Source organism: Peromyscus leucopus, chromosome 3 (genome assembly GCF_004664715.2).
Source record: "Peromyscus leucopus breed LL Stock chromosome 3, UCI_PerLeu_2.1, whole genome shotgun sequence".
NCBI lineage: Eukaryota > Metazoa > Chordata > Mammalia > Rodentia > Cricetidae > Peromyscus > Peromyscus leucopus.
Window position 1 is genome coordinate 8,572,115 of NC_051065.1, and position 72,089 is coordinate 8,644,203.

Here is a 72,089-nt window from a genome sequence, read left to right on the forward strand (position 1 = left end):
TCAATAAAATGATATTTCCCAAAAGAGCCACTAAACACATTGCAAAGAATGGAAATCCAATCCAAAACTTCACATGCTCTGGTCTAGGAATTCCAATCAAAATTACAGCTTTGGGGTTCAGATACAACATGTTATTGTGCTTCACTGAGCTCAGCATTCTGTCTTCTCACCACTGTATGGTGATATTTTATTTGTACTGAAATGTGATTTATTTGTATGTTAATAAAGTTCCCTGGGGGTCAGAGCTAATAGCAAGCCATCGCAGGAGCTGGGCGGTGGTGGTGCACACCTTTAATCCCAGCACTTGGTAGGCAGAGCTAGGTAAATCTCTATGTGTTCAAGGATACAGCCAGCATTGAAGACACATGCCTTTAATCTCAATACCAACCATAGAAGACCTGGAGGTCTGTACAGACAGGCAGTGACGAGGAGGTCATGTGGTTGGGTTTACAACCAATGAGAAGGCAGAACAGAAACTCTATAAAAAAAAAAAAAAAAGACAGACACAGGAAGTTGGTCTCTTTTGGAGAGGTACAGCGACAGTTTGAAGGGTAAGGTTTTTAGCTCTTAGCTATTGCTCTGACCTCTTGGCTTTCATCTCTGTATTGGCTCTGTGTTTCTTATTTAATAAGATGGTTACATCTACACCACTGACCAAGATAACTGAAACTTCTGCTTTCAGAAGCTGGAGGCAGTAACTCAGACCTGCTGTGAAAGGGTGGAGCTCTCTTTTCATGGGTGGTTGAGGACCAAGGTGTTCCTTCTTCCCAATTTACATTCATCCTTTGGGATAGCTCTAAGGCATTAATATATATTTTCTTTAATAGGAACTTACCTTATTTTTAGCTTCAAGATTGGCTTTGTATTCAAGCAATTCATTAGCTAGTGAGATATTTTGACCACAAACAGCATAATGGAGGGCAGTATTACTATTAAAATCCACCAGATTTGGGTCCGCACCATGCTGTAGAAGAACCATAGCACAATTCTCCTGTTGACACTGTACTGCCTATCAATGGAACAACAATGAATGAGTGCCCGATTTTCTATTTCAGATATGTAAACTCATGTTACAAGTTAAAGCACAGAAACCAATAAAATTTAACGAGGATAAGTACTCAAACACATTCCACTTAAAAAGAAGAAAAATGGAACACACCTTGATCAATGGGGTTCTGTTTTCACTATCCTGAACATTAATTTTGCATTGATTCTCAATTAAGAGATACACAATATCTATATATCCATTAGCACAGGCCAAATGCAAAGGTGTTCTATATTGACACAAAAAAACATGAAGTTAGAGATACATTTCAATTAGTTATAATACTCATCAATAAGCAAGATTAAATATTAAGATATTTGTTTTATGTTTTGTTTACATTTACTGAAAATTTATGCTAATTATAATTGATTTTGATGAATTTAAAAGGCTAAGCAAATGTCTTGAGAATCAAATACCACTTTAAGGAAAATTTGGCTCTATTAAATTCAAAGTTTTTTCTCAATTTATCTTCAGAAGAGATGATAAAATGAGATAACACTAACACAATTCAGATTGCTCTCCAAAACCCAAGAAACATCCATAAATAACAGAAATGGCCAATGTCAAAGGCATCTCCCCCTGTTGTGTGTGTCTCTGCCCCTCCAGTAGAACTAACACTTCCATCTAAAGACAAACATGGTTGAGAGCCTAAGGACTCACTAAATTGTACATTTTACATTATTATACTAATTTTTACTTCTTGAAGATCTAGAGGTTCATGAATTATAACACAATACTAATTAGTTCCATTCACATTTTGTACTCGCATTGGGCTTTGGTGTAGACTATCCTTTAATGAACTTCTATGGTTACACAGTGATATTATTTCTTTGTTTTACATCATTCTAGAATATTCCATATGGTGATAGCGCATATTCCAAACAGGGGATCTCAGATGTCATGTCCCTGTTTCATATCCACCTAAACAGACCAGTTTTAACCTACAGAAGCAGGAAAAGAAATTACCCTCAAAGGAAGACTTGAAAACAGGTTAACATTCAAAAGAGATAAACTAATAAAAACTCTTACATGATGATGTAATTTACCACCTATGGGAGTAAATATTAAAAAGTAAAACCAGTTTTGAACAATCTGATAATTCCAGTTTAGATTATTTAATGACATTACAAAAGGAACAATAACAATGTAACTACAATTCAAAGTCAGAACTCTAATCAATTACACTATACAGTTGAAGACAGACAGCAGTCAGGAAGAGGAGTGTCAGTTTAGACAGTAGAATTAGATTTTTTGTGTAAATGGAGGCTTTTGTCTGTCCTGCCCTGTCTCGCAGCTGCTTGTAAATAATCACTCAGAGGTTTGATATTATAAACCATTTGGCCTATTGCTCAGGCTTATTACTAACTAGCTCTTACAACTTAAATTAATCCACTTCTATTCATCTATATTTTGCCATGTGGCTGTGGTGTTACCGGTCTGGTGGCATCTTGCTCCTTTGGTGGCTAGATGGCATCTGCCCCTGACTCAGCCTTTTGCTTCCTTTATCTCTGCTTGGATTTCCCACCTGGCTCTTATCCTGCCTTGCCATAAGCCAAAGCAGCTTTATTTATTAACCAATGGGAGCAACACATATTCACAGTATATAGAAAGATATCCCCCATCATTTCCCATCCCTGTCTAATCAAAAAGGAACATTTTAACTTTAACATAGTAAGATTACATATAACAAAACAGTTATCAAGCAAGAATTATAGTTATAATATTTAATCTATTTCTTTTTTTTTTTTTTTTTTTTTTTTTGGTTTTTCGAGACAGGATTTCTCTGTGTAGCTTTGCGCCTTTCCTGGAGCTCACTTGGTAGCCCAGGCTGGCCTCGAACTCACAGAGATCCGCCTGGCTCTGCCTCCCGAGTGCTGGGATTAAAGGCGTGTGCCACCAACGCCTGGCAATTTAATCTATTTCTATTTGGCAAAATTAAAGAAAATACTCTAACATCTATCCTATCTTTGTGAGTCTAAAGTTTCACATCTAATTTATTTTTTATCATAATTAAGGAAAACTGTAATTATAACTATCTAATCTTTAATTCCATCAAAGACCTCAGAAGGATATATTATCATCTCAGTAAACAAGAAGTGCATTATAAGCAACTTCCAAATTTCTAAAAATGACAGATACATCCGGCTGCCTGGATAGTCACCCAAATTTCCTCTGTAACTTTGGAGCATCTGTCTTCAGCCTATAGGCCTAGCATATTTGGCAGACATTTTAGTGATGCAGGAAATCTGAAGGACTGTCCATCCCTGTATTGACAAAGTTCATCAGTTGCTTTCCTCTTCTGTGTCCTGCAGAATGTCTGGCAAACTCTTCCGTGAAGCAAGAAACCCTGAAGGACCATCCCACCTTGTTTTGGCAAAGTTCAGCACTAATTTTCCTGTGGGTCCTGCATGTCCAGTTAATATAGCATAAAGTCAAGCAGTCAAGGCAAAAACAGTTTCTTGCCCAAATGACTAACTTTGCCCCAATGAAAGCAAACTCCTTTGGAGTTTCCTTGATGCCCATCATCTCTGAAGTAAATTGGTGCTGCCAGGAGCAGACGCGTCTCACTGTCATGAAAACCTTAAGTTAACAAAATATTTTAAATGCCACAGTCTATAGGTCCTTGAAGTATTTGAAGACCATCTATCTAAAATATATCTCTATATCATCGGAAAGCACATCTAACATATCTACAAATTTGATCATCATAAATAACTACTAACCTATGTTTCTTGATTATCCTATATAGTTTATAATAATAGCTTTCAAAAACTAGAATTTTGCCTCATATTTTTAAATTAGCTATATAAACACAATACCTTAAACAAGAGTAAAAATATATGTACAGTATAACAAAATTGACTTTAAATTTTTATCAGTAAACTAAAATTCATACCAATGTAAAATATTCTGATATTAAGTTGTTGTTTGGATTAAAGTAGATACAATAATCTACCCTTTTTTCAATATAATAATCTACCTTTTCCCATTATTTCTATATCATGTTTGCTAGTTTATTTCAGACAGGGTTTCTCTGTATAACTGCCTAGGATGTCCTGGAACTTGCTTTGTAGAGCTGAATGGCCTGGAAACTAACAGAGATCATCCTGCCTGTGCCTCCTGAGTTCTAGGATTAAAGGCCTGTACCACCACACCGAGCTTAAATCATAAAATGGAACCAGATCATTCATGCTGAACTTTGTGTTTGGTGGAGGGCGAATAGAGAATAATGGGGAAAGATGTGATTAAAAGAAAAAAAATCTGTGTTTAAATAGATATCAATAGACATTGGCAGATAGTGAAAAAAATCACAAAAAAATCAACTAGAAAGGAGTATTAAATACATGAAGTAAAAGTGAAAATAATTTTTAAAGAAAAAATTCTAACTAAAATCAATGAATGTTACAGATACTTTGCAATCATAGAAAGCAATACTTTGTGAGATAAAATGATTTAAACATCATAATCTAGATAAAATAATCCCACAAACTACTTTTTCTATTATTCTTTCCTCCTGAAGCAAACTTGTAGTGATTACTGATTTAGTTCCTTAACAATCCTGATATATTGCCAACTTCTTGGTAAAAATTTATAATTTAGTGTAGCTGGAGGGCTTCTCTCCAGGTTCCCCAAGCCCCGCAGTCCCACAATCCACTTATAAAATAATCACTCAGACGCTTATATCATTTATAAACTGTATGGCCATGGCAGGCTTCTTGCTAACTGTTCTTTTATCTTAAATTAACCCATTTTTATAAATCTATAGCTTGCCACGTGGCTGGTGGCTTACCGGCGTCTCTACATGCTCTCCTCCTCACGGTGGCTGCAGTCTCTCTCCCCCAGCCTTCCGCTTCCCAGAATTCTCCTCTCTCCTTGTCCCACCTACCTCCTGCCTGGTCATTGGCCATCAGTGTTTTATTTACATAGAGTGATATCCACAGCACTTCCCCTTTCTTTTTTTTTTTAAAAAGGAAGGTTTTAACTTTAACATGGTAAAATTACATATAACAAAACAATTACCGAGCAAGAATTATAGTTACAATATTAAAGAAGATGTCCTATCTATCTTATATTTGTGAGTTTAAGGTTTTATAGCTAACTTATCTTTTATCATAACTGAGGAAATTACGACTATCTAGCCTTCAACCACATCAAAGACCTGAGAAGGAACATAATGGTACCTGAGAAATAGTAGACGGATGCAAGCAACTTCGGGAATCTTGTAAGAGTAGACCAAGACAGCTGGCAGCCTGGACAGTCACCTGATGTTTCTCAGCATTGTTGGTGCATTCAAATTGGCTACAGGCCTAGAGTATCTGACAGACCATTTTCAGAAGCAGGAATTCTGAGAGACCATCTTACCCTGTCTTGGCAGAGTACAGTGGTCGCTTTCCTTGTGTCCCGCTTGTCCAGAAAGGACAGCATTGCATTTGTACTGTCAGCCGTCAAGGCAAGGGCAGTTCTTTGCCCAGTAGGCCATTTTGTGCCAAAAGACAAACTTCCAAATGGAAATGTCTTAGAAGCCCAACATTCTCTCGGGATCAAATTGGTGCAGCCAGGAGCAATTGTGTCTCATGTCAACAGAATTCTAAGTTATTTAAATGCCATATTCTCTAGGTCTATGAAGTGTTTGAAGATTACCTATCTATCTGAAATATATCTATGTATACCTAGAAGACTTAACTAACATGGCTACAGATATGATTATCATAGATGACTAATTATTAACCTATTTTTTAATTATCCATTACAATTTTAAATGAGTTATATAAACATAATACCTCAAACAAGAATAGAAATATATATATATATATACAGTATAACAAAATTAACTTCAAGTTTGTATCAATGAACTAAAATTTATACCAATGTAAAACATTTTAAACATAAACTAAAATTTATACCAATGTAAAACATTTTAAACAAGTTGTTCTTTAAAAGTAGGTTCATTAATCTACCCTTTTATCTTATCATCTCCATATCCTCCTATATATCATATCCCCTTTTGTTTTTTAGAAAGAGATCACATTTATAATCAACCTGTTTTAAATAAAAATATTGGTTTTTGTCTGTCCCACACCAGAGGGCTCTTCTGATTTGGGACACAAGAATCACTTAACCATTTTTTTTTTTAAAGCAATATGTCTGGGTTTAGAGGGGGAGTGAGCCAATTCCACCTCTAAAGCCAGCTTGGTATATTTGGGAATTTGGGCGTAGCATCTCTTACTACTTCCTGCTGGAGGGGGCGCTGTATCTTATGGGGACGCAAAGAAAATTTTAGACCTATGGGGTAGTCCGTGAGGCTGTATTGTGTGAACCAGTTGCCTTGAAACCGCTCTGGATGTTGGATCATCTGGGCCATGGTGTCATCGGAGTCCTTTCAGGGGGTCTTGGCTGGTGAAACCTGATGTATCTTAATCTGGAACAAGTCCACAGCCTCTGGCTTTCTGTGGAAACAAAAGCAGAAACTCTTTTCCAAAGTAACATATCCTTATATCCAAATTTTGAAGTCAAGGTACCTTTAAAATATACATTTTGGCATAACTCAACAGCTTTTGTAATCAAATGTTTTTGTTTAGTTATGAATATCAAAGAGAACATAATCCAGATTCTCTGTGTGGTAGCCATCTTTATGTGGCTTATGTTTTATATTACCTTGAGCCTTGAGCCTATTGCTTTAAACTGCACCATTGTAAGCCTGAAACGGCGCTGTGGCTGCTGGCTCCGCCCACTTCAGCTTCCCAACATGGCAGTGGTACGTTTTCTGCCAGCTCTGGGAGTCATCAAGTCTCAGAAATAGTGGGTCTAAGCTTTTATCAAAGCAGCGTGTAGCCCAGAAACCTCTTTTTTTTTTTTTTTTTTTAAATACTAGTAAAGACTAAATCTACCACATAGCTTAATTTGCCGCTGGCAGATGCCTCATTTTCGCCATACTGCCGGTCAAACGCACCCGCCAGGAACCCGCCAGTGTCCAAACTTGCGTTTTGCCACATCTAGCTGCCCGTATGAGACAAGAAGCAGGAACCTGGTTTTGGCTCTGTTTAGAATTGGTTATTAAATATTCTCAGGTTTAAGGTGGAAACTCGAGCCGTTGGGCGCCATTTGTAGCTGGAGGGCTTCTCTCCAGGTTCCCCAAGCCCCGCAGTCCCACAATCCACTTATAAAATAATCACTCAGACGCTTATATCATTTATAAACTGTATGGCCATGGCAGGCTTCTTGCTAACTGTTCTTTTATCTTAAATTAACCCATTTTTATAAATCTATAGCTTGCCACGTGGCTGGTGGCTTACCGGCGTCTCTACATGCTCTCCTCCTCACGGTGGCTGCAGTCTCTCTCCCCCAGCCTTCCGCTTCCCAGAATTCTCCTCTCTCCTTGTCCCACCTACCTCCTGCCTGGTCATTGGCCATCAGTGTTTTATTTACATAGAGTGATATCCACAGCAATTTAGCTCAAAATGAACTTTTTTAAATAAAAAAATTTATCTAGCCTTCAAGTCAAACACTTTTACTCCTGTCAATGATAACTCCTTGAAAAAACATATATACTGATGTGTGGGCATATACGTGTGTGTGTGTGTGTGTGTGTGTGTATTTATACATATCTACATATACATGTTAAATTTTTAAGAATTTAGTGCCAAGGAACTTTGAGGTTTCTGTCCAAGCATTATATTTATCACCACCTACAAAACCAAATTGTTGGGTTTTTTTTTTGTTTTTTTTGTTTTTTTGTTTTTTTTTGTTTTTTTTTTTTTTTTTTTCCGAGACAGGGTTTTCTCTGTGTAGCTTTGCGCCTTTCCTGAAACTCACTTGGTAGCCCAGACTGGCCTCGAACTCACAGAGATCCACCTGGCTCTGCCTCCCAAGTGCTGGGATTAAAGGTGTGCGCCACCACCGCCCTTGTTGTTGTTTTAATTACAGACAAATACATGGACCTATGAGGGACATTTCACATTCAAACAACCCAAGGCTACTAGGTACTTTCTGAGTTTTGTTCAGTAGTATTGAATGTGATTATTGGATAGTTTAGCAAGCTTATTTACTTTATCACAGATTCCATATATTGCCTGATTTATGTAGTTATTAAACATATATTTGTTGAAGAAATTAATTCAAAGCTAAGCAAATGAGTGCTAGAGAAAGGTATCACGCTGGAGCTGGAGAGATGACTCAGCCATTAAGATCACTTCCTGCTCTTGCAGAGGACCTGAGTTCAGTTCCCAGCACCCACATCAGGCAGCTCACAACTGTATGTAACTCCAGGTCCAGCAGATCCAGTGTTCTCTTCTGCCCTCAGCAAGGATACGATGCACATAAACTCAAACAGGCACACACACAAATAAATAAATAAATTTTAAAAAGATGAATTGTAACACCGAAGAAGGAAAACATTCACTGTCTAGCCATCAGGTTTCTTTGAACACAAACTATTTTGTTTATCTTGGTATTCCCGGGCTTAAAGTCTTAGTAGTTTCATTCTTGGTGATTGCCTCTCCTCTTGTTTTGTTTTCCCATTAGTAAAACCTAAATGCTAGGTTGTTAGACACAACGCATACCAAGAAGCAAAACAACAAAAGGAAGAGAGAAAACAGTGCACAGTGGAGATTTAAAAAAAAAAAAAAGGAAGAGGAGGGTCCAACACCCAGGTAAACCTTCACAAGTAAGTTAAATAAGAAGTCAAAAGCTCAAGTATGGCCATATGCAACAGACAGTGCCTCTGCTCAGGAAAACCCAGAATGACACCCGATTTTAAGCAGCCCTGATATGCTTTCTTTATGGTTGAAACAGTCAACCTCCCCAGCCCTTCCTCCCCAATCCTGGCCTCTGGTCACCTGCTTTTTTTGTCCCGCCCATTCACATCATGCTTCTTGCGTTCAAGGTATTTCTTGAACTTTTGCACATTGCCAACTGAAGCAGCTTTGTGAAGTTTCTTTAAGGGCTTATCTTGAAGGTGATGTCCCCCACTCGTGGACAGGCTGGGATCAGTACTGGCCATGCTCATGGACAGTTCTGAGGATCGGCTGTGGGAATCGTCGGTCTTCCCCTTTACCCAGAAGCTGAAGAGTTTCTTCATGGTGACAAGTTCTTTAATTCTATCTGAGGAGTTCCTGGGACTCCTAACCAGCAACCCTGGTCCTCTGTCCTAACCACCTCATTCACAACTGCCTCTCAACCTGACCAAATCCAGAGGTATGTGAAGACAGGAATCTTCGCCTGGCTACATCCGGGGACCAAGGCAGATCTCGGTTACCTAGAAACTGCTCAGGGCTTCCACTGCGCAACGGCAGTCTTGATCGTGATCCGGTTCGACTAGCCAACCCAGATTTTCACATATAACTGTCTTTGGCTTTGCCAATAGACCCCGAGCCTTGGAGAGAAACTTATTAACTTACAAATTGTCCATTTTCCTTCAAGATAGATTTAATAGTATGTATTCTAACCAAGTGAGATTAGGACAGAGGGGATGGATCTCTGCCAGCGATGTTGTTGCCACGTGCATGGTAATGCTTATCTTAAACAATAATTACCATCCCTGGATGATCTCAGTATTAAACATGCTTTGTGAATACGCCTTTCATGTTCCACTCACCTCGTCTAGTCACAAAACTGACAATTGAACTCACCACATATAAGGCCCATTAATCTTATCACTTTTTCCTGAACTCAATGACCTTTCACTGTGTCCTCACTATTCTAGTAGATTGAACTCTGTGGCCATTCATTAAAATCACTTCCATGTAAATGTCTTCAGGAAATTTGCCTCCATTCCTTAGGTGCCTAAACCAAAGCCCTAGCAAAGCCTAAACTCTTTTGTCTTCCCTGAGACTCCAGCATTTGGAAGAAGGAGAAAACAGGGTCAGAAATCTATGGTCATCTTCATTTACACTGGGAATTCAAGGTCAAGCTGGGATACATGGAATTCTATCTCAACAAATCATGATTCCCTTTTGCAGTCTTGCAACTTTCACTTTTTTTTTTCAAAGAACTCCTTAAAAGCATTTTTCATAATCTTATAATGAATGTCTATAAATTTTCCTCCTCTGTGCTCATTTAAACTATCCACACTATGACCCTTTTGCCCTTATTACTCTGTTGACATTGCTTTTAAACAAAATTGACCATTGTCTCCATCAAATCCAATCCAATAGTTACTTGGGTTTTCATAGTAATAGAATAACATTAGACAAGGACAATCATTGTTTACTCAAAAAAAATCCTTTTATTTTGGTCTAGTAAGCCATCCCAATGGATAAAGTATTTGTCACCAAGCCTGACAATCTAAATTTGATTTGATTCCCAGAATCCACATGGTGTGAGGAAAGAACAGACTATTGAAAGTTGTCCTCTGACAACTTGTGTATGGTATAAACTCTACCCTCTCCCAATAGAGAGACATACTAAATTACCAAAACACGTCATTTTAAAAAGGTAGAACAGTTGCCTAGTTTGAGCTTTACCTTTCTTGTGATTCATCCTCAGCTTAATTTGTTGGTTGTTCTTGATCTCCAATACTGAAGAACCCAATAAACAACCATCAACAATGTTTCCATCCTTGAAAGCATTCATAAAACTTTACACCTATATGTAAACTGAAAATAAATCACACCAAATCTAACACAATATAACCAGAATTTATCTTATTTTTAAACCCTATATTTTTGTTGTATTCATTCAGTCCTGTGACTTAAATATCATTCACATGCTGTTGAACTACCAAACCGAGAATCCTATAGTCCTTACAGTTTTTAATCAGATTCCTAGTGCAGTAACTCCAAAACACCCAGAATCTGAACATGACTTCCAATGCAATATGAACTAGTATCATTTCTCTTATTTGCATTAATATTTTTGAGTAGCATTCTTGCTGGGTTTCATGTTTCTTCCCTTGTTATACTGTGCTCTCCCAGAACTATCGTCAACCCACTGAGTTAAGTGATCCAGGACGTTTCAAGTAATGTCATTTTTCTGCTAAAATCTTTCTAAGAACTTCCCGACTCTTTCATATTGAAGGCTGGCTCTCTTCTAATGACCTGAATGTTCCTGACCCCAGGTTTCCTTTCTACACCTGATCTCAAGCTCTTCAACTTATCGGAACTCAATTGTGACAACTACTTTTGGTGTTTTTCTAAACACACTGTGCATTCTTAGTATTAAAGATGAGAGCACTTTGTGTCCTCTTTCCAAGATGTTCATCCTGCAGTCATAACGTCATCTCTGAGCAGAAAGCAACCTTTCTATGTCTCGTTATTATCAGAGAACAGGGCAATCACCCTGGTTCTTGGGTGACCACAGCAAGGTTAGGTATACTTTATTGTCCAAAAAGACAAAGAACCAAACCAAGAACAGAAAGTAAATAAAGTTCTTAATGAAATGTCAGTCTGTGAAGAAGACTATACCTTACCAGAAGTAGATGAACCAAGAAAGGAACAAAGAACTAATGTCTCTGAGCCCTTGTTGAGGACATAAGATGAATATAAAAACTGCACTCTGCCCATTTTGAGAAATGTTTTTAAAAAATTTTAACATACTGCCTTTTCTATTACAGGATTAAACAATACAAAACTCCATTTTTAATGAATTAAAATTCATTTTTAATGAATTACTGGCAAGCAGTTTAAGGATAGTGTGTCTCAAAAAAAAAATAGAAATGAACAAATCTCTGACTACTTCTCATTTCTCCCTTTCCCTAAACACAAAATTTTCCCTGGCACTGTTCTTAAGAAATGACTGTCTCCTACTTTTTCCCTCACATTCTTTCTCTACTCCAACTTCTGTAAGACTTCTCTTCCTTCTTCCTGGGAACAGAATTATCTATTCCAAGCAAACTCTATCACAACCCAGGTCTTAGCGTTTAAATTTCTATGTGCAACATTCAGAAGCTTTATTGCTTTTGCCTCTGATGAACTGTCCCTCCATCTCTTTTGTTCTCATCTTGTTCTGCTGCCCAAGCTTGGCCTCTTCCCTGTCTCCTCTAAATGCCTCTGAGAAACATTCATAGGGACAGCTGAAGTAATCAGATTCAAGTAAGGCAATAGATTCCTTAATCCTCAGTTGTTTTCAGAGCTATGGTAAATAAAAACACTAAATTAAAAATTGCAAAATAAGCACTCTATAAGTTTTAAATTGCCTATCATCCTGAGTTGTGTGATGAAATCTCTTCATTTTATCTGTCTCACCTGTCAGTGAATCAGCCATTTGTTCAACATAAACACATTATATACACTATCCACTCACATTACTTAGCACCCACATATTATTAGAGTTGTGCAGTGCTAGTTCAATGCTGTCTAACTAATCTTCATATTACTTAGTACGGGCCCAAAGTGCAAGAGTTGCAATGCAGACAGTAGTCCCCGTGAATTACAAAGTGTTCCATTTACGTGAAAAGGTAAAACAGTGCAGTAAAAATTTAAGAATGCAGCACATCGTTGCATCATTAAACAAATATTCTAAAGTATAAACAAATGTAATACATCTTTAAATCGTGATTTACAACACAGGCAAGAGGATTTTTGCAAACTCAGAGATCAGCATAGACTACAGAACAAGACCTTGTCAACTGTCATTCCCATTAACAGCAAAAACAAAAAGCAAAATGAAGACAGAACAACCTCCATTGCACTGCCCTAAATCATTTGCTCATTTTCGGGAGAATTGGTACATGAGGTGAGCCGGGGTCTTTCGTTTACGCCTCCCTCCCAATCTTTCCCCTAATCATTGTTGACTGTCACTTCCTCACCTAGACTTTTGGCTTATCATTTAAGATCCATCCTTCTCACATGATATTCTCTGGGAGGCCACTCCTCTCAGGTTCCTATAAAATGCATTATTTATCTAAAACCATGAAAATATGGATGCTGTGCCAGGTCAGACATGCTGATACTTTTCAGTTTCTGTTCAAAGAGAGGGTGTAACTCCCAAAAGCAGACCCCACCCAGTCCAGGGGCATCTTGTCCACTGTGTCAGTGTAAATCCTTGGTCCCAGAAGCCCTTCATATTCTCTGAGCCCTGCAAGATGGAAGTTTGAGACAGTAAGATGTCCTTTGCTTTCCTTGGGACAGGGAGGGCTTGCGTATACTGGTGTCCTTCCCCCAACTCTTTTTTTTTTTTTTCATTTTTCTTTATTAAGAGATTTTCTACTCACTCCACATACCACCCACAAAACCCCCCTCCGCCCTTCTCCCACCCCCCAGCCCTCTCTCCCAAGCCACCCTGCATCCCTACATCCCCAAATCAAGGTCACCCATGGGGAGTCAGCAGAGCCCAGCACACTGAGCCTAGGCAGGTCCAAGCCCCTTCCCACTACACCAAGGCTGTGCAAGGTGTCACACCACAGGCACCAGATTCCCAGAAGCCTGCCCATGCACCAGGGACAGATCCTGATCCCCCCAACTGGGTGCCCCTGAAACAGTTTGAGCCAAACAACCGTCTTCCATATGCAGAAGGCCTAGTCCAGTCCCATGGGGGCTCCACAGCCACCAGTCCACAGTTCATGGGTTTCCACTAGTGTGGCCAACCATCTCTGCACGTCTTCCCATCATGATCTTGACGTCCCTTACCTGCAGTATCTCTCTCCTCTCTCTCATCAGTTGGATTCCCGGAGCTCAGCCTGGTGCCTGGCTGTGGATCTCGGCATCTGCCTCCGTCAGTCACTAGACAAAGGCTCTATGATGACAGCTAGGTTATTCGCTAGACCAGTCACCAGAGTAGACTAGTCCAGGCACCCTCTGGACTACTACAAGCAGACCAAGGTGGGGTCACCTTGTGGATTCCTGAGAGCCTCCCCAGCACCCTGCCTCTTCCTATTCCCATGATGTCCTCATCTATCATGGTATCTTCCTCCCTGCCCTTCCACTCTGTCCCTGTTCCAGCTTGATTCTCCCATTTCCCTATGTTCTCATCCCCCACTCCTCACTCTCTGCCACCCCCACACACACCCAGTCCACTCATGTAGATCTCATCCCAGAGAATTCTCAAAAGAAGAATCTCAAATGGCTGAAAGGCATTTAAGGAATTGCTCAACATCTGTAGTCATCAGGGAAATGCAAATCAAAACAACTCTGAGATGCCATCTTACACTTATCAGAATGGCTAAGATCAAAAACACTGAATACAGCTTATGTTGGAGAGGATGTGGAGCAAGGGGAACACTCCTCTGCTATTGGTGGGAATGCAAACTTGTACAGTCACTCTGGAAATCAGTATCGTGGTTTCTTAGAAAATTGGGAATAAGTCTTCCTCAAGACCCAGCTATACCACTATTGGGCATATACCCAAGGAATGCTCAATCATACCACAAGGACACATGCTCAATTATGTTTGTAACAGCATTATTTGTAATAGCCAGAAGCTGGAAACAACCTAGATGCCCTTCAACTGAAGAATGGATAAAGAAAATGTGGCACATATACACAATGGAGTACTACTCAGCAGTAAAAAAACAATGACATCATGAGGTTTGCAGGCAAGTGGATAGAACTAGAAAATATCATCCTGAGTGAGGTAGCCCAGACTCAGAAGGACAAACATGGTATGTACTCACTCATAAGTGGATACTAGATGTGAGGGAAGGGATGGCCAGACTGCAACCCTCAGCCCCAGAGAGGCTAGCTAACAGGGAAAGACCCTAGGAGGGACACATGGATGGCCCAGTGAAGATGTGAATTAGACCTTCCCCCAACACTTGTCTTCCAGATTTTCCAGAGAGTGGCTAAGAGAATGGACCATAGATTCCAAGTAAAAAAAGACAGTTTTGATCAAAGTTCCTAGCTGTCAGCTCCTAGCTCAGTGTCTAGCAACTGGTGCCTCTTTTTGAACAAATTACTACAATAATTGATCAAATTACTTAAAATTTAACAAATTACTGCAATAACTGTCCTTCTTTAGCATATTCAAAAGTGAGAATCATGGTTCCCAAATATAATCAATAACATCTGGGTTTACATACCTATTTTGAAGGTCTGTGCTTCCAGCTTCTATCGTGTCTGTAAATATATCAGCTGACAGGTGAACTGCTGCAGAAGCTTTATAAAACCATCTGCCTCTGGTCACAGGTTTTGCTTATTGACACTGAGCTGGTGGTGTCTTGACAACACAGTTAAGATTTTGAATCTTCCAAACTAAACCCACTTTCCACTCTAAGAGTGAATAACAAATTCTGTCCTAGTACTTTCCCCTTCTTCCTTCACAATTTTAAATACAGTTTTATTTGGGCAGTAGGTGGGGTGTTCAGGATCACCCTAAGGTTCAGTGATACATGAAGATTCAGAGGACTAAGCAACATGGCTGCCATGGCTCTAGCTTATGTACAGTGAAAAGGTACATAAGATGAAATTAGAGAGGAGTCAGACCTGCTCCCCATATGACTGCACACACCACTTAGCTCTCTATCTGACAACATGGCAATGTGTTGTCCACCAGATCCGCTCAGTTGAGCTTTACAGCTTTGGGTAAACAGGAATAGTCAAATGAATATATGCAGCTCCTATTTTGCTAGCCTTAGCTACTGGAGCTTATTGAATACAGCATTGCCACGGCTGTAGGCATATGCACACACTCACTGCTCAGCTATTTCAAAGGCTCAGAAGTTTTCTGTCTAGACCAGGAGCCATAACCTATACATTGCTATATTACCACATCTTGCCCATCCCTGCCTTCTTGTGTACCAACTTGAAAATTCTTATTAATCATCTATGCTAATAGTTACTATCTTTAAGGGCCTAGCCTAAGTTGATCTATTTTCCTGAAGACTCCTCATGGCTTCCCACGTCTTTATACACAGAAGCATATACATCTCTGGCATATATTTATGTATTGCCTGCAATCCCCTCCTGAGAAGGCCTGCCACCTCCCTAACAGTGATGACATAAACTCAGGAAATGAAGTTTTACTGACAAAGTGTTGAGTTTTACCTGTATTTCTTGATATAAACTTTTTTGCCCCAAGTTATCTTTCAATATCCATAAGATAGTTCCAATATACAAAATCAGAGGTGCAAGTTCCTTTCCACACACACTCCCACTCAGACTGGCCATTCCCAGCCATCTCTCCACACTAAAAAATCTGACTTACCATTCGAACCACTCAGCTTTATGTGTTTTTCTCTATGCTTTCTCTTCTTGTTTTTTTCGTCTCAGTAATCAAAGCAACACGTTACTTTGCCCAAGAATTTATTTTCATTTCCCAAAGCCCTCTGTCATCTTTTCAGCCTTTCTCCCCACAAAATCCTCTTAATTTTGAGTTTTCCTGAGTCACGTTAAGTTTCTTAAGAGTTCACCATTGTTAGAATGAAGCTACTACTGTTAGTACTGACTGATTTCTATGTTTCAGACTGTTTTAAGTGCTTATGGGTCTTCACAACCCAAAGAAGGCAGGTGGTTATCTTACTTTCGCTGGAACAAGACATGAGAATTGACAGGCTGGCATTACAGGCCAAACCACACTCCAGAATGTACCTTTTGTGGTATGCCACACTGGCCTGAAACCCTAAATCAAACGCCTTGAGAAAAATCATCCCTCTTATTTGTCTCAACCTAAGTGTCTCTGCCCCTTTTCTCCATCAGCCAGAAATGGATGAGAGAGCTAAGTGCTTTTAAAATAAAATGCTTTAAAGAATCTACCATTTTATTAGTAAATTTATTCTTTGACAATTTCATACACTCATACAAAGTGTTCTGATTATAATAACGTCTACCTTCTCTCATCCCCTCCTCAACCAGTCAATCTTCTTCTTTTCCTACAGGCCCCTTTCCTATGCTTACCTCTTGGTTTTGTGACCACATTTAACCCATAGGCTGGCCTCAAATTTGCAATCCTCATGCTTCTGCTACTCATGTGTTAGACTTATAGGCATTTGGGGCCACCATAAATGACTTAAAAGTTTTTAGCTCTTATTGTGACTTCATGTCATTTAAAGTTATCAATTACAGTGCCACATTCTCATTTTTCCTGTCTGTAGAGTGCAATTTATTGTAATATTTGATTTTTCTCTATGTAAAGCAAATTAAGCAAAACATGCATTACCCTGTACATGTTCTCCCATGTATTACCCTGTACATATTCTCCCCCTGAATCACTGACACACACAGTATACCGCATGACACATTGCTATTCCCAGACACCTCCTACCCACTCAGCACTACTTCTGTATTGTTGTTCAACATATTTCAAACACAGTAACAATTGTTCACTTCTCATTGTAAGTATTTGCAATTCCAGTATACATGAAAACAAAAGCCAGACATTCACACAATGGAGTATTACTCAGCTCTTTTAAAAAATGACATAAAACTAGAGAAAAAATCATACTGAGTGAGGTAACCCAGACCCAGAAATCTAAATATGGTATGTATTAGCTTATATCTAGATATAAACCATCAAATAAATGATAACCAAGCTACAATCCATAGACCAAGAGATGTTAGGTGTAGAGGAAGGGACTAGAGGGTACACATGGATCTCCTTGGGAGTGGGAAATAGAATAAATTTTATGGGTAGACTGGGGGTGGCAATGGGGGAGGGATGAGAATGAGAGGATGAGGTGGGAAGGAGTCGGGAGATGGGATGAGGTGGGGAATGAGGGGAGAGACTGCTAGGATTGAAAGGCATTTGAGGGGTGGAATGGACAGCTAGTGTAGTGGATACTTAATATATGAAGGCAATCCTAATGAATCTCCAGTTAATGAGGGAGAAGGAACTCCAAATGGCCATCTTTTGTCACCAAATAAAGCTTCCAGTATTGGAACTGGGTCTCATTCAATTGAGTTGTTAGCAGAAAGATGATGGGGGAATGTCTTTCTGTATGCTGCAAATATGTGTTGCTCTGATTGGTTGATAAATAAAGCTGTTTTGGTCTATGGCAAGGCAGCTTAGAGGCAGGTAGAAAATTCAAAGAGAGAGACAGGAAGAAGGCCGAGAGAGATGCCAGCTGCCCAAGGAGCAACATGTAATGGAATGCAGGTAAAGCCATGGAACATGTGGCGATATATAGATGAATAGTTATGGGCTAATTTAAGATATAAAAGCTAGCTAGCAAAAGGCTTGAGTCACGGCCATGCAGTTATAATTAATATAAGCTTCTGTGTGTTTACTTGGGGGATGCTAGTGGGGGAGATTTGTCCTGACCAGTGGCAGGACGGGACACAGAAAAGCTCTGACTACAGAAAGGGTCCCCATGGAAATCCCCAAACAACCCAGGCTATTGCCAAGACAATAAATTGCTCTCCACAAACTAACAGCAAGGCCCCATAGCTAAGACAACATCCACATAACTCATTGAACATGGAGAGGTTGAGCTGGTGCCTACAAAGAACCTTCACTTCCACGTTCAAGTGTCTGTGACATGGAAAAGTACTCTGCAGGCTACCAAAAGAGACACATAAACAGCAACAGAACCATAAAGCCTTTGATCTATAATCTGTCCTGCCTGCAAAATAAGCTAGAGCAATGGTGGCACAAATCTTGTGGAAGTAACTAACAGATGTCTGATTTGATTTTAAGGTTCATTCCATGAGACAGAACCCATACCCAACACTGCTTGGGTAACTAAAAACTGGAGACTAGATACTAGATAGTCCAGAGCCCAGGGACCTAGAGTCAAACCAAATACTACTGGTCTTAAAAAAAGTAATAATAAAATTATTCCTAATATTATTCTTCCAATACTCATACTCATATATCAGTGCCTTATTCATTCATCATCAGGGAGGCTTTCTCCTACAGTGAATGAGAACACATACAGAGACCCAGCTAGACATTACACAGAGAGAGGGAGGGAGGGAGAGAGAGAAAGAGAGAGGAGGGGACACAAAGCTTTAAACAGGACATCTCCATCAAATCCCTCCCCTCAGAGCTCAGGGGAGGCAGAAGGAGCAGGGACAACAGAAGGGACAGAAGATATGAGGAGAACAAGGCCCTCTAAACAACTGAGCAGAGCTCATACAAATTTACAGAGACTGAAACAGCAATCACAGGGCTTATATGTGTCTGCACCAAGTCCTCTGTCTCTGTACTATAGTCTTCAGTTTAATACTTTTGTGAAACTCCTAAATGTGCAAATGAGTGGGTCTTTGATTATTGTGCCTTCTCTTGGGGCTCATTTATTTTTCTGTTGGCTTCCCTTGTCCAACTTGAATATGATGGTTTTTATTTGTTTTGTTATATTTTGTTGTTACTTCCTAGAAGCCTGTTCTTTTTGAATGGGAGACAGAAGGGAGTGAATCCGAATGGGAGAGGAGGTTGGGAGGAACTGGAAGTCGTAGAGGGAGGGGAAACTATATTCAGATTATATTGTAAAAGAATACATTTAATAAAAGGTTGGGGGAGGAGCCACTTGGAAGATAGCTTCTTTTGCACAAGTCACCCTGTCATTAGTATCATTTCTGAATTTTTTTTTAAAAAAACACCCAGAATGCTTATAATTTACTACTACCCTAATGAGAACAGAGAAGTTACACCATATAGTTTATAGAATACTGAAATAGGACAATAGAGGAATTTTGAAAGTATTTGTAGCAATTCTTTATCTGTGCTACAAAAAGATAAAGAATGATTAACAAAAGAATACTTTAATTGTATGACAAATACACAAAATAGAAAAAGGACCTAACATAAATGCTAGATTTTTTAAAGGTTTAATGTGAAATCTTTTTCATCTTTGTAAGATGTCTTGAAGACAACTCATCTCCTTGAGTTCTCAACTTCTCCATCTCCCAAAGCCTGCTGGTAGGTAGCAGATGGTTAGTTAGCCAATGCAGGAAATGCAGCTGCTGAATTCTAGTTTGCCCCCATCCTTAGCATTATCTAATCTACAGAATTCCAGTAGAAATTTTACTGGAAAATAAAAATGAAAAAAAAATCAAGCTGAATTATATCTATTTTAAAAAGATGATTGTAGCTTTAAATGGATCTGGCTTTGTACATTATATCCTGCGACACTAAAAGAACATAATGAATTTATTAACATAAATCTTTGTGTCAAGATGATTTGGTTGAGATACCACATAGAAGGGAGCTTCACCAAGGATCAACATGTGTATTTTGTTCCCTGGCTTGAAGATGGTATTTATTAGCAGCTTGACAAGTGTCCCTGACACTTAGAAAAGGAAGTGATGGTCATTTGGAGGCAGTATCGAGTCACAAAGCACAACTAAGCCCAGGTCACAGGGAGGAATTGTAATCACAGCACCACTTACCGAGTGTTAAAAACAGCTCTGTGGAGCAGAACCAGCTCTTTCACAACTAAATGAATGCTCAGCTGGTCAGAACAGAACACCAGTACTCATACATCTGTGTACAACTGGTTGGAGCTGGTTTCTTGTGAACACTTCCTTCTAGTCTCCAATGGAAACAATGCAACTTTATCTCATTTGCCCAAGACTCAATTAATTAAGACAGAGTACACTGTGTTCTAAAAGGGGAGGAGGAGTAGGGGAGAGCCTCAAATAAACAAAATGGAATCTTAAACACTCAATGGGGTAGCCATGTTCATCTTAACAATTATTCCCATTTGTTCCATTATAGATGCAGTAAACCAAGATCAATGAGTAGAGATCAAAAATTTTAGTCCACAGGAAACTTTAACGAGCCCAGTTCAGAGGACTATCTATCAATCCGAGTAATGATAATCCATTTTGATACTCTATTCTCATGTCATAGGAATAACTAGAAATTCCTGGATGAATAAAGAGCTTCAGTGTATCCACATATAGATGGATTACTACAGGAAGCATCCAGCATTACACCTGGAAAATGATATGCACTCAAATAAAAATGCCCAGAATATATCATACTGTGGGTGAAGGGCTGCTACTGTGGGTGAAGAACTGGCTACTAGGCAAATGGGTTCACATAGCATTATGAAGATGCTGTTTGCATTCTTATCCAGTCAATTCTTTCAGTGTTAGAAATGTTGACATGGTTATCCTATATGGGAATCACGCTTTTATTCCTCTGCATTCTCACATTATTAGCTTTAAATTTTGAGAATGCTCTTCTAAGGGTGGTTTTTTAAAGAAATAATAAAAATTTATCCTTAGTGTCCATGGCTTTGTAGTATTTGTAAATACATTTGTAGTATTTTTAAATCCAAACTGCCAGCATGAACCCATTTAACAAAGTGATTTAACCTAAAAGTAATGTTATGTTGAACTATTTTTTAAGAATTACCTGTTCAACTGCAAAGAAAATAAACCTCCCATCCCCAATTTATAAAGGCCTACTTTGCCCCCTTCAAGCAATTTTAATGAAAATAGCTTGCCAAGAAACATTTTTTAACTCGTCAGTAAGCTGGTTTTCAGTTTTGCATTGTCTGAATCACAAAGCAGATACAATTAAAAAAAATTGACTTGCGGCTCTTTAGGAATATTGACTCCAGAATAAGTCTCATTAAGGAGCATTAAAAACCTTGACACCGCACAGAAAGTAGACATTTTTTTATAGCTCTCACGCAAAAGAAATCGTTTGAAGTGGCTGTGAGCAGAGTCACACACACCCAGGAATAATCAGCCTTTTGGTCTCTGGTCATTCACTTCTTCCATAAAATAAAGCATTCCAGATGGTTTACCCAGACTCATAAAGAAAACACAGTATAACAAGCAGTTTTGGGAATATATGTGTGGACTTCATTTGTAGTATTTGAATAATTCTCTTGAAAACTTAAACATCTAGCTCAATTTTTGGAACTGGTTTCAAAACTTAAAGTACTGTGTATTAAAACAGTGTATCTGGCCCATAGCCCCTAACCTTACTTGCTTTATCCATTTTGTATCACACTAATTTTATTACTGTCTACAAAAGTTTACATTACAGGCTAGGCATGAGAGTACAACTTTCCTCACAAGGCTTTTTAGTTAACCCAAACGATTACATTGATTCTGAATATTAAGTGTTAATGAACTCTGAAAAGGCCCCACTCCAGAACTTACCCAAACTGTCCATTATCTTTTCCTTTTGACCATATTTTAAGCTAAGTAATAAAATTACGGTATTCAGGCCAAATACAAAGCCTGCCTGCTATGTAAATGAGGTTCTGCCGGGAAGAGAACCAAGACTATGCATTTATTACCTACTGCTGCTTATGCTGTAACCAGAGAGGTGAGCAATTGTTGTAAAGCCCACAGGACCTTTGAAGCATCAAAGTTTTACTACTCAGATCTTTACATAAATTTTTGCACTTAGTTAAAAAATGGAAAACATTAAAAAGACTTGATTTTATTTGAATTGCAAGAATGTACACATTTTTCTATTCTATCCAAAGATACCCATTTGGCCCACACACTGAGTTTTGTGAATGCTTAAAGTATATAAACATGACCTACAACACTGCTTCTGTGAATTCTTTGAAAAGTCAAGAAAGCAGCTTCATGGAACAGACCAACAGTGTGTGGCAGGAGAGCACTGCTCTGGATTTAAGTAAATACCCTCGACACTGAACACAATCTCCTTTAATGGCGGATATACCCCGATATCTTTTTTAAAAGATTCAGCAGTACAACGGTACTTGATACATACAAAATCTGTTTTCAGATACTAAAAGTCTAGTGACTTTCTTAAAAAAAAAAAAAACACAGAAAGAAACACGTCTCATTTATTACTATTATTTGCACGTATGTTACAATAATAGTCTATGTTCTCTTTACAGCCAATTTTCCATAAATATTAAATTACCAAAAGTAATGGTATTTCCTAAGTTTTCAAAATGATCCTCAGATTTTTATATCATTTAGTAGAAAAATAAATGAGGCAACCACATTTATTAATTTAGGCAATGTTTCCCAATAAAAATGTAGAAATATTTAAATTTACATAATACAATACACGAACACAAAGTCAAAATCCACAATTACACACTCATAAAAAATTCTAAACACCATTTCAGAACAAGCAGTTTCTGTACAGGATTTACAACCATCTAAGCACATGCTGAGTCTTCAGTGTGCTACAGAGTTCAGAGGCTCTGCTCGGATGTTCCCCAAGTCGAGTGCAGAGTCCGTCTCTTCATCAATTTCTCCAATGACTGCCCTATTATTAGTGTGGGAACAGACAAGAGTTAAGTACATGCTGAAATAAACTTCCATACAATTCTAAAATCCCATGAACTACAGCATCTTCCAAACATGTGGCACTGAGAAGGTGCAGTAAGAGCGTAAGGTGGGAAGCAAATGTCATTTCATGACTCACTGAATTACCCATGTAGTCACAGCACTCGAGAAACAATGTGAAGGCAGTATTAAGGAACAAATATTAAAGAGATACTGCCATGTGTTTGAACATCGGATCTTTGAAAACTAATGGTTGATCTGCTGCATTTACTTACAGTCAAACAAAAGTCCCCATGGGGGCAATTGCAAGCTACTAACAAAGAAAGACACTAATCCATTTACTTACAAACATTCTTAAAACTCCAGGTCTTTTTCATGAGCTCTTAAAAGCAGGTTATAGCCCCAGTAGGTTTAGGTAATTGTCCAATTTTGGTTTCTTTGTATGTAGACATAGGAGGCACTCTAAAAATCAATGAGTCCATCACTCACAGTACAATGTTTCATCTGTTCTGCTGTGGTCAGAGGACAAGGGGCCCTCTGTTCTGGCTCATCCTTTACTACTCATGTTATAATTTCACCTAAAATTCATCTCCAGAGAACATTTTATAAATTATAAACCCAACTTTGATTAAGGAGAAATCTACCTATTTACCACATAGGTTTCAGGTAATGTTGTGAATAAAGCACATATTCTTTTTAAGATAAATTTACAGTATTCACTAATGAATTAAACTTACAGTCCATTAAATGAATTAAGTATCCCTTCTCCTATCATCTTACATATCCCTTCAAACCACCTAAAGTTACTAATATCTTTTGCTGTCCTGTAATCATATTTTGACTCTTCATAATAGTCTAGAAACATTTAAATTAAATTTCAATTTTAGCCACATAAGGCAGATTAGTCCTATAATCCCAATACTTGGGAAGGAGAATGAAGAAAGTCTGGGCTATAGAGCAAGTTCCAGGTCAGCCAAGGTTACCTATCAAAAAAAAAACAAAACACCAAAGCAAACAAGCAAAAATATCAACAAGAAAAAATCCCCCAAACTTCAAAGTTCAAATTTAGTTCCTTGGTCACCAGGCACTTCCAAAATACTACATCTCCACAAAGCAAGTAGGTGTACTGCTCAGAAACGGTTATAGCCTTTGTCAAATGGCCACCTCTAAGATATTCTCTACCTAGACTATCAGTGTCCTCAATTCAAGACAACGGGTTTTTCATGGGACATTAAGTACATCCAGTTCACTAAAACGGTGACAGCTAAATGAGCCCAAATTATTTAAAATAGCCCAAACAGGAGATTTTTAAAGAGATTTTCCAAGATGTTAAGAAGCCTCTTCAAGAAAGAATTTGGTGCAAAGCAGGGCACTTGCGGGGCCTATCCAAGTCACTTTCCTATTAGAAACAAAACAGTGGTTTAGGATACACAGAGGCTGTGGTAATAGGTGGATCTGAAGTTCAACGTCAGTCTAAGCAACTTAGAAAAGCCTGGTCTCAAAATGCAAAAAGTAAAGAGAGCTGGAGAGCACACATCAGTGGGAGACTGCATGTTCTGCATGTACAAGACTCCACGTTCAAAAGCCAATTTTCAAATAAGTAAATACACATAAAGTCTCAGGAGGTAAATGTCTGGTTTGTGAAGAGAAGACTTTAGTTGGTTCCTGAGGTCTCAACATAATAAGTATAAATTAAATGTAAGATAAACTGTATCTGCACAACAGATAAATGCACAATTCTATTACATATGGATAACATCATATAAGTTGATAAGTAAATGAACATGAAGTCTCAGGAGATAAATATCTGGTTTGTGAAGAGACCACTTTAACTGGTTCCTGAGGTATCTCACCATAAAAAGTATAAATTAAATACAAGATAAACTATATCTGCAAAACAGATAAATACACAATTCTATTAATGTATGGATAACATCATATAAATTGGGGAAAATCTCTCTTCCCTAACGCAAGCACACCAGTAGTGAAAATGTAACTTTACTCAAAATGACTTATTTTACTTACACATTGTCACCTCTCACGATGTATAATCCTAATACGACTTGTTCTACTCCTTGTGAAGAGCTGAATACCCTCTCATGGCTTTCATCCAAAATCAAATTAATGGTCTGGTCAAAACCTTTTAGTGTTCCCTGAAAAGAAAACATGCAAGAAAAAACAAAATGCTTTATGACGGGAAACCCTTGTACCAGGAACCTGACTATGGTGCAGCTGCGAAGGACACCCAGGCACTAGCACTTCCAAGTAAGTAAACTCACACAGTCTGGGAACTAGCACTAAGAACACAAACTAAAACAGGACACGTTTAAGATAAAATGATTTTTTTAAACATTAATAATAAGGAGATGCACAAACCAGCCATACAACGGATCACTGTATGTTACTTCTTAGCTAAAGAAACACACTGCACAAATCACCTCCACTTTTCTTCACCTTAGAGATAGTACAGTGTTTTGTCCACTTCAAATTCGGGACCCGATGCTCCAGAAAATGATGCTTCAAGATTTCATGGATAGTAAACAGTAGATTCAGTATAGAAAAACAAGAGGAGCTCTAGAGTCAGATCACAAAGTAACCACGCTATTTATTCTGCTGTAAACAATGCTTTCCAGAAATTAATCTATAAATACACACAAAATCACATGGTAGTTACAGCTAACATTCAGTATATCCTTGTTGCCAATATTGTGTCTTGTGTGTACATACTATTGAATTCTCTTAGTATCACAGTTGACATATATAGAGCTGAAATAATCAGAAACTTAAGTTGAAGGAAACAATCAGGAAAAATTATGTGGCTACAGAAAAAACGTATATGAGGAATGGTGCTGAAGTTTCTGAAGAAATAGTTTATTTTGAATTTGGGTGGTTAATCTCTTGGGTCCACCATTAAACTCCCATGTTCTTAAAGCCATAATTACTTACATAAAATCAGAATGGAATAAATAGAAACTTATAATCTGGGAATTGGGAAGAAAAACAAATTAGACTATTTACTATAGCAATTAGCAAATGGTGGTTACCATAAACCCCTAAAAAGGTCTTCTCACCTTCATTTTATATGCAAATATTTTGTCAGGTGACTATGTGATAAAGACAGAACTACTGAATGTAATGTAATGTTTCTGTTTAGCTTTTCTTCTATAAACATTTTCTAACAGAAATAAGAAATTTAAACATGAGGTTTTCAAAACTCAGCTATTTGCAAATTATCTGTTAATAGTAACAAACCTCTTACAGTGTTGAAACTAACATACTCCTAATTACTTATTATTAATGGCCCACAGTTCACAAATTTAAGACTGTGAACTCACCACTACCACAAACAAACAAAATCCTACATATTTGTGTTCTTTATTAAGAACAAGCAAGGGACATAATCTTGGTTTTGGAATAAAACACAATTTACAACACTACAGTTTTGTCACTTTGCTATACTGAATGTCTGGGAAAGTAACTCGTTTTTGGTTTTTTGTTTGTTTGTTTGTTTTCTAAACTCGGTTCCTAATCTACAAAGTAAGTGGTAATCTTCACAAGGTTGTTTGCACACTAAGTAACACACAAAATCCCTAGCACACGATACATATTTAGTCTATGGCAGTCTATCCCTTTGACTGGGATTGCTCACTAAGACGTAAGAAGAATCAAAAGGATTAAGAAGAAAATAAAGGGGCAGAAGAGATGGCTCAGTGGCTAAGAGCATATACTGTTCTTCCAAAGGACCCTTCCTGGTACCCACACACAGTGTGGCTCACAACTGCCTGTAACTCCAGGTCTAGTGCACCCAACAAAGTCTTCTGGGATCCATGTGTAGTGTAGCCCCACACACAAGGCAGGCATTCACACAGACATACACACAAACATGAGTAAAAATAAATTAAGAAAAAATAAACTGAAATCACAAATGAGAAAACATGGGATTGAATTACAGTCATGCAAGAAATATTTCAGAGACAGCAGATAAAGCAACGGTCCCAAAGATCATACCCTAGTGAAGTCATAGCTAACTTAGTTTCTGAAACTGCATTCACTGTTTTTGAAGAACAATGAAATCACTGAATACACATTTCTCAGATTGGATCTCCCCACTGTTAAGCAACCTATAGAAAGCATATGCATGTGTAAATTGTTAAAGATCTCTAAATTTAAAAAAGGGGGGGGGGGAATGGAATGGAAATAAAACATCCAAGAAGAAAATGAGTCAGCTTATTAAACAGCTCTGCATTTTGTATCACAAGCTTTCAAGGTTTATTAGAGAAGTTATATTGGCAATCAATAGACAAGGGTTTGTCAGCTGAATCACAATAACACTAGAATCCAAGTTATACTGTGGTACCTGAACATTAGATCAGAAATGTTACTTACAATCAGTAAGCCTACAGGAAAGAGGGGAATAAAAATGCTACTCACCACAATCATTCTCCCATCAGAAGTGATAACAGCAACGGTTCCTGAGAACTGCGTCAAGGGAAGTAGTTCTTAGAGATTACAAACTAAAAACTTTCAGCCTGGTAAGGAAATGGTTTCAATTACTTAAAAAAGAAAAGGAAAAAAAAAGTGGCAGAATTAAGATGGAACACAGCTCATGAGGGGGAAAACTTAAGTTTTTTAAAAAACTTATTTCAATTCTACCTTGAAAACACTTAATCAAATGGAAGAAGAGTGTAGTCTGTGACGTTTGACCCTGATTTAAAGAGCAATGGTTTCAATCTATGACACTGAGCAAGGCAACTCCTTGCTTTCTTAGACCCATTTCTTCACCTCTGAAATAAAAATCGGATGAGTGTTAACCAATGCTGCATCATTTCAAGCATGTTAAGACCCTTCTAGTCCAAGACGTGATCATAATTAATGCCACCAAGTACCAATATCCTTTGCTTCACTAAAGGCTCTTCTGTATTTAACTTTTGTTTCTTCTTTGTGCATATGCTCGGTGCAGTGTTTCTGTCCTGAAGCAGCAGTTCTCTTTTAAAATTTTATAAGGGCTTTGGCAAGCTACCTGCCTGTCACTAAACCCCACCACGACTACAAGCTTTCTTTCTATTCTATCGCATAGACACTTCAAGCGGAGGCAGGGGACCCGAAATTCAAATTTGAGAACCATCTTTCTATTTATGCTACCCCGGAACAAACAGCAAGCCTGCGAGAACCTACGAACTGATAGTCCTCGGGAAAACAGTTCATCTTAGTCCCGGTGTTGGAACACACAAGCCTTGCGGAATCGGGAACAACCAACCGAAAGGCTACTTGCAGGAAAGTTCTGAGGACTCTGGGATCTGTGATGGGGGGAACGAGTCCCGGGTCGGTCCGGATGACCCCGCCGCGCCCCGGGACCCCGAGTTCTCCCCGCGCCGCGGCCCCCGGTCCCGCCCCCGCCTGAGCAGCCGCCCGCCCGCGGATACGGTTGATGTAGTTCTCCAAGGCAGACGTCATGCTGCTGGGCCCGGAGGCTCCGGGAACGGGAGCGGAACCGGCAGCGAGGACACGAGACCACGGCCCGCCAGCAACAGGGACCGCTTCGCGCCCGCGGCTGAAGACAAAAGTCGCGAGACTTCCGAGGCCTCAGCGGCAGCCAATCCGCAACTGGAAGGCGCCGGACAAACAGGAAGCGGGGCGGTGCTGACTAGGGCGCCTGCGCAGTGTGCTTCCGCTGGACTTCCGGGCGGCGATCAGTAGGAGGAGCTAGGCAAAGGCGGGGAGAGGCGGAAGTGAGGCGCTCTCCCGGAAGGTGGGCCGGGTGGAGCCCCGGGGAGGGCGGCAGCTCGGGGGAAGCACGGGGTAGTTACTGAGGTAGTGAGGGAAGACACGCTGTGCCGGAAGACACACGAGATAAGAGGTTTGCTCGGCGATCGGGGAGGAGAAGAGCTCCTTTGTTCTCCCAGGCAACGTAGATGCAGGGCGGTGGGAGTCCAGCTTTCCCCAAGCGTGAGCCAAAAAAGTTCAAAAGGGCAAATGGCGCAGTACAAAGTGAGCATATTGTAACCACGTGATATACATTGTTTTCGGGGAATCCAACTACTAAAAAAAAATGCTTGTGTGTTCTGAATTTGGCTCTTCAAGTGTCACAAAGCAACCTTTAAAAAACGAATTCCAAATAGGTAAAGGTGTATGAACCTCCCTTAAGAAATAGATGGTCTCCTTTGGTTGATAGACGAGGCTTAGCTATCCCTGGGGTGGAAGTCTATAGTTTAAGAAGTCTACATTACCACTGTTAAGGAACCGATTGGAGAAAAGTGTAAAATAAATACCGGGCTGGGTTCTAATTCTTTGATCGATGTCCGTGTTGTAAGTCACTTAAACTCTTCTTGATCTGAGTTTTCTTAGATCCTGCCATAGCTGTATCATTTTGCAGATGTCTTGATAAAAGTAGAACACTCCCTGCTCCCCTGTGTGTGTCTAAGTCTCTCTCTCTCTCTCTCTCTCTCTCTCTCTCTCTCTCTCTCTCTCTCTCTCTCTCTCTCTCGTGTGTGTGTGTGTGTGTGTGTGTGTGTGTGTGTGTGTGTGTGTGTAAAACAGGAAGGGCTTGCTCACCCTACACAAGTTCTCAAAAGTCTTGTATCAATAAGCTACAACCAGCCTCCTCTCACCCCTCTCCCTAACTACAGTGTTATAATTTTTTTTACCTGTGGTACTTTCAATTCACGATTGGAGATGAGGAATCTGCACAGCTAATAACGGAAAAAAGCAATCTTTTCTTTAGTTGTTGTTGGGTTTAAATGTCTTTCTTAGTTGAAGAATTAAGGTTTTGGAATGCTTTCACTTTCTGTGCCTTGGTTTTACCATCTGGTTATTGGAGAAAATGACAGTTGTTGCGTCATCAAACTTGGAGAACTAAAAGAATTCCTTTAAAGCTTGCTATGCATACTCTATTACTATTCAAGAAAGTAGATTGCATCATAAGTAACTTTTTTCATCACCCCAAAACGTATGCTAACATTTTGTGTACTGTCTTATTTTCATTATAAGTGCTTTATGGAAGGGTGATATGTGATGTGTAAAACTATTGGAAAGCTTAAAAAGAAAAGGAGATAAGACTTAAATTAGAACTTGAGGGAAAGTACAAATACACTTCAGGGAAATGGACTGGAAACTATTATTTAGTGACAATATGGACGGAAGTTAAGCTGTCAGGAGTCCCAGTATGAGTTCCTGGTTCATTGCAGTAAGAATAGGAAGTAAAGGGACTAGCCAGCCGGAACATGGTAAACATGGCTCTAGTAAGCCTTGCTCTTCTCCCCTATTCCCTCTGCTGTAACAGGAATCCTAAGAGGTCTAATTAAATAAAAAACACGGAGCTAGATATCCGGGTTAAAACCTGAGAGAGATCAGAGGAATAGGGAAAGCCACAAGCCAGCCTCACCTTACTAACCCTCAGCTTCCAAAGAGACTTACTTCCTGTATACCCACGCCTGTATGCCTTTCTGTTCTGCTAGCTCATTTGCTCTCTCTGTCCAGCTACATCACTTCCTCTTCCTTCCCAGCTCTTTCACTTCTTGTCCATCTGTACAGACCTCCATAGTTAACTAGTGTTGGAATTTAAGGTGTGTACCACCATGCCTAGCTCTGTTCACAGTGTGGCCTTGAACTCACAGAGATCCAGATGACTCCCTGTCTCCAAATACCAGGATTAAAGGTGTGTGCTACCATTGTCTGACCTCTATGTTTACTATAGTGGCTGGCTTTTTCCTCTGAACCTCAGATAAATGTTATTGGGAGACACAAATAAATATCACCACACTTTGCCTTGCTAAAAAACCACTGGATTACATTCCTAAAGCCAGCCCCCAAGGTCCTTTCCCATATTTAGCTAATTCCTCCTCTTGAGGTTGACTACCAAGGTCCAACTATCAAAGTACTGAAGACCAGCAATCAAAAGCCCCCTTTGGCTCACCTGATTAACATGCCCAATTAAAATTAAGCACCCCATCCTAACACGGGGTTTATCCTATTGCCTTTATTAACTGCCATTTTCCTATGGGCCACATCTGTCTCCTCTCTATCCAGAGACAGTCCTTTGTGCCCACACTCCCCCCCACCCCTGGGACAAATACCCCTTACCCTCTCCATTGCCCTTTTCTCCCCACATCCCTTGTTCCTTTCCCTTCTTCCTTGTCCTCTATCTCCTGTCTTTGTCCCTTATCCCTGCCCTCTGTCCCTCTGGGGCAAACAAATCTCCTTTGTACTGGGAACTTGGTCTTGGGGTGTCTTGAGCTGATTTCAAGGTTCCCTACAGGATAGATAGAAAAAAAAAATATGTGATCAGAAAACAGAGAGAAAGGAAAGTCTGTATCTGTATCTGACAATTTATGGGTAGCATGGTAATAGTTGATGAGGCAGAAGGATAGAAATAAAAGATAGGACTGTTAAAGTAGACAAGCCTAACCTGTTAAACCATACAAATGTGTTACTCAATCAACAATATATAGACAATATTATTATTATTATTATCATTATTATTATTAGAAGTCACAGGACAACATTCAGAACTTAGTTATCTCTTTCTACCCAGGGACCACAAGAATCAAACTCTGTGTAAACACTGACCTGCTGAGCCATCTCCTCAGCCTCTACCCTGTGTTTTCAGCTGGTTTCTTTTCTGGGTTTTGCCGTCATGAAACATGTTGTTACTGTCAGAGCTGTTCTTTGATTGCAATCAAGCTCTACTGGACAGCACTGCTATTGCTATTGTTGCCTATGAAAAGTCCTCAGTGATGTGGGAGAAGTGACACACGTGACCTAGCAGAGGGTGCTTTATGACCCAGGGTGCTTAGACCTACACACTTCTGGAGGTTCCTCAGATTCCAGGTTAGGACATTCACACAGCAGGAGAGGCAGACTCAACACTTTCTGGTACATTTTGTCAGTTTCTTCCCTGTTACACATAAATGTTGCTCAGTTTCTCTGATGAGAGTTGGCAAATTACCATCTGATTTTTTTTTTTTTTTTTTTTTTTTTGGTAAGCACATTTTGCTGCCACAAAGTCACAGTCATTAATATTTATGCTGTGTGTGTCTGCTTTAGGGCGTCAGTAGCACAACTGAGTGATTCAGGGAGTTACAGTAAACCTAAAATATTTACTAACTGGCATTAGGCAGAAAGTTTGAAGATCTCACTTCTGACCAACAAAAATTCTCAAGCTTTTATGGCTGTATTTCCAAACCCATTGCTCTGGTCTACCTCACTGCCATAATGCTCACTTCTAGCTGTGTTATTTCCTCCCTCTTCCCTGTCCTGTTACTGTCATTTCAATCAAGAACATGCAGATATTTTTCCAACTCAATTAATCATGTAATGAAATTTTTCTCATGCATGAATATGATAGAAAATAATGATCTTTATTTTAGCATATGCTCCAGAAAACTAAATTAAAATCACAAATTGTATTGTAACAATGCAACGGATTGAAACAATGACTAGACTTTTAAAACACAAATAATTCAAATTAAAGACAGCTATTTGTAGGGATTATTAATCTTCATTTTTCAGATATTCATCATCCAAGCTCTTCCTGTGTCTTTAAGGAATTCTCTATAAGTTTAGGTGGGAGAAAAAGCTCAATGTATCATGTATCCATTTTCTTGCAATGACAGTCTTGGGTTGTGCTTAAGACTTCTCTAGACTTTTACTTGGGGACTAGTGTTACAAAACAACAAGACATACAAGCAACCTATTATACTATGCACATTAGTCTGGTAACAGCAAGTTCATAATATGATTTTAGGCTACAGCAAAGATTTCATTCAAAAGTGCTTGATGCTATAAGTCATGACTCCATTTTTGTCCATGTAGATCTGTCTTTTCCTGGGAATTAAACTTGTTTTCGTGCTACAGAGCTTGTTTTACCCAGTGACAACATTAAAAGATCTCATGTGCTTCTCAAACTGTCCATAGAATCTTCTTGGAGCTTCTATAGAACAAAGATGCTTCATTCATAGGAACCCTTAGCATTTTGTTCTTGTTTCATTCTCTTACATATGGCAAATGCCCATTTCTGAACCAGTCCCTTTGCTTAGGTCCAAGGATCCCTACGGAGTTTAACCTAGGAATAAAGGTCTGTCTACACAAACCACTTGACTGCTTTAAAAGGGGAATAGATGAGTTCTAAAGAAAATCAGACTCCTTTCTGTTGGAAATAAAGGGGAACAGAAGCTAAGGGGGCAGCCAACAAATACCTACTGTTATCTAAGATATATTTAAAACTAATGCAATATAGGTCTATGCTGGCTAGTTTTATGTCAACTTCACACAAGCTAAAGTCATCTGAGAGAAGGTAGAAAAAGAAAGAGCTTCCATAAGATGAAGCTGTAAACAAGCCTGTAAAGCGTTTTTCTTAATGACTGAGGTAGGAGGGCCCAGCCCATTGTAGGTGAGGTTATGCTTAGGCTGTTGGCCCTGGGTCCTATAAAAAGCAGGCTGAGCAAGCCATGAGGAGCAACCAAGGAAGCAGCACTCCTCCGTGGCTTCTACAGAAGCTCCTGCATCCAGGTTCCTGCCCTGTTCAGGTTCCTGACCTGACTTCCTTCAGTGGTGAACTGTGATGTGGAAGTGTGAGCCACATAAACCCTTTCCTCCCCAAGCTGCTTTTGGCCATGGTGTTTCATCACACCAATAGTATCCCCAACTAGGACAAGGTCTAAGATTAAAATAGCAGGTGGAGGGGCTTGGACCTGCCTCAACTGAATGTATCAGGCTTTGCTGACTCCCCATAGGAGGCCTTAAATTTTTGGAAGAGAGAATGGGGGATGAGTTGGGGAGGAAGGCTGTGGGGAGCATGTGATGATATATTGTGTACACCAACAAAGCTTGCCTGGGGATCAGAGGACAGAGCCAGCCACTAAATTTGACATAGAGGTCAGGCAGTGGTGGCATACACTTTTAATCCTATCACTTGGGAGACAGAAATCCATCTGGATCTCTGTGAGTTCAAGGCCACACTGGGCTACATGAGAGCAACAGAACCAGGCAGTGGTGACACATGCCATTAATCCCAGGAATTAATGTAGCAGGGCACAGAAAGGTATATAAGTTGTGAGGAAACAGGAACTCACTCTCTTGAGGCTGAGAATTTTGCAGAAGTAAGCTAGTGGCTAGCTATTCTGTTTCTTTGATCTTTCAGCTTTCACCCCAATATCTGGCTCTGGGTTTTTTTTATTACAAGACCTTTTAATATTCATGTTACATCTGGTGCCCAAAGTTTGCGGCACAAATTCACAAAAAAAGCCACTTGCCTGTGGCCTTGCAGGCCCCAGCTCAATCCTGAGCTGCAGATCCAGATGGCTCGATCTTTCACTTCTCTAGTGGTGGGTTGTGGCCTCTCCTTGGATTCCCATCTCAGGCTGCTACTACACTAGGTAGCTGTCTTGAAACCAGCTTGGGCTTCTACTGTTCTATGCAGTTGGCAGAGTTGGTGAGTCAATTAAAATTTCTTAAAGGGAGAAATTAGTTAAAAGAGAATTTTTTCCCACATTAAAAAATGGAGAACAATTTACAATGGAGGGTGTTTGGTCTCTGTTTGATAATGAAAGGACTAAGCAGATGTCATAACAGGCTGTCAGTCTTCTCTCAGAGACCAGGCCTCAATTTCAGTTTCCTGAGACTTGAGCAAGCAAGTCCTCATGGGAAGGCCATGAACAAAAGACATAGTCCTTGCAGTAGCTTCCTTTCTGCACATACACTGGCTGCTCAAGGTTCAGCCAGCTGTTTACTGTCTGGGACCCCTCACCAACTTAGAGCTAGGTGCATGGGTCAATGTAAATGTGTGAGGCCAGCCAGCCTCCATGGCAGCTCAAGGACAATGCCTTGGACTTGTCCAGGCCTGCCCAAAAATGATAACTGTAACCCCCAATCAGTAAATTCTAAGGTTACACACCCTCACCCAATCATATGGTGACAAAGCTTATACCACTCCACTTGTGGTTTTTTTCCCTTTAAAAACCCTCACCCTGAGAGCTCAGGGCCATCCTCCTTTACCCACTGTGTCAGAGTTTTGGACACAGACCAAGCCCAGACTTGCTTGTTATCAATAAACCCCTGTGTGTTTTGCATCAGATATCAGTTCTGTGATGATCTTGCTTGTGGGTCTTGAGATATGAGCACAACAATAACACATTAGGTGGTCTGAAAATGGAACAACTAAATGAGAGCATAATTAATGCAGATGGGATAGATGTAATGTCAGTTATAAATATTATTTGTTTGATCATTTGTTTTATGATTTAAAAAATTGGTTAATGTGAGTGCCAAGAGAAAACTTTCAGAAAAACTTGTTAAAACAGATCATAGAGTTATTCAGACACAGACAGAGGAATTTAAAGGTGAACCAATCTCAGCACTGCATTATAGGGTTACAGAGAAACAGCCTAAGGCTATCAAACAGCCAACTTTATTCTATCCAGTAACAAATAGGAACTGCCAGATGCTCAAGGCTGTGTACAAGCTGGTTGGACTCCTGGGCAAATGTTAGATTTGAGGATATTCAAAGAAGCTATAGTGTCATATGGTATGCATTCTTCATTCATGAAGCAAATGTTAAACTCATGGTCAACTTGTAATAGAATTATCCCTCAAGACTGGAAAGATTTGGTTACAGTGGTCTTAGAGGCTTGTCCCCAGTTACAATGGAGGACCTGGTGGAAAGATGAGGTTAAGACCATTGGACAATGATGTAAGACTAGAGGGGTGGAAATTTCCCAAGATCAACTTCCTGGAGAAGGCAATTATGCCGATATACAAAGACAATCTTTATATGATGACAGCACCATAATTTTATGCCAAATGGCAGCCTTAGGACAGAATTAAAGAAGTAAGAAAGAGAATTGAGTCATTTACCAAAGTTATACAGAGCCCAAAAGAAACCTTCTCTGATTTCTTACAAAGGTTGTCTTCAGAAGTAAATAGAATGATACCAAATTCAGAAGTGAGACAGATAATAATCAATTTGAAATGCTAATGCACAATGCAAAAAGGTAATTAGACAGATAATAATCATTTGAAAATGCTAATGCACAATGCAAAAGGGTAATTAGGCCATTAAAGGCAAGATCAGTACCCTTGGAGGAATAGATCCAATATACAATTAATATTGAATCTCATGACCATGATGATGCTTGGATAGGAGAGATGATTTCCAGAGATTTAAAGGAAAACAGTAATGTCAGGTGTTTTAATTGTGGGTAAACAAGGTCACCTAAAAGGGACTATAAACAGGGTGTCCCTACAAACAATGTTTTTTCAAGGAACAATAGCAATAGAAAGCCCCTCCCTTCTGAAGATGTGGTAAAGGCAAACATTGGACTAATGAATGTAGATCAACAAGGGACAGACAAGGTAATCCTTTGCCTTTGCTGTCTGGGAAACTCTCTGATGGTCCTTTCGCAGGTACCCATGACAAATTTGGTTCAGTCCTTTCCTGCCATCATGGAAGAAACCCCTTCCCAGAGCAAGTAAAGAACCTAATGCTTATTGTAAAAAAACATACTGCACTGGATGATAGAACAGCTTTAGAAAATAAAACAAAAATTTAAGGAGAAACTACAAATCAAAATTGATAAAGATTAGATTTAGAAACTCCCCAAAGTTAAAGTTAGGGAAAGGTTTTGTTTTTGTCTTTCTGGGAATAAAAACAACCATCTTAAAGAATTTAAAGACCTTTAGACAAATAAGCATCCAAAGAAGAAGAGAGAACTACCCAGAAAAAAATTACCAAAACAAGGAATAATCTGACCTAATGCAATCTCTGAAGTGTCAATGATAGGACCCCACAACAATAATTCCATCAGGATGATGATAATACCACTAAGATGACAACACACCACCCAAAGATCAGTTATGAAGCACAGACTTCTCAGGACAATTTCCAGATGGCTAGCTGAGATGATCCAGCCTCACAGACTACTCGAACAAGGACTTGATACAAGCTCTGCGTTTTCCTGTTATGCAGAGACTGGACAACAAATGATGCAGCTAACTCTCCCAGGACTTGACAATTAATCCCCCAAAATTCTTTTCAGTATCCCCTAAAGATACCTTCACCCCAAGACAGCAGGAAGTAATTTTAGCAACATGATACTCACATTCCCAAGAGGTGGGGTGGGTGGTTTTTGGTTATTCAGTTGGGTTATGGATAATTGTCATTGTTTAGGATGGTTGGTTACAAGTTGTTAACTGTTAATGGTCAGGAAAAAAGCTAAGCAAAGGAAATTAGATTTGGGGTTCTTGTTTAAAATAATAAGAAAAGAAAAAAGAGGATATAGATAAGAGGTAGATTATTGAATCTGCTCTGAAAAAAAAAGATAAAGAAATGATGGATAAAGGGTATATTATTGGATCTACTTTTAAAAAGCAATTACTAGTTTTCAATATTTTACATTGGATTGGATTTTTGTATATTGTATCAATCTGCAGTTGCAGTATCCCTAAAAACTCCATGTCTCGTGGCTCACATTTCCCAACTTTGGCAACACCACCACTTTACTTATGTGTGCTTTAGTGCAAACTCTTAAATATTGTTTTATGTCATATTTTTTCCCTTTTTTTTTTTTTTTTTTTTTTTTTGGTTTTTTTCGAGACAGGGTTTCTCTGCGTAGTTTTACGCCTTTCCTGGAGCTCACTTGGTAGCCCAGGCTGGCCTTGAACTCACAGCGATCCGCCTGGCTCTGCCTCCCGAGTGCTGGGATTAAAGGCGTGCGCCACCACCGCCCGGCACCCTTTTTTTTTTTTTTTTTTTTTTGAAGAAAAAAATGTGTAGTTGAGTACCTACCTAGATTGAATTAAAGTATCAAACAAATTAAACATTTCTTATTTAGACTAGCTCTGTGTGTGTGTGTGTTAGTCAGCTTTATCTATATGTAACAAAATACTTGAGACCAACAACATTAAAAAGAGGATGGATTTCTTTCATCTGCCACTTTCAAAGGTGTCAGCCTACTGTCATTTGGCCATGTTGCTTTAGGGCTGTGGCAGCATAATCCTCCACAATAGAAACACCTTTTAAGAGAGGCTGCTCACCATATTGCCAAGAAACAGAGAAAAAATGCTAGAGTGCCACTATCCCCTTCTGAGGCCCCTTCTTTGACCAAACATCCTTTCCACTGGGTCGCACTTTCTAAAAGCTCCTCACTTCTAATTGCTCCACATGATTCTTTGGGGGCAGTCAAGATGCAAACCTAACACTCTCTTCACTTTCATGTATTGTCAACTTTTTTTTGAATGAGCCATTTGCTGTCACTGCCTCACATCTTTGATGCCAAGTTCTTTCTCCCCACTCCACCCCCTACCATCTGCTTTCCATTAATATGCTGAAACATTCCCAGGTTTCTTACTGATGCTAGAAAGAGTTGCTTAATCCTCATTCTGACTTGTGGCACTGGATGGTGCATTGTGTGCTCTACTTTTAATAGATACAATCTCCCTTCTCTAATGACTAGGAACAGTGTGGTATTTTATTCCTGACAGTTTATAGTCCTCTCTTTTTTAGTGCCATCTGCCTGCAGAAACTTTTTACAAAAAGAAAGGAAGGAAGGAAGGAAGGAAGGAAGGAAGGAAGGAAGGAAGGAAGGAAGGAAGGAAGGAAGGAAGGAAGGAAAGCAGTGTTGTGGAATATTTAACTGTTAAAGATGTGTTATATTTATTTATGCTGCATAATGTTACTTTGACTGTAAAGGTGTATTACTTTTGTTTTTGTTTATGCTGCATTTGTTTAACAATGTAAAGATGTGTTACATTTGTTTCACCTTCTGTCTAAGGCACCTGATTGGTCTAATAAAGAGCTGAGTGGCCAATAGCTTGGCAGAAAAGGGATACATGGGGCTGGTGGGCAGAGAGCATAAGCAGGAGGAAAAATCTAGGCTCAAAACAAGAAGAAGGAAAGAAAAGAATGCGGAGAAGGAGAGGGACATGCCTGGGGCCAGAAGCCAGGCATCTAACAGCCAGATATGAGAAGCAGTGAAAGTGAGATACACAGAAGGAAAGAAAAGTAAAAACCTTGAGGCAAAAGGCAGATGAAGAGAAACAGGATAATTTAAGTTAAAAAGAGCTACCCAGAAACAAGCCAAAGCCAGGCCAAGTATTCAAAACTAATAATAAGTCTCCATGTCATGATTTGGGAGCTGGTTGGTAGCCTAAAAGAAAAAGCCTGGTACAAAATAGAACATGACAGATCAAACTAACCCCCTTCCAATTCTCTCTATTACTGCTGCTCTAAAGTTGTATTGCCATTTCACATTGTGTGTGTGTGTGTGTGTGTGTGTGTGTGTGTGTGTGACATATTCCTTTGGTTTTATTTGTAGTCCCAGGTGGCAGTGCAGGGCACTCGGGTTGGCATGAGCCCTACAGAAGTGAGGCCCTCAGACACCAACATGGCCCCAGGTGGCAGCCCAGACGACCACATCAGCATGGTCTTCAATAGTCTCAGGAGCTATGGATATCAACATAGACCCTGATACAGTAAGGCCATGGACCCAGATATGGCCCTCAGCCACAGCCCTGGTATAGATGCTACCATGGCCCCAGTTGGCAATACTGGCCGCCCAAATCAGCCGAGCATTAGTAGGGGTACATCCCTCAGACACCAACATGGCCATAGGTTACAGCCCAGACCCCAGTCATCTTCATGGCCCCTAGAGGCAACATGGACCAGGGACACCAACACAGCCCCCCCAGCTGCAGCCTGGGCCAAGTTGTCAACATGGCCCCAGGTTGCTATGCAGGTCAACCAGATTGGCATGGCCTCCATGGCAGCAGGGCCCTCAGACACCAACACAACCCAGGTGGCAGCCCAGACCACAGGCTGCTGCACATCCCCCGGTGATAACAGGAGGGACAGACAACAACACAAGCCCCCTTGGCTGCTCCATACTCCCAGACCTAGGCCTGGCCCTTGACCATAGCCCAGGCCTAGACATCACCCTGGACTCAGGTACCTAGCAAGCCATTTAGATCAGCCTCACCTCTCTAGGGATACCTCTCTCCCCAGCCCAGGAACCATTCTGCCTCTCCCTCTCTTCCACCTCCCCACCCTGTACACTCTCACCACAATGGTACCTGACCACTCAATACCAGGACTTTTTCTTGGGTCACAGGTTGCACTTGGTTGAGTCCTGCCCACCCCAGCCACAAAGCGTGGCATGGAACTGTTACTTTGCCTCTCTCTTATACCTGGGCCTAGAAACCTTGGGTGGCACTTGGTTTGATGGTGCCCAACTGCCCACTTGATTGTACCCCCCATCCAGACCAACATATCTGTGGGGGTACCATCTGTGTCCTCCACAAATTCCCAAGTTCTGTATTTCTGAATAAGGGTATGCTCTCTGTTTTTGTTTGTTATTTTGTTCATTTGTCTGTGGTTCAAATTTTGCTTGTCTTATAAATCTATGAATTTTCAAGTCTGGAGTTTATTGATTAAATTTCTTCTTTCTTGGTTGCCCCATCTCCATTCACTGACAGTCATGAAAGAAAATCCAATTGGTGTAAAGAGAAATTAAAACTACACAGGTGTATGATGGGTCCACCCATAGAGTTGTCTTGGTGACACGAGTTTCTGGAGCCAGCTGTGCTTGGACCCACTTCTTTCCTTTGTTGTTTTGTTTATTGCAGTTGTTTTCACTCTTTAAGTCAATATTCCTTTTCATGCTTAAGCTATTTGTAATATGGTAGAGAAAAATGCTCAGATTCCATGTTACTTAGTTGAAGCCTGAATTCATGTACAGGAAGCTAGATGAAGCCTATACCTAGAATTAGTTAGCACTCTGTATGACCATTAATATCATGACAGAAAGTTTAAATGTGTGTATCTATATTAATCTTGTAAATTTTGAGATAATATTTATACCTTAAGAAAAGTTTTCTTTTTTTTTTCTAGAGCTGAGGACTGAACCCAGGGCCTTGCACTTGCTAGGCAAGCGCTCTACCACTGAGCTAAGTCCCCAATCCCAAGAAAAGTTTTAAAGAGCCAAAATAAAACCAAAGGATTATGAGATAGTGGCAATAACCTTGTTTTTTCTTCTGTCCCATACCAGGTGGCTCTTCTGACATAAGATAGAAATTCTGAATTTTCCTTTAACAAGCATGCTTGGATTGAGAAAAGACGAGAACCATGCTCCAACTCCAAAGCCAGCTTTAATTTTCAATTGAATTGGGACTACAAAAAGACCATTTGCCTTATATGTCTGTAGAGAACAGCAGAAACAAAAATCTGGGAAGATTTATGAAATTTTATCCTGTTGGAAGTATGTTATACCATTAGGCCAATTTATTCTTTTTCTTGGGACATTTTCTCTGGATGATTTGGCCTTTTTCAAATGTCTCATTTGTCCAGTGGTCTTCAGATTCCTTAGTTGGATGCTTTTATTCTCCTAGAAATACAAAAAGAAAACCCTGCTCCAACTCTGACTTTGGGTAGTTTCCCTTTTTGTCAGGTTATATCTGATCAAAGGAAAGGCAATTGTTAGTCCTATAAGTGAGTTCAGATTGAATGGCCATGTGTCTGATGAACTATTGCCTCTCGTAATCAATAGGGCTCTCCTGTTCAAATCCAATATTTAGCAATTTTTAGTGGTATCCACAGCTTTTCTTCTCCTGTGGAAACAAAAGCAAAATGTCTTCCCCAACATAACACATATACTGGCTTGCATTCTGAGGTCAACACATCTTTAAAATATATAGGCTGATTTAATTCTGCAGGTTTTTTTTTCTATTATCCAATGTCTCTACACAGCTGTTGTTCCTTTAGACTAACATTTAAAAAAAATTAAAGTTAATAAAACATTGTGTAATCTATCTCTGGGGGTTGTTATTACCCCTGTCTGTTTATTAAGCATATCTTCTAAAGTGCAATTAGATCTTTCTATAACTGCTTGTCCTACAGGATTGTGTGGTATACCTGTAATATCTTTATGTTGTAATATGCAGAAAACTGTTTCATTTTACTGGAGACATATTCTAGAGTGTTCTTAGTTTTCACTTGTACAGGTATTCCCATAATGGCCATAACTTCTAATAAATGTATAATTATAGAATCAACCTTTTCAGAACTCAAAGCAGTTGCCCATTGAATTTCTGAATATGTATCTATGGTATAGTGCACATACTTTAATTTTCCAAACTCTGCAAAATGAAACACATCCATTTGCCACATTTTGTTTCTTTGGGTTATTTTGTGCTGGTAATGTAGTTTAGTTCTTAGTAAACAAAGAACAAGTAGGATATTTCCCTACAATTTCCTTGGTTTGTTGCCAAGTGATAGAAAAATCTTTCTTTAAACCTTTATTATTAACATAGAGTTTCTTATGAAATTCTGGGGCTTCCAGCACTTTTTCTGCCAATAGCTGATCAATTTCATAATTACCTTCTGTTAGAGGGCCTGATAGACCTGTATGGGATCTGATATGTGTTATATACAAGGGATGATTTCTATTTCCAATTACTTTTGTAGTTGAATAAATTTCAAAATTAAATCTGAATCATCTGGAATAAGTTCAATAGTTTCAATATATAAAACAATTCTTTTTGCATATTGAGAGTCAGTAACTGTGATGGCTATTATTGATTGTCAACTTGCCTATATCTGGAATGAACTATAATCCAGAAATGGAGAGCACACCTGTGATCCTGATTGTGAGGTAGGAAGACAACATGCCTTTGATCCAGATCTTGAGGCTGGATGACACATACCTTTAATCTGGGCCACACATTCTGCTGGAAGTCTGTATAAGGACAATAGAAGAAGGAAGGGTATGTTCATTATCTGATTGCCCACACCTCCATCAGCACATCCATTCCTTCTTCAAGATCCCAGAACACCAGCTGAGACACCAAGCCTCATGGGACTGAGCAGCTATTAGATTCTTGGACTTTCCATTCACTGCTAGCCATTGTTGGACTATAATGTGTTTGTGATGGTACATGAGATGTTAATGAACTGAATCTTGCAAACTGTAAGCCACCATCTCAATGAAATGTTTTTTTTGTAAGAGTTGCTGTGGTTATGGTGTCTCGTCACAACAATAATAAATCCTAACTAAGACAGTAACTATATTAAGAGGTTCTGGAAAATCTAATAATATCATGAGAATAGCATACAATTCTGACTTTTGAAGAGAATCATAAGAGTTTTGAGTCACTTCTAAATTTCCTGACTTATAATGTGCCTTTCCAGATTTATTTATATCAGTATAGAATTTAAAGACTCTAAAAATTGGTGTTTATTGTACACTATGAGGAAGAATCCAAGTAGTTCTCTTTATAAACTGAAGTTTCTTGATTTTGTTAATTTCTCCTAAAAATCACTGCAATCTTTTTACCAATATTCATTTTCTGTCCATAATGAGGCAAATTCAGCATTAGTGAAAGGCACCACAATTTCTGCTGGGTCTGTTCCTGCTAATTGATGAAGTCTTAATTTGCATTTCAAAATCAATTAAGAAACCTTTTCTGTATAGGTCTTTAATTTTTTACTCTCTTTGTGTGGCAAAATATACCCATTCTAAGATATTATCTTCTCTCTTGCATAAGAATTCCTGTAAGAGAATGCACTGAAGGTAGTGTGACCAGTATACAATCAAGCTCTGGATCCAAGTGATCCACATATGCATCCTGTAATTTCTCTTTTACCAAGGAAAATTCTCTTTCGGCCTCAGCTGATAATTTTCTTGGACTATTTAATTCCTTATCACCTTGTAAGGTTTGAAATAAACTACATATTAATAGCTCTTAGATCTGTTACCATTCTCCATTTTCCAGATTTTTTTTTAATGACAAATGTAGATGTAATGGTCTTATTAAATAAGAAACACAGAGCCAGATGCAGAGTTAAAAACCCAAGAGGTCAGAGCAGTAGCTAAGAGCTGAGACTAAAACTGCCTTCTTACCACCCACTGCTGCTGCCATCCTTTCCCCGAGAAAAGAGAGCTACTTCCTGTGTGTCTGTCTTTTTATTGACTTTCTGTTCTGCCTTCTCATTGGTTGTAAACCCAACCACATGACCTCCTCATCACTGCCTGTCTATATAGACCTCCAGGTCTCTATGTTTGGTATTGAGATTAAAGGCCTGTGTCTCCAAGCTGCCTATGCCCTTGAACACACAGACTCTGCCTGCCATGTGATCAGATTAAGGGTGTGTGCCACCACCACCCAGCTTCTGCTATGGCTTGCTGTGGGGACCTGCCCCACGGGGAACTTAGGTCACCTGTGAAGAGGTGGCCTGGAACCTAGGAAAGGCAAGTTCATGCCACTCACCCATTTCCCAGCCTTCCTCTTACTGGGAGACAATCAGATGCAGCAGGGAGTCAAGTCAAGCAAGAACTCGTTTATTGTTAGGCAGTAAGCTTCTTTTATATCAGAAAACCTCAGAACCCTAGGAGGGAGTGAAGGAACAAACCAATCATTTTAAAGGGCACCCTATTTAAAAGTTATTTATGTCCTCACACTATCTCTTGTTTTTTAGTATCTTATCTTAGCATAAATAACTTGAGCTAACTTCCTTCCTCACCTTACTCTCTGCATAAACACCTTAAAGCTTAAGCTCTATTTGTCTGAATTTCTCTTGGCACCCTCTTTGTAGCCCATGTGTGCCCCACAGCTTGCTATTGGCTCTGACCCCCAGGCAACTTTATTTGTTAACATACAAATAAAATCACATTTCAGCACAAATGAAATATCACCATAGACAAATATAGGAGAATTCCAAGAACTGGTAAATTCTTCAACATCCACAGCTCTTCACTGCTGGCTATCTCTCTATCCCCATTAAGTATGATATCTTTAAGTATACATGCTGTATATTTTCTATATGTGTACTATAATTATATACCATACATGTACACTTTCTCTATGTGTACAATAATTCACTTAGAAATATGAAGTAACATTTTATATTATACTAAACATAGTGATACAGTTCATAATAACACAAAGTCATTTTAATAATGAAAAAATTCTTCAATATACTGAGTATTTTTCTCTGATGTCAAAGGCTATTGTTACACCCACACAGGTTTATCAGTTAACCATTTTAAAGGTAGGGCTGTTGATACCTTTGAAAGATCAATGGCTGTTGTGCCTTGTTTATGTACAACCTGAAAGTTCCGTGACTGTTCTTGATAATACATTTTTAATATTTTCCTCAGAAACATATGTTAGTTTATGGTTTGTTTCTGAGACTGAAGGAATGTTAATCTGGGTTTTCCATTGTAACAAATCACATTCCCATACATGCATTGCTGCTAGCTACATATGGCTTTAATTTTCCTATCGATCCTTCTGGCCCTATATGCTCAACTCATCTTGTACTTTTTTTTTTCTGAGATAAAGTTCTAATCCCTAGAAGCTGAGTATTTACTCCCTGAAGAGGCCAATCTGGATGCCAAGATTTTGATGAAATTATCATTCATCCACACTTGTTTCTAATAAACTTTTAATCACAATGCCACTTATTTGTATTTTTAGCTTTGGTATTTGATCATTTATGAAAGTATACCAGAATATTTATTTTATGGTCTCTGTGGAAAAATTTGTTTTATCTACTGAAGCTGTTCTGTCATCCAGAGCAGTATGATATAACAAATCTTTCTCTGTACTGTCAGCCAGTTCCCAAATAATCACATGTAGACTCATTAATTATGAAAGCTTGGCCTTAGCCTAGGCTTGTTCCACCAGCTTTTATAACTTAAATTAGCCCATTTATATTAATCTATGTTTTCTCTCATAGCTTTTTGCCTCTGTTTCCCATTCTGAGTGTTTGACTCATTCTGTGTCTCTCTTGCACCTAGATTCCTTTCTCTCCTCAGGAATTCCATCTATACCTCCTGCCTAGCCATTGGCCATTCAGCTTTTTATTACAACAATCACAGCAAATATATCTTCACACAGTGTACAAATATCCCACAATAGTATGGTTTTTTCAGTAGGCATTAAGTCTTTTAGTTGCTCTGTGGATGAGTTTTCCCAATGCTGACAGAGAATGATTGAACCAAATTTGACATTGGGGCCTGTGAGAGACCCCCTAAGATGTTTGCCAATGGCAAAGGGTTACTTTGCCTGTCCCTTTTTGATCTGCATTCATTAGTCCAATCCCAGCCTTTGCTGCATATTCCAGAAGGCTGGAGCCTTCTTTTTGGATTATCTCTAGAAAAAAATATTGTTCTAGGAACACCTTGCCTATAATCCCTTTACATATTACCTGGTTTGTCACAATTAAAACATCTAACCTTTTGATTTTTCTTAAAGTTTCTATAAATCATTTCTCCTATCCAAATATCATCATAAATGTGAGATCCAATACCAACTGTATTTCTAATCCATTCATCTATGGGTGTTGCCTTTAAAGGCCTGATCATCCTTTTGCATTCTAAATTAGCATTTTCAAAAGCCAAAGATACAATTAATATTTGTATAACTATCTGATAATATTTACAGCTGAAATTAATCTTTGTAAAATATCAGTGAAGGCTTCTTTGCAGCCTTATATAATTTTAATAAATGACTCAGTCCTTGTTCCTGATTTTTCAACCCTGTTCCAAGTACTCAAAGCTGCTATATGGCATAAAACCAAGGTATGATCATCAAATGTAATCTTTACAAATCAGCATACTGGCCTTCAAGGAGAAGCTGGTCTTGAGAGATTTCAATACCTCTAGCCCTATTTCATTGTTCTATGACCATAGCTTCCTCTCTTCACTATGTTTTCCATTGTAACTGAGGACCAGCTTCCAATATTGCTATAGCTAAATCTTTCTAGTCTTATGGAATAATTTTGTTCTGAGTTGCATGTGAATTTAACATGTGCTTCACAAATACAAAATTACTGCTTCCTTAAATCTCTTCAAATATAACATTTCTACAGGATCCCAGTTAACTTCTGAATAGTTTTGGGGGTGCATATCATCTGGTGGTATTCTTGAATGGTAACTGGATAAATAAGGTTAGTTTTCTAATAACCTTGGCCCACTCCTCTTCTGTTTCATAATGCAAGATTGTGGTAGGTTCTGCTCTAAATTTCTTTGTCTATGTGTGAATATTTTTCTTACATTTGTAGGTCTTTCTAAGTATTGTATCTTTTGTTGTTGTTTTGTTGTTGTTTTGTTTTTCCGTTTTTCGAGACAGGGTTTCTCTGTGTAGTTTTGGAGACTGTCCTTGATCTCTCTGTGTAGACCAGACTGGCCTCAAACTCACAGAAATCTCCCTGGATCTGCCTCCTGAGTGCTGGGATTAAAGGCATGTGCCACTGCCGCCTGGCTAAGTATTGTATCTTATCAGTCTTTTTTTTTTTTTTTTTTGTATTTGGTACCGATATCAAACCATCTTTGTAAGGATAAAACATAAATTACCAAACAGATAATGGCTATAATCAGCATTATGTCAATCCCAGCTAAGTTGATAATCCCTCCATTTAATTTTTCCCTTTTCAAACCATTGTGGAACTATTCAGAGACCTAATTCCCTGCACCATAATGTTGTTCCCCATTCTTAATGTGAGGAAAACTTTTTTTAAAAAACTAATTCCCCATTTAAGAATTACCAGGTGTCTCATCAGATATGCTGATGATGGCAACAAAGTGTGCGGCTGGCTGTTGCTGTGATGCATACCTGGGCAGAAAAGGGGGCAGTCGCAGCTGCTCACATGCAGTTGAGGGCTGAGAGTGTGTGGCAGTTGCAGCAGCAGTAAAATCACAAGCAGGTGTTGAAGCAGCCGATCTAGCATGGCAGAAGTCCAAGGAGGGGGTTTAGGGGAAGCCTGCAACCCACACGAACAGGGAGCTCCAGGGGAATGTGTGGAAGAAGCCCATGTGGCAGGAAGCAAGGGCATGGGCTGCCTGAATGGCAGAGCCGCCAACGGTGAGTGCTATGGTGGGTGGCTAACTCAGGCAGCATCTGGGACCAGGCCAGGTGGCAGCTGGAGGCTGCTGTAGAAAGGCTGCACGTGGAGAACCTGGGGAGAGAGGGGCAAAGCCAGCTGAAGTGGTGACTCCAGACCTGCAAAGCCAGCAGTGAGCTGCTGCCTCAGGATCTCATGCCCTGTGTTGGATATCAGATGAAGCATTTACCTAATTCTTCCTTTTTTTTTTTTTTTAGAAAATTTAAATTTTTTAATAAATGTGCTTTGTTCACAAAATGTGTAAAAATACAACAAACACGGACGTACATGTTCAGGTATACTATCTCCAACCACTTTGCAACTAGGATAAAAGCACATGATCTGTTCACAATCCCGATGAGCCCAACTAACCACATGATTATCGTCTGTTTTTTAAATAACGGATTATTTTGGAGGGATTGCTGTAAATGTGATGGGAAGTCCCTTAAATTATTTATATCCAAATGAAACCATTTTTAACGTACCCATACAATACTGAGAGGCCCTACTAACTTCACTGGTCATTACTTATATAATCTGGCCCCAACCCAGTGACTGCTCACGTTTCAGCACTTACACCCTCAACTGGCCTTGTGGAATACGTATTGGCGTAAGTTCTAATTTGAGTAAGCTGAGTTTACAGTAACAAATGATATAAAATCAAACATATTTATACTAAGTGTAGTAGTTCTTATAAAGAGATATTTTTAAGTACTACTTAAAATACATCATGCACACCTTGAAAAAAGCAGACTCAACATCAGTGAACAATCAGAAGAATGTATAGCACCAACAACATTATTTTATATATTTCTATTTATTCTTTATCAATAAAAACTCCAGAGTCAGATAACAGGGTAAGAACCTGAATGAGCAGAGAAGTGGTAGAGAAGTGACCAGTGATCTCCTCTTTCTCTCCTTCCTTGATCCAAAAAGGGACTAAGAATCTTTTCTAAACCCCTCCCTACTACTTCCTGTGTCTCTTTACATGTCCTCAGTCCTCCAAAACTTCTATGGCTGATTTTGGTCGGCTAGTAGCTAGCTCTGCCCTCTGATTCAATATACACTTTATTGTCAGTCTCAGTAGTGTCAGAGTGTAATCAAAATATCCTACAACACTTATGGTCACATTGACAGAGAATGGAGAGATAACTTTTCTCTTAAGTATGTATTATTTTGCCTACAACTAATAGTAATATCAGTCCCGATAAGCAAACAGATTTAACAGGTAATTTCTGCTATGATATTATAGAGACAATTAATTTCTGTTGCAAAAATTTTGATTTGTGCCCAAAGTGTAACAGCTATTAAAATCAAATTTGTATATAAATCAGGAAGTAATTTGCCGACATCTACACTTGTGAAATCATAAATTTTAACCAAGGGAGGCAAGCAAGGTAAAAAGAATTGGGTTGCCACTAAACAGGATGTATTTAACTGGGGAAATGCATTTTATTATGAAAGTACTAGGGGTGTTTTCAAGATGAGGAGGAAGGATAGAAAAGCCAGTGTCCTTGAGAAGCCATCAGGACGAAGGATTCAGGACACTTGAGGGAGAGCTGCCTCCCATGGGTGTGAACTTCTTCTCAAGTCGTCTCCTAATGAGGGAAGAAAGATGGTTCTGTTCACACCCTCTTGATGGTTTGGCCACCAGGGAAGGCTTCCATGTGTGACACGTGTTGCAAAGACACCTGTAGAGAAATAGCAACAGGAATGGGATTGAAGATTATAGAGTAAGAAACCAGACTAGTATGGCCGTCCTAGGGAGTAGGAAAGCAAATTTATTAGAAAAATGTGACATGATTTCTCAGCCATATGACTTAAATTGTAGCTAGAGATTATGGGTTTAAAGTGAAACTAGTCTCCCTGATTGTTCATTTCTGGGATAAACCATTCCCTGCTAAGGTACAAACATAAGTGAGGTAAAGCAGTGGGTGTTTATCCATGGATTGGCATTTTCATTAGGTGAACTCAAGTAAGAAAAAGAAGGAAGGGGAAGGTCAAGGTTTATGTGACGAAGTATCCATGTTGTTGATGGAATTTTCACTGAACAAGGTAGGAAGTACTTTCAGGAGGGGACTGATGTAATGGAAAAATGGTGAACCCATATGACTGTATATCCCTATATACCATAGAGGTGTATAGGAATATTAAACTGAAGCTATGTAAAGGGAAACTTGTAAGTTTCTATGGAAATGTTTGGAGGAGTAGCCATTTTTTGAGAGATGATCCATCTGGAGTGTGATATAGCATGGGTGACTTAAGTAGAAAACCAAAGTGTCACCGTAATACAAGAATCAAGTAACAACAAACCTGGGGAGGTTTTTAGTCTTTGGCTGAAACATTGACGTCACTATAAAGGAAGAAAGTGAGGTGGAATGGATGACCTATGCGGAAAGCAGACTTTGGATATGGTACATATGGATAGGAGGTTAGCAGACAACTCTAAAATGAATCAAGCAGTGGGATGTCCAGATGGCATAAACATCATCAGAACAGTGACTTTTTCTTTTCAGAAGAGAAAGTGGTGTTTAATTTGGAAATTACATTGAAAGAAAGCAAGACACACACTTAGCCTCAATTCTTACCCTGTTATCCTCTCAGAGTCAGATGGGTTTCAACAAGGCAAGAGGAGAATGGGGTATCCAGAGAAAAAGAGGCTGGAATTACTAACTGGATACTGGACACTAGAAAAATTTATTTGGGAAGGAGGAGATGTGGGAAGGATAACACCACATAGGTTCAAAGTGACTTGGTGAAGTTGAGACTCATTCAGATTAAGGAAGTGCCCAGGGATGTAAAGCATCATGGATTCAAACCTCACCAGTTTGGGGGGTATATGTAGCCTCAGATGTGAAGCTATGGAGTGGCCTCAGGACTGATCCTCTGAGAGTCACTCTCACCAGTGGCTGAAAGTTCTGGAATCATCTACAAGCACTAGTTTCATTGCAGTAGATTAGTTGCTAAGTGTTTCAAAACCTCAGTTTCTGCACGTATGTAAGTAGGACCTGATTTAAATAATCTCTTATGCCGATTCAGATATTTTAGATAGCAGAGAGGAAAAGAAAAATGGGGTTATTCATGTCATTGGTAAAGTTTGAAGTATCAGAAATAAATATGCCTCTTTCACATCAACGATACATCCAGAGCTAATATTAGGAAGAACATGAAATACGTGCAAGTTCATACATCTGTTATGTTTGGCTTCAAAGCATATTAATACTCCCAACAAAATAGACAAGTGACAGAACAATGTAGCATGTTTTAGAGACACTTGGTTATGCCTTCCTGTTTAAGCAAATACATTTTGTAACCCATGAATATGGATTAGTAACAGATTAAGATGTATCAAATGCTAATAAGTGAAGATAAAATTAAATTTCAAACTCTTATTTCTCACTTCCCTGCCATTCATTTCCCCTATCCTATAAATTATGTTAACTGTATTATGATTATTATTACTATTAATTATAGTGCTGTAAGTAAGTAATGAATCACTTGAACATATATAATCCTAATTGATGAAAGCATTGAGCTAGTGACTTTTATCATTAATGAAAGTGCTTTGCAGCTTATATTTTTGTTATTTTAACTAATTTCCTGTTAACTTTCTTGGTTTAATTGATGAGTCAATTCAGTCGTTGCTACAAGTACAATAATAGCCTACTGCTCAAAATTTGATCATTTCACTGCAAACAGTGGAGCAACTCTGGTCCAATAAGACACTTTGTCCTGCTAGATGAAAAAACGTATCTTCCTATTTCTCGGAGTTCTGTGTCTTCGAAGGACTTTTGTTGAATGGCTTAGACACAGAATTCAGAGGGGAAGTAACAATGCCTGAACTTAATTGGGAAAGACACTGCATGGAATCAAGAGGTGCTAATGTGGACATCACATCCTCAGAACAGATTGGAATGACAATCCATTCCAATTAACTTAATGAAACATTAAAAGTTTGAACATTCTAGTAGTTGAAAATGTTTTCTATATATGTCTTTGATTCTTCCTTAACTCATGATAGTGAATATACTTTTATGCTTTTGTTTATGAGAAACATGGCATATCAGCACATTTCATCCTAGATATTATAGTTTAGTCTGGGTAATTGGCCACTAGGTGGCAGGGCTGTGATGTGAATAAAGTTCTCAATTAAAATCCCACTTCAGGAATTTCCAGTGGAGCTTTAAACTACACGTTGAGAACATACTATGTTTTAGGGGTTTGTTTGTTTGTTTGTTTTTCAAGTACTGAAGATGCAAAGAGAACCATTTCATGATCTCTGTCACTAATGATAAGTTAATATTGAAACCAGAAGTGCCTCTTTTTCTACACTGTAAAAGAACATAATAAACACTATTGCACAGTTCTTCATTTCAAAGCATGCTGGGAATATTGTGATTACTTGAGACTATTTTGGTGATGCTGAGACAAGAGGTTCTTAGATAAAAGTACCCAAAGTGTTTGTCCTTTCCTTTAAACATATTATAAAACTGAGTCTATAATTCTGTGGTAGAGACTCTCCTTAGTATGTGTTCCTAAGTTCAGTCTCTACTGCTGCCCCACAGCCTGCTAACTTTTAATATAGTGAGAATCTGAAATATAAAGCTTTAAAATAAAAACAACTCCAGCCAATTCTTGTCTATTGTTACTCCTAATCCATGGTTTCTCAAATATGAACAACTTTGTCTCCATAGGATGTTTGGCAATGGCCGAGGACATGTATCATTATCATAATTGAATGGAAAGTGATGCTGTAGCCTAGGGGTAGAAGTCTGAAATGCTGAAAAATAGCCCAGAATACTGAGGCAAATACTAGTAAAAGCTCAGCACTTTGGAACCAGGTAGTACTGGACTGTGAAAGTTAAAATTTCTATGTCAAGTTTGGGAGATAAGTTCTGATGTTTGAAGACTAGAAAATATAGCTTGGATGAAGGATTTGGGCAAGCTCACACAACATTTGAATATGTGACAGTTGGAGCTAGAACAAGAAAAACTTGATTTTGCCTTAGCAAACAAAGGCAAGAAAGTTGGGCATGATAGTGCACACCTGTGATCACAACAGTTGAGAACTTGACACAGGAGGATTGAGAGTTTGGAGCAGCGTACACCACATTAAAGACTCAGTCCACCACCCCAACACACACACACACACACACACACACACACACACACACACACACACACACACGATACAGTTTGAAGCTGTAGTGAATGAGCTCCACTATGGAACACACAGGGAAGGGACTGAATTCATCTCTCACATTTATTGTTTTACCTTCTGCTTTCGTTCCTTTACAGTGGGAAAACAGGGTTGGAGAGGCAGTTCAGCAGGTAAGAGCACTTGTTGTTGCTCTTCCAGGTGTCCTACTGCTGTGAGGAGACAACATGACCAAGGCAGCTTATAAAAGAAAGTGTTTGTTGGGACCCGTGGTTCCATAAGTTTATAGTTCATGACCATCATGGTGTGGATCATGACAGCATTGAGGAAGAGAAAGAGAAAGGGGCAGGGGGTAGGGGGTAGGAGGACTAAGTGGGAATGGCCTTGGCTTTTGAACCTCAAAGCTCAGCCTCTGTAACACACCTTCTCTAACAAAGCCATGCCTCCCAATACTTCCTAAACAGTTCCGTCGATTGGGAACCAAGTATTCAAACATACAATCTTATGGGGCTCATTCTCATTCAGACCACAACATCCAAGGACCCAAATTTGGTTCCCAGCATCCATATTGGGTGACTCTCAACCTCCTTTAACTCCAGCTCTAGGGAATCCTGTGCTTTCTTATGTCTTCTGATGACACTGAACTCAAGTGATATACACAAACACACACACACAAAAGTGAAAAAAATTTAAATTAAACTTTTAAAAGGGAGAATCTTATTGAAAAGATTCACTGTATATTAAATGCCTGAAACATAAATGTCTCAGTAATGATCCTTAATACTGTTAATATATTTCGAGAATACTAATCATACCTCGTTAACCACAGTCATCATCATGTTCATTCATATTGTGTCAAGGCACAACAATATTGTATACTATTGCAAGTGGACAACCAAGGGAAAAGGGAATAACATACATAACAAGACTTTTGCAAAACATTATTGGGTGAGTTAACAAAAGCCAAGTCAGATTCATCAACATTTCAAAACCACCTTCCCATATGGTGGGAAAGAGCTGATTTTTTTCCACAAGTGGGTAAATAGGGTGTGGGGAGTAGAAATCACTTTTGCAATTAGTCAAATACAACCTAGTTAAATCCCACTGCCTGCTGGTCCTGTACCCACATGATGGAAGAGAATTCATCTCCAAAGCTAACAATGATGACTGTTCTCTGCCCTCGCTTGCCTTCCTGACCATTTTGCCCTTCTATAGGTACTGGGGCTGCTTGGTGATGATGCGGATATCCCCCATCCATAGTCTCCTATCTGATTGGCTCCTTGTTTTCTGAACTACCTCCCTCCTAATCCTCAACTCCTTCAGCCATAAATCACTCTTAGCTGGTGACTTGTTCTCTTATTTCATTGGCCTTTTAGAGAACTTCTGTGGATTCTATTGCCTATCTTCTTAACTCCTCTCTCTGCATCTATTCTCTCTTCCCTACACCCTGTACCTGTGAATGAACTTGATCAGGCCAGACTTATGGGCAAGGCCCACCTGCCATTGATATTCATCAGTCTTTATCTGACAATGATATGGCTCCAGAAATTTTCATCTTTTAGGCCATAATCATTCCTGTCTTATGGCATGCCTCCTTCAGCGTACCAACTGCTATTATTTCTCCCATGTTTAAAAAAAAGTCTTTTTCTGCTTCTTCTCCTTGAAATAAAACTCCTCAAAGGAATTCCCTATGTGCCTGGCTTTACTTTCCCCACTACCTTCTCAATCATTTGACATTCCATCACTACTGTTCCACAAGCCGCTCTTACTTAGATCGTAAGTGCAATTTGCATGCGATCCAATAGCAAGCTTTCAGATCTCATCAGTGAACCATCAGCAGTGTTTGACGGAGTCGATGACATTTTCTTCTCTAAAATACTTTCCGTATGTGGGTTCCTAGATGCCACAGTTTTCGCTCTTGTCTGCTTGGCTGCTCCATCTCAACTCCTTTGCTTTGCTTTGCTATTTTGACCCCCTCCAAACTGTCCTTTCTATTTATATTCTGTCTCTAAGCGATTTTATCCAGTTTCATAATTTTAAACACCATATGCTTATATCGACCTAGTTTATGTGTTTGGCTTGATTCCAGAGTAGTGGTAAAGCACTCTTTATTTTCCTCAGCCAGGTGCTTTATAGCCATCTTAATTAACATATCTAATAGACTATGTACAGTTCTTCAAATTTCCTCACCTCAGTTAATGGCTACACCATTCTTTTGGTTGTTCACATCAAAGTTTTATAATAATGTTGCAGACTTGTATCAGAGAATAGCCCTGTTGGGGTACGACTCTCCTCAGAACTTCTTTCTGTCTGCAAACAGGGGTGCTAGGACCAAGATGGAGGGGTGTTTGAAGATCTGTTGAGGACAAAAGTTGGCAAACCTGCTTCAAAAGTCAGATGGGTGAAGCTCTCCTGGATCATAGTGGTGGTGACAGAAAGCTTGTATGTTTGGAGGCTTGTTCAGAACCTGTGAGATCAAAGCAGCACTCATGAGTGGGTGGCATTGGTGCCCGAGATTCCAAGCACTTCCCCATGTGGGCTGAATTGCTTGCCTCTCCCAACTGAGAAGACTAGAGCTGATGATACTCAAGGCCTTCTCTAGAAATGGAAGCCTGACACACTTGTCTGATGGGCAGAGGTGAATATGGCTCCCAACACTCCACTGGGCCACAGGGGTTGCTCCTGGGTTTCACCCCTTGATGGGCTAAAATCAAGATTCAGAGACTTTGTATGGTCTTGTCTTGGGTGAAAGCTATCAAGCTTGTGGTATTGCACAGACAGATGAGTCTCCCTGCTGTTTCCCACACAAGGTGATATAACTTTCAGGCTTGAACAAAAAGGGGCAGTGGCTGAGAGAGGCTCCTTCTGTGTCCTGGTACATGCAATACAACCAGGAAGCACAGCTAAGGGGCTAGAGGTGAGCTACAAAGTGGATTTCAGGTCCTCTGCTGAGCTCTGCCTTCTAGAAACACAAGTCTCCTGCCAAACCACAGGGAAGCAGTACCAGAATGCTTCCGGGATCCTTCCCTGCATAATTTTGGTTGCAGGATTAAAGATGGGATGTGACTATACCCATGTTGTAGGAAACAAGTTTCCATGCTGAACCATACAGCACACACAGTCGGTGAGTTTGCTACCTGGGTATGTGTAAACTTGGAAATAATCTTCTTCCATCTCGAGTCCCACCAGTTTCACAACCTGTCTTGATATCTGTTCCTAATGAAGAGACGAGTCTGTGTATGGATGCAATATTCTTGTACTGAGTCAACAGGAATTCCTATTTTGCCACCTTGTTCCCCCTCCCCCTTCTGTGTCTGTCCCCTCATTCTCTCCCTCTTTTAAAAAACACATCTGACATGTGATCTTCTGCTTATCCTATCGTCTGGCTCTGCTTGACTCCTATACCAAATCTGTCTCCCTTCATTACCTGTTTTATTAACTTTCTGAAACGCATTATTCTCTGCCAGCCTGGATTTTTGCCACCGTCTCTTGGCTGATTTCCTGTGTCTTCTTGGTCTCTTTCTTACAGTCCATTTTTAACATGGGCGCCAGAATAATCAAGCTGATCACATTCAGCCTCTGCTCAAATTCTCTAGTCTTTTTATTTTCAATCACAATAAAAGTCTGTGATTAAAAGATTTCATGTGACTTAGGGTCCCTCGTCCCTACCTTGTCTTTACACACACCTTGTCTTTAGCTCCTGTGCTGGCTAGTTTTATTTCAACTCAACAGAAACTAGAGCAGTGGTTCTCAACCTTCCTAATGATGTGGTCCTTTAACCCCACCATAAAATTATTTTTGTTTCTACTCTATAACCACAGTTTTGCTACTGTTATGAATCATGATGTAAATATCTGTTTTTTCTGATGTTCTTAGGTGACCCCTGTGAAAGGGTCATTCAATTCCCCTAAAGAGGTCATGACCCACAGGTTGAAAACCAATCAACTAGAGTCATGTGAGACAGGGAACCTCAAATGAGAAAATGCCTCCAGAAGATCAAGCTGTAGGCTACCCTGCAGGCCATTTTCTTAATTAGTGGTTGATGAGGGAGGACCCAGCCCACCATTGTTGGCTGAGAATGGCAAACACCGCTCTGGCAGGCCTTGCCCTTCCCCCATTCCCTCTTTCTTCCTAAAACTGTTAGATTAAAAGTCGTAAAGCTAGCCAACAAGGTCTATTCCCTTATTTGGTCACTTCCTCACCCTGAGATTGACTACCAAGGTCCAGCTATCAAAGCATTGAAGTCCAGCAATCAAAAGGCCCTGTCTAATCAAAATTTAACACCTTATCCTAACACAGGGTTTTCCCCCCTTTACCTTTATAAACTGCCATTTGCCTATGGGTCACATCTGTCTGCTCTCTATCCAGAGACAGTCCTTTGTCCCTCCAGGGAAAAATACCCCTTACCCCTCCACCTTGCCCCTTCCCCCTTCTCCCCTGCCCTCTAGCTCCTGATTTTGTCTCTTATTCCCTGCCATTTGTCCCTCTGGGGCAAATAAAACTCCTTTTATGCTGAGAACTTGGTCTTGGTCTTAGGATGTCTTCTGCTTATATTGGTCCCTTCAAGTGATTCCATCCCTGGCTTGGTGGTCCTGGGTTCTATAAGAAAGCAGGCTGAGTACCCATGGGGAGCAAGTGAGTAAGCAGTACTCCTCCACAGCCTCTGCTTCAGCTCCTGGCTTTAGGTTCCTGCCCTGCTTGAGTTTCTGCCCTCACCTCCACAAGTTGTTTTGGGTCATGTATTTTCATCACAGCAACAGCAACCCTAAGTAATACAAATTGCTACCAGGACTGGGTATTGCTGTATTCTTTTGGGGAAGATTGTGGAAGGACTTTTTAGCTTTGGGCTAGAAAAGCCATTGAGTACTCAAAGTTTGGTGAGTGTCTTAGGGTTTCTACTGCTGTAAAGAGACACCATGACCACAGCAACTCATAAAGGAAAACATTTCATTGTGGTGGTGACTTATAGTTTCAGAGGTCCAGTCCATTGTCATCATGGCGGGGAGCATGGCAGCGGGGAGTATGGTGGCATGTAGACAGACATGGTGCTGGAGAATTCTGTATTTTGCAGCAACAGGAAGTGAACTGAAACACTGGGTGGTATCTTGAGCATATGTGAGACCTCAACGCCTGTCTCCACAGTAACATACTTTCTCCCCTAACAAGGCCACACCTCCTAATAGTGCCACTCCCTTTGGGGACCGTTTTCTTTCAGATCACCACAGGGAGCTTTTTTTGTGGGACCTTAGAAGATAAGAATGTTGACAGCAGTGCAGAGGACGAAGGCCTGCCTGGTAAACAAGTTCCAGAGGAAAGTTTGAGGCTCATTTAAAGATGCTATCCGGATCGTTTGCTATTTTGAGTTGAAAATCTGTGGTTCTTTCTGGTTAACTGGGGCTGAAGGATCAGCTATAATTAAGAGGCCAGAATCCCTAAAGTGAAATCTATCTTTCGTTATGATACCCAATGCTGGTCAGCAGAAGCTAAGAAACTTGGGGTGATTAAGAAGAGACCAGCATTACTGAGATGAAATCTTCTAGTAAGTGTTCCCTTAGAGTCAACACACAAAAACTGTGTTTCAGAGGCAGCCAAGGCACCTCACACTGGCAGCTGAGCATGGTAATGTGAAAAGAATCACCCAAATGGTACTGGTTTTGAAAGCATGAAGGGCTCATGAAAAGTAGTTCAGGCTGCATGGCACTATAAGAAGCCAAGAGAGGCCATTGGTGAAGGTGTAGCTTCAGTAGCAGGTAAGTCCCGAGACTGAAGCAGTCGTGGAGAAAAGTTGAGGCTTGGGACCATAAATAGAGTCCAGGGAAGGCTCTCTGTGAAAAAGAAGCCCAGTTGCTCAGAAACGCCAGGATTTTGGACATGTAAGTGGAGGGCATTTTCTTAATTAGTAATTGAGGTGGGAAGGCCCAGCCTATTGTAGGTGGAGACACCCAGGGATGGTGGTCCTGGCTTCTATAAGAAAGCAGGCTGAGCAAGCCATGAGGAGCAAGCCAGTAAGCAGCACCCTCCAGCTCCTGCCTCCAGGTTCCTGCTGTGCTTGTATTCCTGCCCTGAGTTGCTTTTGATGATGAACTGTTAAGTGGAACTGTGAGTGAAATAAACCAAATCCTTCACAGGTTGCTTTTGGTCAGGGTGTTTCATCACAGCGATAGTAACCTTAGCTAAGTCAACTATAGTTCTTTGCTCACCGCAGCTCCAGTCACAATGGTGTCAACACTAAATATGTCAACAGTTTTGCTCTAAGTTCTTCATCTGTGCTGCTCTCTCTACTTTGCCTGTTGCTTTCCTTGGGGTCCTTTCCCTATTTCCCTAAAATAGCATCTTTTCAATGATGTCATCTTTGGCCACTCTGTTTGAAACATAGAATTTTATATATTATTGCTCCTATGTCCCCCTTTACACACCCTGACAGCTGCTCCCTGAAGATTGAGATATGAATCTAAAAGTCTCCATTATTTTATTCAGAAATGTCTTTTCTTATTTCTGTCACCTGGTTTTTCCAGAATGCAACTAGAGTGTGATCCTGGTAACCTTAGGATTTACATGATAGTTGAACTTATGACTATGAAACCCAGTCTTGCAGTTTCAGTCAAAGAGTGTTCTTAGAGTTAAAGGGCTGTATATGTGCCTCTGTGTACGAATTTCATGGACGAGAACGTGGAAATTTCATCTTTAGTAAATCGGAAGACTGGAGGGCATTCTTCATTCTGTCTTGGCAATTCCTGCAAAGAAGAGTATCACTCTGTAAATAGAGAGGAGATGAAAAGTGAATGCAGCATTTTTCTTTAAGACAGCTAAAATTAAGCTTTTAGGAAGGGAGAACTACTCCCTTATGAAAGGAGATGGTTGTAATATTTTATGCTTGGGAAGATAAAATATTTACAACTATGAGACTTTAAATGCAGTTGATAATCTGAGGTCTGACACTCTAGACTGTGTAAATAATTCCATTGCTCAACTGGGAGAACTAGTTCTTATGCAAATTTTTGGAGGCGTTTCAGTCTGTCTATGTTGATGTGCAGTCAGGGTTGATTTCCTATCTGAAAACACTTAAATACACTTGGAGGGGTATATCAAAACATACTTAGTTTCTTTCACAATTTATACCTCTCTTTTTTGGAAGGCAAGTGATAGTCCCCCAGATTAATACAGGAAGGCTAAAGTGTGTTAGAATTGGAACAAAAGGTAAAGAGTAGCAGCAGTGTGTTACAAAACCAGTTTCTAGCTGCGGTGTTTTTCTCTGCTGCTCTTTTCCACAAAGTACTTTAGGAAAGTCCCTACAGAAGCTGAAGTTCTCCGCCAAATATGACTCTGGATTAGTTCTAACATGCAGCTGAATATATCAAAAACAAATCCAGAAGTTCTGCTCTGTGTAGCACAGCAACAACTGAGTTAGCTTGTAAACAAGTTAAAGCACTTAGAACCAGATGCCCTACTCAGAAGAAACAACCACAGAATCAAAACATCCCTTTTGTGGATTGTGGAAAACGTCCCTTTTACAAATATGCCTCACATTATGCGGAGCTGTTCTAATTTCTCACACACTTCCCAAGGAGATGCCCTACTTCCAAATGTTCACCTAGATAACAAAGTAAGATAACTCCTTGTCTTGGCTTATTGTTCATAAGCTAATGGAAGTTCTGGGACATCCTCCAAGAGTAATTATTTCCACACTCTAGATGCTAGTTATAACTCTACCTCGGTGGCTTCAGCTTGCAGTTGCCATGGGTTTATCAAGCACTGTTTGTCTTCTCTATTTGGGTCTGAGTCCAACTCTCTTGCAAGTGGCATCTGAGCCTTAAGAATCAACTCATAAGGAAGGAAGAGGGGAATAATTGAATTAATCCCTTCAGGAAGATTTTATTTATTCTCCCCAAAGTCCATTTTTTTTTTAAATAAATTTAAGGTTCTAGATAACTGTTATAGTTGAAAAATAACTTTCATTCATTTTCTTGTTTTAATTTTCTTAGAAGGGAGAATAATGTATTTAATATGCTGTTGATTTCCGGGAAGTTCCTGGATAGCATTTAAAGACCCATTGGACTCCTTCAGATTCAAGTTTGTCTAAGTTGATCCTACACTGTTTCTTTGATATGCACTCAAGTAACGTGCATCATCAGTTCATTATCCCTCTCCTTTTGACTAGTATGGTAGTTTGAATATAATTCCAAAATCTCATAGGAGGTGGGGCTATTGGGAGATGTGGCTTTGTTGGAGTGGGTACAGCTGTGTTGAAGGAAGTGTGTCACTGTGGGGGTGGGCTTTGAGGTTTCCTATGCTCAGGATTCTGTCCAGTGTGTCAGTCAACTTTTTGTTGTCTGCAAGATGTAGGACTCTCAGTTACTCCAGCACCACCATGATCCCCGCCATGATGATAATGGACTGAACCTCTAAAACTGTAAGCTACCCAATTAAATGTTTTCTTTACAAGAGATGCCATGATTAAAGTGTCTCTTCACAGCAATAAAAACCTTAACTAAGACAACTAGTAACCACAACCTTGTCGCCCTGCTATTTTACCTCTAGGATTCCATTTCTTCTCAAGTTATGACACTTTAGTGAGAATGACTTTAGATAAATCATGTTATGTTCTCTAAGCTACAAGCACTTTTCTCAAGCTATGTTGAAGATAAAGTGATTTAATTTAATATGTACTTATAGTAAAGCATGTAGCAATTGTAAGCACTATCATAGTATCTGCTACAGTTATTCTGATAGCTGCTATGTAGGATTCCACACAAGAATCCTTGACTGGAGGCTTGAATTGAATTGAATTTTGCCTTCATCAGAGCTGACATTTGTAGACTAAGGGACAAGAGATCCTAATCCCTCACTTCTCGTTTCTCTTCCAGATTCATAATCAGTTAAGGGCAGAGATGCAAGGACACTGGATGATGCTGAGACAATATAGATAGGAATCTAAGCTACTGGAATTGCCTTTAAGGTGGACACTTGAAACAATACAGCCTGCCTCAGTCAAAAGCTACTCATGCTCCAGGGTACTAGTGCTCAAGTACTAGTTTTACATTTTAAACACTAACAAGGATCAGTGGGTAAAAGTGATTGCTGCCAAATCTGATGACCTGAGTTCAGTCCCTGGATTGCCTGTGGAGGAAGTTCTCCTTTGACCTTCACACACATCATACACAGACAGAGGGACAGACAGACATGAACATACAATAAACAAACAAACAAATAAATAGATAGATAAATAAATAAATAAAATTTAAAAATGCAATAATTTTTAAATATTATAGTCAAAATGCTTTTCTTCCACTACTATAGAAGATGGATTTTTTTCTTTCCTGGAGATGTGTAATTCTTCTACTCTTCTAAATCTAAGAATGAAGCACTTTGACCCCTGTGTCAGCCTGAAATCACTCCCTATTTACCATTTATTCATGAAGCAAATGACAGGAATGAGCTGAGCATGAACAAAATATCGTAAGAGAAGGAGGCTCACGTCTGTTCTTCCATGCCATGCTTACATATGAGGGTCAGTTGTTCATTCCTGAATGTATAGAACAATCAGAAACTGCCTCACATGCGTCCACAACGGCAGTGAGGTCTCGCAGAAACTCCCAGAATGGGAGGCAGCCAATGCACAAGGAAGTGCTGCTACCAGGTGATCATGGGCAAGTGATGTCAAACACACAGAGAGTAAATTGGATATCCAGATACAGACAAACAGAATTAGATTCCTACTTCTTACCGGCATCTTGGTCCTGGTGTCCTTGCTTTTACATTTATTTTTAATACCTGCCATGGTAGCCTCTAGCTGCCACATTGAGTTGTCTGCGGGCAAGCTCCTCTGAGAGACTACTGTCTGTTCTTTTACTTGTTTGCTTGTTTGCAGGGCACTAGCTACATAGACTTTTGAGAGGTCCACTATTACTCAAGTATCTCATGGGCTCTGGTGATTTTACTGTGGACTTCTTTTGAATGGCACATTCGTTTCATTATATAGTGAAAAAAATCACAGACACATCTTATTTGACTAAAATTGCCACATGGTAAGAGAATAAATAGGGAAAAAGTGTTCTTTTGTACTTAGTCTTACCTGCTTGGTCGTTGTAGAGCTGATGTCCATATAGAAGCCAGAAGTAACAAAGAATTAATGATCATATGGCTCTTGGCCTGCCAGGAGGCCATTTCTCTGTAGAGCTGTGTGCTTCACATATACTTGGCTCGAGCCCCTTGGCTAGAGGTGGTGGTGAGCCATTCTTCTCCTTGTATGGAGCTCGCTGATGAGGTGGCAGGAACAACATGGTTTAGCACATTTTATCACTTTGCTGCAGGTTTGAGGTAGTGGAGTGGGGAAGGGAGGAGGGACAGAAGGGTGATTTGTAATTACAGCATGTTTTCAAGGAGAAACTCCCAGTGAGGGAAGCAAAGCCAACGGGAGTTTTGGAGCAAGTAGAAACCTGTGCTGTTTATAATCACTTGATAACGGGTTCCTGAAGGACTCTAGCTTTCTAAAGGTAGCCTTCTTTATTCTCTGGAGACAAAGAAGAAGAGACTGGAAAAACCTAACCCAGCCATTTCCCTGTATTCCAAATGCTGGGGGATGTATAGGATTGGGGGGAAAGGAAATGAAGGTAAAGGGGAGATGTATAGACAAAACCAATATTTTTATTTAAAACAGGTTGATTATAAATGTGATCTCTTTCTAAAAAGGGGATATGATATAGATATATAGGATATAGAGATGATAAGATAAAAGGGTAGATTAATGAACCTACTTTTAAAGAACAACTTGTTTAAAATGTTTTACATTGGTATAGGTTTTAGTTTATGTTTAAAATGTTTTGCATTGGTATAAATTTTAGTTTATTGATACAAACTTGAAGTTAATTTTGTTATACTGTATATATATATATATATATATATATATATATATTTCTATTCTTGTTTGAGGTATTATGTTTATGTAACTCATTTAAAATTGTAATGGATAATTAAGAAATAGATTAATAATTAGTCATCTATGATAATCATATTATAGCCATGTTAGTTAAGTCTTCTAAGTATACATAAATATATTTCAGATAGATAGTTAGTCTTTAAACACTTCAAAAACCTACAGAATATGGCATTTAAAATGTTTAAAAAATTTAGACGTTCTGGCCAGTGAGACATGTCTGCTCCTGACAGCACTGGATTTACTTCAGAGAGGAGGATGGGCATCAAAGACACTCCATATGGAGTTTATCTTCACCTTGGCAAAGACAGCCATTCGGGCAAGAAACTGTTCTTGCCTGGACTGCTTGATCGACTGGACATACAAGACCCATGGAAGGATGACCACTAAACTTTGCTTGACAAGATGGTCCTTCAGGTTCCTGCTTTGCAGAGAAAACTGCCAGACATTCGACAGGACACTAAAAAAAAAAAAAAAAAAAAAAAAAAAAAAAAAAAAAAAATGACGGAGAGACTCTAGCCCTGTGAGCTGAAGACAGATGCCCCAACTTTACAAAGGAACATTAGGTGACTGTCCAGGCTGTCAGCTGTCTCTGTCTACCCTACAAGACTCCCAAAAGTTACATACATCCTTCTCCCATTTCTCAGGTAATATTATATCCTTCTGAGGTCTTTGATGTTGTTGAAAACTAGGTAGTTGTAATTTCCTCAGTTATGATAAAAGATAAGTTAGATATAAAACCTTAAACTCACAAATATAAGGCCGATAGGACATCTTCTTTAATATTGTAACTGTAATTCTTGCTCGATAATTGTTTTGTTATATGTAATTTTACCATGTTAAAGTTAAAACCTTCCTTTTTTTTTTTTTTTTTTTTTTTTTTTTTTTTTTAACCTGCTATGGAGCATCCCACACATCCCCCAATCTTTTTATTAGAAGATTCAAATTTATAACAACTAGAGAGGATGAAAGACATTAAAATGGAAATAGTAAAAAGTGTACAAATGTACAAAAATAGAATACCACCGCACTTTCAGTGGCATTACTAGCCAGAAGAGAAAACACATCTGGAAATGAATTTCAAAAGCAATTCCTAACAGAACATAATCATGAATTTAAAATATCTTTTTTTTTTTTTTTTTTGAGTAAAACTGAAATTTATTATATGCCACAGTCGTCCTAGGGACCTCCATGCTATATATATATAGCCTTTATGGTTCTATGGGTTGTGGTCTGATTGTTCATTTTATATCTAGAATCCACCAATGAGTGAGTACATACCATAACTGTCTTTCTGGGTTTGGGTTACCTCACTCAGGATGATTTTTTCTAGTTCCATCCATTTGCCTGCAAATTTCATGCTTTCATTGTTTTTCTCTGCTGAGTAGAACTCCATTGTGTATATGTACCACATTTTTTTCATCCATTCTTCCGTTGATGGGCATCTAGGTTGTTTCCAGGTCCTGGCTATTACAAATAGTGCTGCTATGAACATAGCTGAGCATGTATCTTTATGGTATGTATCAGCATTCTTTGGGTATATGCCCAAGAGTGGTATGGCTGGGTCTTGAGGTAGTTCGATTCCTAATTTTCTGAGAAACCGCCATACTGATTTCCACAGTGGTTGTACAAGTTTACATTCCCACCAACAGTGGAGGAGTGTTCCCTTTGCTCCACATCCTCTCCAACATTGGTTGTCATTGGTGTTTTTGATCTTAGCCATTCTAACGGGTGTAAGGTGGTATCTCAGAGTCGTTTTGATTTGCATTTCTCTGATGATTAAGGATGTTGAGCATTTCTTTAAATGTCTTTCAGCCATTTGTAGTTCTTGTTTTGTGAATTCTCTGTTTAGCTCTTTAGCCCATTTTTTAATTGGATTGTTCAGTGCTTTGATGTCTAGTTTCTTGAGTTCTTTATATATTGTGGAGATCAATCCTCTGTCAGATGTGGGGTTGGTGAAGATCTTTTCCCAATCTGTTGGCTGTCTTTTTGTCTTATTGACTGTGTCTTTTGCCCTGCAAAAGCTTCTCAGTTTTGAGAGGTCCCATTTATTAATGGTTGTGCTCAGGGTCTGTGCTGTTGGTGTTTTATTTAGGAAATGGTCTCCAGTGCCAATGCGTTCAAGAGTGCTTCCTATTTTCTTTTCTATTAAGTTTAGTGTAACTGGATTTATGTTTAGGTCTTTGATCCACTTGGACTTGAGTTTTGTGCATGGTGACAGATATGGATCTATTTGTAATCTTTTACATATTGACATCCAGTTATGCCAGCACCATTTGTTGAAGATACTTTCTTTGTTCAATTGTATAGTTTTGGCTCCTTTGTCAAAAACCAGGTGTTCATATGTGCATGGATTAATGTCAGGGTCTTCAATTCGATTCCATTGGTCCGTATGTCGGTTTTTGTACCAGTACCAAGCTGTTTTTATTACTATAGCTCTATAGTAGAGTTTGAGGTCCGGGATGGTGATGCCTCCAAGGGTTGCTTTATCGTATAGGATTCTTTTAGCTATCCTGGGTCTTTTGTTTTTCCATATAAAGTTGAGTATTTTTCTTTCCAAGTCTGTGAAGAATTGTGTTGGGATTTTGATGGGGATTGCATTGAATCTGTAGATTGCTTTTGGTAAGATTGCCATTTTTACTATGTTAATCCTACCTATCCATGAGCATGGGAGATCCTTCCATTTTCTGATATCTTCTTCAATTTCTTTCTTTAAAGATTTAAAGTTCTTATCAAAAAGGTCTTTCACTTGTTTAGTTAGTGTTATCCCAAGGTATTTTATATTATTTGTGGCTATTGTAAAGGGTGATGTTTCTCTGACTTCTTTCTCAGCCCTTTTATCATTTGTGTATAGGAGGGCTACTGATTTTTTTGAGTTGATCTTGTATCCTGCCACTTTACTGAAGGAGTTTATCAGCTGTAGAAGTTCCCTGGTAGAGTTTTTGGGGTCACTTATGTATACTATCATATCATCTGCAAATAGTGAAAGTTTGACTTCTTCCTTGCCAATTTGTATCCCTTTGATCTCCTTTTGTTGTCTTATTGCTCTAGCTAGAACTTCTAGCACTATATTGAATAAATATGGGGAGAGTGGACAGCCTTGTCTTGTTCCTGAATTTAGTGGTATCGCTTTGAGTTTCTCTCCATTTAATTTGATGTTTGCTGTTGGCTTGCTATAAATTGCTTTTATTATGTTTAGAAATGTTCCTTGTATTCCTATTCTTTCTAAGACCTTTATCATGAAGGGGTGTTGGATTTTGTCAAAGGCTTTTTCAGCATCTAGGGAGATGATCATGTGGTTTTTTTCTTTCAGTTTGTTTATATGGTGTATTACATTGACTGATTTCCGTATGTTGAACCATCCTTGCATCCCTGGGATGAATCCTACTTGGTCGTGATGGATGATTGTTTTGATGTATTCTTGGATTCGGTTTGCCAATATTTTGTTGAGTATTTTTGCATCAATGTTCATGAGGGAGATTGGTCTGTAGTTCTCTTTCTTTGTTGCATCTTTGTGTGGTTTGGGTAACAGGGTAATTGTAGCCTCATAAAAAGAGTTTGGTAGTGTTCCTTCTGTTTCTATTGTGTGGAACACTTTGAAGAGGATTGGTATTAGTTCTACTTTGAAAGTCTGGTAAAATTCTGCACTGAAACCATCTGGTCCTGGGCTTTTTTTAGTTGGGAGACTTTTGATGACTGTTTCTATTTCTTTAGGGGTTATTGGTCTATTTAAATGGTTTATCTGGTCTTGATTTAATTTTGGTATTTGGTATTTATCCAGAAAATTGTCCATTTCTTCCTGGTTTTCCATTTTTGTGGAGTACAGGTTTTTGAAGTATGACCTGATGATTCTCTGGATTTCCTCATTGTCTGTTGTTATGTCTCCCTTTTCATTTCTGATTTTGTGAATTTGGGTGCTCTCTCTTTGCCTTTTGGTTAATTTGGCTAGTGGTTTGTCTATCTTGTTGATTTTTTCAAAGAACCAACTCTTTGTTTCATTGATTTTTTGTATTTTTTAAAAAAAAAGAAGAAAAGGGGAAGTGCTGTGGATATCGCTCTATATAAATAAAACACTGATGGCCAGTGACCAGACAGGAAGTATAGGTGGGACAAGGAGAGAGGAGAATTGGGGAAACAGGAAGAAGGAGGGAGAGACACTGCAGCCACCGCCAGGATAAGCAACATGTAAAAATGCCGGTAAGCCACCAGCCATGTGGCAAGGTATAGATTTATAGAAATGGGTTAATTTAAGATATAAGAATAGTTAGCAAGAAGCCTGCCACAGCCATACAGTTTATAAGTAATATAAGTGTCTGAGTAATTATTTTATACGTGGATTGTGGGACTGCGGGGCTTGGTGGAACCTGGAGAGAAGCCCTCCAGCAACAGTATATAGTGAAAAAGATACAAAGCATCCAAATATTACATAATTTTAATAGTGCTTGCTACTATTAGTACACAAAGGAAATAAAATTATATTAATATGCATGGGAAGAATATGCATCCACTACATGGACACAGGTACTTCCAGGAGAAAGAAAGGGCACAGGAATGGACCTGTGTGGAGAGATCAGTTGTCTCTGTCACACTTCACCCTAAATGATGTCCAAAAGGACTGTGTGTGTGTGTGTGTGTGTGTGTGTATCATATCCTAAACTGCATAACCAGGGAAGAGCAAGGCAAACCCTATATCCAATATACACAGTTTGTTTCTGCTGTCTATGGGGAGCAAATTGCAGTAGAGTTCCTATAGAAGCCACATTTTGGTAGTGCTTGTGGTGATAGACCCCAGACCCAGGGTACTACCTTCTTGAGGGGGCGCCCCAAGAACCCAGACTCCAGTCTAGTTGATGCAACAGAACGAGGTTTTTTTTTTTTTTATTTTACAATACTATTCAGTTCTACATAATAGCCACAGATTCCCTTGTTCTCTCCCTTCCTGTCCCCCTTCCCCCCAGCCCACCCTCCATTCCCACCTCCTCCAGAGCAGGGTCTCCCCCGAGGACTGGGATTGACCTGATAGACTCAGTCCGGGCAGGTCCAGTCCCCTCCTCCCAGATTGAGCCAAGCGTCCCTGCATAAGTCCCAGGTTTCAAACAGCTAACTCATGCAATGAGCCCAGGACCTGGTACCACTGCCTAGATGCCTCCCAAACAGATCAAGCCAATCTACTGTCACACCTATTCAGAGGGCCTGATCCAGTTGGGGGCCCCTCAGCCTTTGGTTCATAGTTCATGTGTTTCCATTCATTTGGTTATTTGTCCCTGTGCTTTATCTAACCTTGGTTTCAACAATTCTCGCTCATATAAACCCTCCTCTTTCTCACTAATTAGACTCCCAGCGCTCCACCAGGGGCCTAGCCGTGGATGTCTGCATCCAGATTCCTCAGTCCTTGGATGGGGTTTATGGCACAACTATTAGGGTGTTTGGCCATCCCATCACCAGAGTAGGTCAGTCCCGGCTGTCTCTCAACCATTGCCAGCAGTCTTTTGTGGGGGTATCTTTGTGGATTTCTGTGGCCTCTTTAGCTCTTTGTTTCTTCCTTTTCTCATGTGGTCTTCATTTACCATGGTCTGCTATTCCTTGTTCTCCCTCTCTTTTCTTGATCCAGCTAGGATCTCCCGCTCTCTTTTCCTTGACCCTCGCCCTTCATTGCTCCCACTCATGTCCAGGCTGTTCATGTAGATCTCATCCATTTCTCCGTGTCTTTCTTGGGGTCCTGTTTTCCAGGTAGCCTCACTGGTGATGTGAGTAGCAGTCCAGTCATCCTTGTTCCACATATAGCATCCTCCTATGAGTGAGTACATACCATATTTGTCTTTCTGAGTCTGGGTTACCTCACTCACGATGATTTTTTCTAGATCCATCCATTTGCCTGCAAACCACATGATGGTCATTGTTTTTCTCTGCTGAGTAGTATTCCATTGTGTATATGTGCCACAATTTATTTATCCATTCTTCAGGTGAAGGGCATCTAGGTTGTTTCCAGGTTTTGGCTATTACAAACAATGCTGATATGAACATAGCTGAGCAAGCTCATGTGGTAAGATTGAGCATTTCTTGGGTATATGCCCAGGAGTGGTATAGCTGGATCTTGGGGGAGATTGATTCCCAATTTTCTAAGAAAGCGCCATATTGATTTCCAAAGTGGTTGTACAAGCTTACAGCACGAGGTTTTTATTGAAGCAACTGTACAGATGGGCAAACTCTGCTCCTCCCATACAATTCGTTTCACAAGATCATAGTCTGATCACAGAGTGGGTACAGTCACATCCGCATGTACATTCTTCCTGAAACCTCAAGGGGGATATCAGGGCAGGAGTGGAGTTTATATAAAGGTCACAGTGGTCCTTCCTGGAACACTTGCAACTATCCCAGTCACAGTTGAGCACATCTCTTAACAGAAATCTTTTTATATTGTTACATTGTTATAGGGGAGGTTGAGTAATGATTGAGTCAGGTGACCCTTGGAACTAGTTTTCTTTTTAGTTCCTTATTTCTTGGGGCTTGGGGGTGTAAGCCTGAAGGGTTAGGGTCTTTCAGTGGGAGAAATTGAGAAATGGGACTCTCATTAATGCCTCTCTCTCTCTCTCTCTCTCTCTCTCTCTCTCTCTCTCTCTGTGGGGGGGGGGGAGATCGATCCTGTTCGGACTCAGAATCATGTGTTTTCTCAGAAAAGAATAGTATCTTAGTTAAGATTACTTCTGTTGTAACAAAGCACCATGACCAAAAAGCAATTTAGAGAAGAAAGGGTTTATTTGGCAAAGGAAGTCAGGACAGGAACTCAGACAGGGCAGGAATCTAGAGGCAGGAATTGCTGCAGAGCCCATGGTGGAGTGCTGCTTACTGGACTGCTCCTCATGGCTTTCTCAACCTGCTTTCTTACAGAACTAAGGCAACCAGCCCAGGGATGGTACCACCCACAGTAGCTGGGCCCTCCCTCACGGATCACTAATTGAGAAAATGCCTTACAGCTGGATCTTATGGAGACATTTCCTCAGCCGAGGCTCCTTTCTCTCTGATGACTCTAACTGTGTCAAGCTGACACAAAAACAACTTGTATGAGTTATCTGAGGGTTTAGTGGGTAAGCTCTTCAGCCAGTCGGTGACCCATAAGCAGAGCTAGAAGCTAGATTCTGTCACAGTTCAGACTGAGCATGGAGGAAAATATACTGGAGAGATTTTTTTTTTAAGTATAAAAATCCTGTGAGTTAGAAATGAACTAGTATACATTGTAAAATGAATTGCTAAATTGTCTTATTAATAAAAAAAAAAAACCTGGAGCCAGATATTAGCGTTAAAACTGAGAGATCAGAGGAATAGGACAAGCCACAGCCAACCTCACCTTACCAACCCTCAGCTTCCAAAGAGACCTACTTCCTGTATACCCATGACTATATGCCTTTCTATCCCTGCAATCCCACTTTCTCTCTCCACCCAGCTACATCGCTTCCTCTTCTTTCCCAGTTTTATCACTTCCTGTCTGTCTGTATAGGCCTCCAGGCCTTTATGGTTAACTAGTGTTGGAATTTAAGGCATGTGCCACCACGCCTGGCTCTGTTCCCAGTGTGTCCTTGAACTCACAGATATCCAGACAGATCCCTGCCCCCGCTCCCATGCTAGGATTAAGGGTGTGTGCTACCATTGCCTAACTTCTTTGTTTAATATAGTGGCTGGCTTTTTCCTCTGATCTTCAGGTAAGCTTTATTCAGGTGCACAAATAAAATACCACCACAGTATGTGGAAAATGGTTTGCCTAGTTTGCAATAAGACTCCTTCCCTTGTTGAAAGTACATCAGCCCAATGGCTTTTCAAATGAGGTCACCAGCCAATAGTATCAGCATCTACTGAGAGCCTAGTAGAGGTGTGTGTCTGGATCAGGAACTTGGGTGTGATACCATAAATCTGTGCCTCAACAAGCCCTCTAGGTGACTCCCAGCCACACAAAAGCTTAAGACTAAGTTCTTACTGACTTCTATCAAGGCAAATCACAAAATTTATGACCACTGTAGAAATAGTCTCTGTGACCTACCTTGTCACCA

At 39.6% G+C, this 72,089-nt stretch overlaps 2 protein-coding genes across 4 annotated transcripts in view; both read right to left on the bottom strand.

Annotated features, from left to right (window-relative positions):
• The window catches only part of Ankrd7 (ankyrin repeat domain 7), a 16,783-nt gene extending 7,284 nt beyond the window's left edge, over positions 1-9,499 (bottom strand). The window contains exons 1-3 of one of the 2 annotated variants that reach the window (XM_028871798.2): positions 8,881-9,497; positions 1,160-1,274; positions 836-1,009 (exon numbers count right to left, since the gene is read on the bottom strand). In XM_028871798.2, the coding sequence (XP_028727631.1) occupies positions 836-1,009; positions 1,160-1,274; positions 8,881-9,122 (531 nt within the window). In that variant the 5' untranslated portion in view covers positions 9,123-9,497. Of the gene's footprint in view, positions 1-835; positions 1,010-1,159; positions 1,275-8,880 lie in introns of both variants that reach the window. The other variant, XM_037203499.1, reaches the window with a different exon arrangement.
• A 12,741-nt stretch (positions 9,500-22,240) lies between these two features.
• Positions 22,241-28,688, bottom strand: Lsm8 (LSM8 homolog, U6 small nuclear RNA associated). Of its 2 annotated transcripts, XM_028871747.2 has the most exons (4): positions 28,512-28,646; positions 27,520-27,560; positions 25,114-25,241; positions 22,241-23,068 (listed from the first exon to the last, which is right to left on the bottom strand). In XM_028871747.2, exons 1-4 carry the CDS (start codon positions 28,540-28,542, stop codon positions 22,978-22,980), a joined length of 291 nt encoding a protein of 96 aa, XP_028727580.1. In that variant the 5' UTR covers positions 28,543-28,646; the 3' UTR covers positions 22,241-22,977. The 2 variants fall into 2 exon arrangements, with proteins under 2 accessions (XP_028727580.1, XP_028727581.1); XM_028871748.2 differs by lacking the exons at positions 22,241-23,068; positions 25,114-25,241; positions 27,520-27,560 and adding an exon at positions 27,567-27,872 and having other exon boundaries at positions 28,264-28,688.
• Positions 28,689-72,089: the final 43,401 nt, after the last annotated feature.

Coding starts and splice junctions, on each gene's coding strand:
- Lsm8 (XM_028871747.2), bottom strand. CDS start 28,542: ATGACGTCTGCCTTGGAGAACTACATCAACC. Junction 27,561..28,511: donor CTTGGAGAACTACATCAACC/GTATCCGCGGGC, acceptor CGCAGTTCTCAG/GAACCGTTGCTGTTATCACT. Junction 23,069..25,113: donor ATCGTGAGAGGTGACAATGT/GTAAGTAAAATA, acceptor CACTAATAATAG/GGCAGTCATTGGAGAAATTG.